This window comes from Lithobates pipiens, unplaced genomic scaffold, assembly GCF_037356315.1.
Source record: "Lithobates pipiens isolate NorthernLeopardFrog02 unplaced genomic scaffold, aLitPip1_a1.2 Scaffold_10, whole genome shotgun sequence".
In the NCBI taxonomy this organism is placed as follows: domain Eukaryota; kingdom Metazoa; phylum Chordata; class Amphibia; order Anura; family Ranidae; genus Lithobates; species Lithobates pipiens.
This window is the reverse complement of record NW_027507686.1, coordinates 215,039,144-215,111,232: the sequence shown is the minus strand read 5'-3', so window position 1 is coordinate 215,111,232 and position 72,089 is coordinate 215,039,144. Positions and strand designations below refer to the sequence as shown.

The 72,089-nt window shown below is 45.7% G+C and overlaps 2 protein-coding genes across 2 annotated transcripts; one reads left to right on the top strand and one right to left on the bottom strand.

The window, feature by feature from the left end:
- Positions 1-14,211: 14,211 nt before the first annotated feature.
- On the top strand, positions 14,212-31,093 carry LOC143939096 (5-hydroxyisourate hydrolase-like). The gene is made up of 4 exons (XM_077460941.1): positions 14,212-14,367; positions 23,045-23,181; positions 23,969-24,104; positions 30,835-31,093. Exons 2-4 carry the CDS (start codon positions 23,048-23,050, stop codon positions 30,922-30,924), a joined length of 360 nt encoding a protein of 119 aa, XP_077317067.1. The 5' UTR covers positions 14,212-14,367; positions 23,045-23,047; the 3' UTR covers positions 30,925-31,093.
- Positions 31,094-35,204: 4,111 nt separating this feature from the next.
- On the bottom strand, positions 35,205-66,000 carry DRC4 (dynein regulatory complex subunit 4). The gene is made up of 11 exons (XM_077460940.1): positions 65,854-66,000; positions 63,585-63,686; positions 60,556-60,753; positions 53,350-53,556; positions 53,145-53,199; positions 51,686-51,891; positions 50,012-50,179; positions 47,207-47,293; positions 43,423-43,632; positions 40,398-40,463; positions 35,205-38,187 (listed from the first exon to the last, which is right to left on the bottom strand). The coding sequence occupies exons 1-11, from the start codon at positions 65,854-65,856 to the stop codon at positions 38,038-38,040; spliced, it is 1,452 nt and encodes a 483-aa protein (XP_077317066.1). The 5' UTR covers positions 65,857-66,000; the 3' UTR covers positions 35,205-38,037.
- Positions 66,001-72,089: the final 6,089 nt, after the last annotated feature.

Genomic DNA, 72,089 nt, shown 5'->3' with positions numbered 1-72,089 from the left:
GAGAACTGAGCCGTAACCAAGGAAGACCTAATATGATAGGAGATGAAGCCTTAGGTAAGACAAGGAAGGATATCCACTCCTGGTTGAGTTTCCCTACTGACATCTTAACAGGAAGAGTCTGAAAGCGGATAGGGCCGCCTGGGAGAACCGTGCCGTCAATCGCCAAGACCACCAATGGTGTTGTAAGGGGCAAAAGGGTAAGTCTCATGGAGGATGCAGTTTCCCAATCCATGAAATTGGCAGCCGCTCCGGAATCCAGATGTGCTGAGACCGAACGAGAGGAAGCACCGACATCAAGCAACACAGAAAGGAGAAGACGAATAGGTGAAGGTGGTATTTAAGGGTCTAAGACTCCACCTTCCAGATGTATTAGCCATGAGCGTTTTTCCGGACGAAGAGAACAAGTGTCACGGAAATGACCTTTGGCCCCACAATAGAGACATAGGCCCAGAGTTCTGCGCCTAGCACGTTCTTCGGAAGATAACTTAATCCAGCCCAACTGCATAGGTTCCTCGGTAGGCAGGGGGTGCTCCTCGGATCGAAGAGAAGAGACTGGGGGCTCAGGCTGCCTAAAGAATTGGGAGCGCTGGCGTCTTTTTTCCAGAGCCCTCTCCTGAAAGCGAATATCGATCTGGTTACACAAGATGATTACACTGTCCAGATCAGCAGGAAGGGATCTTCCTGCTAATTCATCCTTCACTTTATCAGAGAGGCCATGTAAAAAGGTTGCAACTAGGGCCTCGTTATTCCAGCTCAATTCAGTTGTGAGGATACAGAACTGAAGAGCATACTGTTCCACGCGGACTCTTGACGGAGACGTAAAAGAGCGCTAGCCGCTGAGGAGACACGACCCGGTTCCTCGAAGATATTCCGAAAAAGTTTCAAGAAATCAGACAGGCTAGAAACCACTGGATCATTCAGTTCCCACAGAGGGGCAGCCCAAGCTAGCGCCTCGCCGGACAGGAGGGATATAATATATGCTACTTTTGCCCGATCGGACAAGAAGTTTTGGGGCTGAAGTTCAAAATGAATTGTGCACTGGCTAAGGAACCCCCTGCAAGCTTTGTAGTCCCCAGAGAAACGGGCTGGAGCTGGTAGTTGTAATGAATGTGTGGCTGCGACTGATGCGATAGGTGCAGCGGCAGATAGCGGTTGAGGTTGTTGAACCGGGGGTCCTAATGAGGTCTGAACCTGTTCAACATGGGATGCCAAATCCTGAAGGAATCGCATAACCTGGGTCTGATCTTGGGTCTCAAGTCTGCGAACTAAGCTCTGCAATGGATCATCCGCAGGAAGCGGCACGTCAGCCGGGTCCATGGCTGATCAAACTGTCGGGTCACCTTGAGGCGAGGTGACAGATGCACACCGTAGGGATCAGGAGTGCACTGCAAGGTTGTGAAACCTATTGCTGACTGCTGCGGACGGGAGACAGGTCCCACCGGGGTTAGAGCGTAAGATTCCCTGGGGCGCGGAGTCTAAGAGCCAGCAGGTGTTCACCAGAGCCTCGAGTGGTGAGGATGGACTTGGCTGCAACTGGCTCCAGGTCGCGACCCCAAGGGTTCCCCAAGCTCACACCCACAGTAGGCAACTGGAGGATAGGGATGGTGAGGGACAAAGCCAAGGTCGGAACCACAAGCAGACAGAAATAGTCAGGGACATGTCAAAAGGTCAGGATCACAGGCAAACAGGGATAGTCAAAGACACGCCAAAGTCGGTAACGGAACAACAGAAGAGCACACGGCAGGTAACAGGAAGCTAAACACACAAAGGAATACACAATGGTTGATCAGCACTTTTGGCTTGCAGTGCACAGGTTAATATAAGGTTCCCTGATAGGGCCTGGGGTGGAGCCATGCTTAGAGGAGAGGTTATAAAAACCACCAGGTGGAAGTGGCTGGCCTCTTAGCCTCAACACATGAGGGGAGGTAAGCAAACAGGAAGATCACTGCATAACCATGACACCTGGCTTCCAAGCCCAAGACTGCGGCCTGCAAGCAGTGTGGTTTAGAGTGATTGACCAAAGTCATTGACCATCATGGGGATATTCCACCCATCTGGGAACGGTATCATCACATTCCCCCAGTATTGTCAAGGACTTGCTTTACAACTTCATCTTCGTTGCAATCCGGGAAAGTCGTAGTCCATGGGCCGCCCATTTTTGTCCACCCTCAACCTGGCTAGTGGCTCCTGGCAAGACACCATCCAAGATCAGGACCGGGAGCAGACTACCTTTATTATGTCCTTGGAACTGTTGGAGTTTAATCGGATGCCTTTTGGCCTCAGCAATGCCCCCAGCATTCCAATGGGAGAAGTCTTGCATGGGAGGGTTTTGCACAGAGCGGCCCCAAACCTCCTTTTCTGGGGTTTCCCTGGCAGTGCTCCTGGCCGATCCTCTTCATCAAGTGCCCCCACAGAGAGCCACTTTCGATGGGGGCACTTGCGCGGGTGCTCTCCCAAGTCCTGCTTACAGGGAATTACTTCATCCCCAGGATCCATAATTGTCTGGCATGGTAAGAGTTTGTTTTAACTAAACTGACCCAAGTATTTAAAATGACAGGAAACCTGGAGTTCTTTAATTTTAAAATGATATTATGCAATTTTATTTGTTTGGGTTTAATACACGTTATGTAGACAGACATATGCTGGCAGAGGTAAGGATACAGATGCTGAAGAAGATAAGTGATGATATCGCTGTGGCCAATTTAGAGAAGTGTGTGTCTGCACGGCGCTGGAATGAGCAAAAATCTGGGACATCCTAGAAAAACAACTCCACGCTCGTCTGAGGCCCAGAAACGACACACAATAAAGACAAATTATTGAGCCCGCTCAACACAAAAAGATTTATAAGGAGTTGGGGCATTACCAAAACATGGTGATTATTTTTCACCTGCAGTGCCTCCTGCTGGTGACATAACAGAATGCGATCATTTGGAATGATAATAATCAAAAGAGTTGCATGTTATTTACACAGCACGGCAGCGTAGGGGTGCACTGAATTGAAACCGAAAATGCAGAATGGGCGGCACAGTGGTGTAGTGGTTAGCACTATCGCCTAGCAGTAAGAAGGGTCACTGATTCGAATCCCAACCGCGACACTAAATGCCTGGAGTTTGCATGTTCTCCCTGTGCCTGTGTGCGGGTACTCCGGTTTCCTCCCACAATCCAAAGACATGCAGGTAGGTTAATTGGCTTATGTCAAAAATTGGCCCTAGTATATGAATGGGGACCTTGGATTGTGGGCTCCCTGAGGGTAGGGAGCAACGTACAGGGATAGGACCAAATGTAGACACTCACTCAGGATGGACTGGTGTCTTTATTCAACCTTACTGACTATGAGACTTTGCCGAAAATTACAGTTTTTAAAAAATATTTATATTTTTATAAATAATTGTATTATATTCAACTTTTTAATTAATGTAACAACCCCCCCGAGTAAGAAAGGGGTTAAAGCCATTTAGGACATTCCATTTCTGAACACAAAGACAGCTACCGAACACTCCAATCAGCCGAACAAGAAACCCATGCGAATACAGTGGTGTGAAAAAGTGTTTGCCCCCGTCCTCATTTCCTGTTCCTTTGCATGTTTGTCACACTTAAGTGTTTCGGAACATCAAACCAATTTAAACAATAGTCAAGGACAACACAAGTAAACACAAAATGCAATTTGTAAATGAAGGTGTTTATTATTAAAGGTGAAAAAAAATCCAAACCATCATGGCCCTGTGTGAAAAAGTGATTGCCCCCTAAACCTAATAACTGGTTGGGCCACCCTTAGCAGCAACAACTGCAACCAAGCGTTTGCGATAACGTGCAATGAGGCTTTTACAGCGTCCTGGAGGAATTTTGGCCCACTCATCTTTGCAGAATTGTCCTAATTCAGTTACATTAGAGGGTTTTCGAGCATGAACGGCCTTTTTAAGGTCATACCACAACATCTCAATAGGATTCAGGTCAGGACTTTGGCTAGGCCACTCCAAAGTCTTCATTTTGTTTTTCTTCAGCCATTCGGTGGTGGACTTGCTGGTGCGTTTAGGATCATTGTCCTGCTGCAGAACCCAAGTTCGTTTCAGCTTGAGTACACGAACAGATGGTCGGACATTCTCCTTCAGGATCTCTTGGTAGACAGCAGAATTCATAGTTCCTTTTATCACGGCAAATCTTCCAGGTCCTGAAGCAGCAAAACAGCCCCAGACCATCACACTACCACCACCATATTTTACTGTTGGTATAATGTTCTTTTTCTGAAATGCAGTGTTCCTTCTACGCCAGATATACTTGGACACACACCTTCCAAAGAGTTCCACTTTTGTCTCATCGGTCCACAGAATGTTGTCCCACAAGTCTTGGGGATCATCAAGATGTGTTGTGGAGAAATTGAGACGAGCTTTGATGTTCTTTTTGCTCAGCAGTGGTTTTCTCCTTGGAACTCTGCCATGCAGGCCATTTTTGCCCAGTCTTTTCCTGATGGTGGAGGCATGAACGCTGACCTTAACTGAGGCAAGTGAGGCCTGCAGTTCCTTGTTGTGGGGTCTTTTGTGACCTCTTGGATGAGTCGTCGCTGCGCTCTTGGGGTAATTTTGGGCGGCCGGCCACTCCTGGGAAGGTTCACCACTGTTCCATGTCTTCGCCATTTGTGGATAATGGCTCTCACTGTGGTTCGCTGGATTGCCAAAGCTTTGGAAATGGCTTTATAACCCTTTCCAGACTGATAGATCTCAATTACTTTCTTTCTCAATTGTTCCTGAATTTCTTTGGGTCTCGGCATGATGTGTAGCTTTTAAGGATCTTCTGGTGGACCTTACTGTGTCAAGCAGCTCCTATTTAAGTGATGCCTTGATTGTGAACAGGTGTGGCAATAATCAGGCCTGGGTGTGGCTAGAGAAATTGAACTCAGGTGTGGACAACCACAGTTATAGTATGTTTTAACAAGGGGGGCAATCACTTTTTCACACAGGGCCATGATGGTTTGGATTTTTTTTCACCTTTAATAATAAACACCTTCATTTACAAATTGCATTTTGTGTTTACTTGTGTTGTCCTTGACTATTGTTTAAATTGGTTTGATGTTCCGAAACACTTAAGTGTGACAAACATGCAAAGGAACAGGAAATGAGGAAGGGGGCAAACACTTTTTCACACCACTGTAATTCTTCCCCCAAGTACAGAGCTTCGTCTTGTACTTGGGGGGAAGAATTATTCGCATGGGTTTCTTGTTCGGCTGATTGGAGTGTTCGGTAGCTGTCTTTGTGTTCAGAAATGGCTTTAACCCCTTTCTTACTTGGGGTGTCGTTACAATTGATATCATTATTTTAAATTAATGTGAATTTATTGTTTGGCATTATTGCCACCTTTAGTCCAAGAAAGGTCAAGAAAAATTCAGTCTGTAGTCTCTAACCATCTCTTGTATCATGTCCTCAGTCTCTAACCATCTTTTGTATCATGTCCTCAGTCACTAACCATCTTTTGTATCATGTCCTCAGTCTCTAACCATCTCTTGTATCATGTCCTCAGTCTCAAACCATCTTTTGTATCATGTCCTCAGTCTCTAACCATCTCTTGTATCATGTCCTCAGCCTCTAACCATCTTTTGTATCATGTCCTCAGTCTCTAACCATCTCTTGTATCATGTCCTCAGTCTCTAACCATCTTTTGTATCATGTCCTCAGTCTCTAACCATCTCTTGTATCATGTCCTCAGTCTCTAACCATCTTTTGTATCATGTCCTCAGTCTCTAACCATCTCTTGTATCATGTCCTCAGTCTCTGACCATCTTTTGTGTCATGTCCTCAGTCTCTGACCATCTTTTGTGTCATGTCCTCAGTCTCTGACCATCTCTTGTACCCAGTGGCGGTGCGTTCATTAGGGGCACCTGGTCGCCGCCCCCTCTGTCACACCACCCCTTATATGTAGAATGGGTAGATTCATGCATTGCATGAATGGCCACTGTAGTCAAGCAACTGAATTACAGTGGTGGTGGTATTTTTTTTTTAAACACCTGATTAGAGCTGTAGGCTCTAATTAACTTAAACAAAGGTGGACTCTGAGCGCAGAGCATTGCACTCAGAGTCCACTCAAGTGTGTTAGAAAAGCAAATATTCATTATCTTTTCTAACACTGAGCCGCCTCTCAGCCAATCAGGAAGAGCGGGTCTACTACCTGTCACCTGATTGACTGAAGGCACAGGCGTTCCGATTGGATGCCTAGCAAGGAAGAAGAGGCAAATAGAGGACACAGGAACTGCCTCCTGACCCGCTGCTCATCCCACCATCCCACAGCTCGAGCCTGACCTGCTGCTCATCCCACAGCACGCCGCCTGACCCATTGCTCATCCCACAGCACGCCGCCATCACCCAATACCTGGCCCCCCACCAAGATGGGGCAAGTGCCAGTCAGTCAGCAAATGGGTGAAGGGGGGGGGTCACAGTGGCTTCATTTGATGGACACAGTGGCTCCAATTGATAGGCACAGTGGCTGCATTTGATGGGCCACAGTAGCTGTGTTTGATGGGGGACAGTGACTGCATTTGATGGCACAGTGGCTACATTTGATGGCACAGTGGCTGCATTTGATGGGCACAGTGAGGCTGCAATTGATGTTTTTTTTCCCAGTATTTTTCAGTTTGTTTGCTCCCCCTAAAAATTTTGAGCACCAGCCGCCACTGCTTGTACCATGTCCTCAGTTTCTGACCATCTCTTGTATCATGTCTGCAATTACACTGCTAATAGTAAAATTTCCATTTGGTGCACCTCTAGCAGACATGATACAGGAGATGGTCAGAGACTGCAGACATGATACAAGAAATCAATGCAGCCTCACCAGTGCCCATCAAATGCAGCCTCACCAGTGCCTGTCAGATGCAGCCTACCAGTCAGATGCAGCTTCGCCAGTGCCCCCCAGATGCAGCCTCAACTGTGCCAGTCAGGTGCAACATCACCTGTGCCAGTCAGATGCAGCCTCGCCTGTGCCCATCAGATGCAGCCTCGTCTGTGCCCGTCAGATGCAACCTTACCTGTTCCAGTCAGATCCAGCTTCCCAGTGCCTATTAGATGCAGCCTGCCTGTGCCCAGATCAGAGCAGCGATCTCCGTGTGTCACGGAGCTGGATTTGAATTTCCCGGCTGCAGTAACAATGTCCCTCCTCCTGTGATCAGGTCACACTGATTCAATGTCCCGCCATCGCATCAGTGTGCCATCTATCACAGGAGGCGGGACATTGTTACTGCTACCGTCTGGACAATTTAGCTCCGAGACACATGGGGACCGCTTCCCTCCAATCAGCTTTCAAAGCTCTCCTCGCTGAGCTCTGCAGAGTGTAACTTAAGCTCTCTGCCCTGTTTTTCTCTTACAGCTCAGACAAGCTGTATCAATTTTGAATGGTGGTAGAGAAGAGAAATAAACACGTGGATCTAAATTTGAATAGCAAAGCAGGAAGGCTAACCCGAGTAGATAATGAGTAAGGCCAGGTCAGCTGGAACCAGCCGAGATTAGAACCATTAATGAGCAGGCTGAAGGTACCAAGTTGATTGATCAAAGTTGATTGGGTACAACCAGCCATCCAGATTATCTTCCGATTATCCTTAGCGGCTGCTATAGCCATTATGGATAATCACTGTCTTCTGCGAGAAGCAGACAATTGCTTGGCAGGAGGGTTCCCCTGTCAGCACTGTCTGTGTTGATGGGGGAATCGTGCGGATTTCACCACAGGTTACAGGAAAGAAATTTGCACCATGTATGGCCTGCCTTAGTATGACTGTCTCTCTGAGTACATAAGCATGTGTCGCAATTGGAAACTATCATTGACTCCACCTTACGAGTAAAATCACCCCTGTATACTGTACATACCACTTATTACACTATATATATGGCTGCCTAACGCCATTCTCTGTTTACGCTTTGCAGATACTGATCCCCAATCCCAATTCAGATTAGGCAGCCTTGTTCTAGCCACTTTAGTGGATTTTTCTGTCTAGTGTCCAGCTAAAGTTCCCGGAATAGTTCTCATGCTTGCTACTGTTGCACAACACTCATCTGTCATATCCCCGTGTCTCATTGCATAGAGCCATTTCCTTCTCCCCTGGATTGTTTCTCCTCCTTTTTTTTCCTTGTATGCCCCTCTATATTACAATGCATGGGGCCATTTTTGAAAAACACAGTGTAATGTGCCGGGTACACCTGTAGGCCTCTGCTGGCACCCTGAAATCTGCCCAATATACACCATTTGGTTAAACTTTGCTTGGCCCAAAGAATTTCCAGGACACAGCAGAGTTTGGACATTCGCTCTCATCATTACGGGAGGTGCTTCTCTTTTTCAGAAGCGCAGCGCTCCCTTTCTCAGATGCATGCACAGCACGCTCTCCCAAAAAGGCTGAGTGTCACTGGGTAAGGGCACTAGAGCAATTATTGCGTTCCAGATGCTTTTATAAAATGGGAATTGCACTCCTGTGATGCTGAGAATGAACGTCTGTCTGCTGTGCCCATAAGCTATTACAAGCATTGCTAAATCATATGGGAGTACATAGGGTAAGCTGCATATGGGAATACATAGGCAGTCTCCATATGGGAGTACATAGGGCAGGCTTCATATGGGGGTACATAGGGCAGGCTCCATATGGGAGTACATAGGGCAGGCTCCATATGGGGTACATAGGGCAGGCTGCATATGGGGGTACATAGGGCAGGCTGCATATGGTGGTACATAGGGCAGGCTCCATATGGGGGTTCATAAGGCAGGCTACATATGGGGGTTCATAAGGCAGGCTACATATGGGAGTACATAGGGCAGGCTCCATATGGGGGTACATAGGGCAGGCTCCATACGCGATACATAGGGCAGGCTCCATATGGGGAGACATAAGGCAGGCTCCATATGGGAGTACATAAGGCAGGCTCTATATGGGAGTACATGGAGCAGCCTGCATATGGGGGTACATAGGGCAGGCTACATATAGGGGTACAGAGGGCAGGCTTCATATGGGGGTACAGAAGGCAGGCTCCATATGGGAGTACAGAGGGCAGGCTCCATATGGTAGTACACAGGGCAGCCTCCATATGGGGGTACATAGAGCAGACTCTATATGGGAGTACAGAAGGCAGGCATCATATGGGGGTACAGAGGGCAGGCTCAATATGGGGGTTCATAGGGCAGCCTCCATATGGGAGTACATAGGGCAGACTCCATATGGGAGTACAGAAGGCAGGCTTCATATGGGAGTACATAGGGCAGGTTGCATATGATAGAGCATTCTCTATGTGGAGGTACATAGGACAGGCTGTATATGTCGGTACATATGGCAGGCTTCATATGGGGGTACATAGGACAGGCTCCATATGGGGGCACATAGGGCAGGCTCCATAAGGGAGTACATAGGACAGGCTGCATATGGGGGTACATAGGGCAGCTTGTTTATGGGGGTACATAGGACAGGATCCATGTGGGGGTACATAGGGCAGGCTGCATATGGGGGTACATATGGCAGGCTCCATATGGGGGTACATAGGGCATGCTCCATGTGGGGGACACATAGGGCAGGTTCCATATGGGAGTACAGAGGGCAGGCTCCATATGGGAGTACACAGGGCAGCCTCCATATGAGGGTACATAGGGCAGACTCCATATGGGAGTACATAGGGCAGGCTCCATATGGGGGTACATAGGGCAGGCTCCATGTTGAGGTACATAGGACAGGCTCCATATGGGGGTTCATAGGGCAGGTTCCATATGGGTGTACACAAGGCAGGCTCCATAGGGGAGCACTTAGGGCAGGCTCCATAAGGGAGTACATAGGGCAGGCTGAATAAGGGGGTACAAAGGGCAGCGTGCATATGGGGTACATAGGGCAGGCTCCATATGGGGTACATAGGGCAGGTTCCATATGGGGGTACACAGGGAAGGTTCCATATGGGGGTACATATGGCAAACTCCATATGGGAGTACATAGGGCAGGCTGCATATGAGGGTACATAGGGCAGCCTGCATATGGGAGTACATAGGGCAGGCTCCATATGGGGGTATATAGGGCAGGCTGCATATAGGGGTACATAGGGCAGGTTGTATATAGGGGTACATAGGGCAGGTTGCATATGGGGTACATATGGGAGTACATAGGGTAGCCTGCATATGGGAGTACATAGAGCAGGCTTTATATGGGGGTACATAGGGTAGGTACCATATGGGAGTACATAGGGCAGGCTTCATATGGGGGTACATAGGGCAGGCTCCATATGGGGCAACAGCAAAGGCCTACAAGTGTGCCAGTTATGTTATACTGTATTTTGCAAAAAGGGGCAATTCAATTTAGCCTATGGGGGCCCCTTGCCTGCATGGTCGCTTTACTCATAGGGTGGACTATGCTGTGCCCATAATGAAAAGTCCCTCCCATGCCTGCTGGATGTTTTATTAACCAGGAATTATGGTGGGGAGATCCCAGACAGATGAGAAGCCAGTGGCTCACTCATTCCACCAGGATCCACGTATTACTAAAATGTAATTTTGGGTTCAATGGTCTTTTCAGATACCACGATGTTCTAATTGATGGTAGCTGTGAGATTCTATAAGGTTTTGATAAGGATCACTAAATCTAAGCAATGTGCAACAAATAATGATAAAAATAAACAATGTAACAGGCTTTCCAAACTTGTATCACTATATTTTTTCTGCCATGAAAGAACTTGTTTCTATAGATGTATTCATTCTCCATGTTCATTTGTAATTATTATGTTGCTGATATCTCTTTTTTGAAAATGCTCACTGCCTGGCTGACATGCTGTTCCAATCGTGAAGTTTAAAATGTATTAATACTGGCCACAAGGTGGCAGCATTCATCAGCAGCTGAGATGGTAGTCTGTGAGTATCAATTGGATACTGATTCGTTTTAAACGTGGTGATTGGATAATGATTATTTCTGAGGGTGTTGATTGGATAATGATTCGTTCTGAGTGTGATGATTGGATAAGGATTAGCTCTGAGGGTGATGATTGGATAATGATTAGTTCTGGTGATCTAAGGTGATAATGCTGATATTAGAAATAACATTTGGATTGATGCTTCCAGGGACATCTGTGATGACGATCTCAGCGAGTGATTTGGATAACACCAAAGAAAGTAATAATGGGATAATTCGAGAGAGCCCGCCAATGCGTTTGCCATTGCCGCTGATACCGGGGTCATCACTGTTAATGTGGAGGGATTGGCCCACCAGGTTTGTTACTTTTCATAGTTGGAATAAAGCTGTGATGTATAAACATTGCTAAATATGAAGAATTAAATCTGAACTCCAGGCAGTACACAAGACAGCTCTGTTAATACATCACTGAATGTATTTTTTTTTTAAATGCGAGCCGTGCACGTTCCCAAATTTGGCAACAGTTTCTTGCAGTCCTAGCATAGCACAGGTCAGACTAGGAGAGGGAGAAACAGCACAAGGAGCCGTGCTGCTGTACTCCGTGCATGCTGATATGAATCTAAGAACTGACACTACCTGTAAAGAAACTATATATCCCACAATCCCCGGGTCTTATAATCTAGTGCTGGTGCAGGTAAGAGCTACATAGTAATTAGATCTGACACAGACACAGACAGGCAATTAAAGTGAAGTTACACCCATTTAAAAGTCAGCAGCTACAAAACGTGTAGCTGTTGACTTTTAATTAACAGATACTCACCTTTCCCACGGTCCAGCGATGCGGCCGCCCCAAGCCCTGCTCCTCTCTCCCTCCTCTCCACGGCGCCGGCATTGCAAATGTGGGCACACGGCTGTGACAGCTTGCAGCTTCACAGCCGGGCGAGCACTGCGCAAGTTTCGCCATGTTGTCTTGAATGGCTGCACAATCTTCTGGGACCTGTGACGTGTCCCAGAAGATTGCATGGAGGGAGGGGGGAGAGGTGAACTTTTGCTTGGCACTGCAGCACCAGGAGAGGAAGTGGAAGCTGGGAAACCAGGTACCCCCCCCCCCCCCCCAAAAAAAATGACATGGCAACTGTGGCATTTCAGGGGTTCACGACTACTTAAAGCGGAAGTTCCATTTTTGGGTGGAACTCTGCTTTAAGAGAGATCTCGCCAGGCTGGGAGAGATGTGTTTTCATAAATTTAGCACTCCCACATTTGTGTTGCACCACAGAGGAGATGGCAAGGTATAGATTGGATGCTGTGTGACCAAGAGGAAGTTGTCTGTCCTTTTAGTGAATAAGACAAAGCTAGGTGAATGAATACATGGACATAGGGGAATAGGGACAAGCTAAGTGAATGAATACCATGGACATAGGGGAATAGGGACAAGCTAAGTGAATGAATACATGGCCATAGGGGAATAGGGACAAGCTAGGTGAATGAATACATGGACATAGGGGAATAGGCACAAGCTAGGTGAATGAACACATGAACATAGGGGAATCAAGGACAAGCTAGGTGAATGAATACATGGACATAGGGGAATGGGGACAAGCTAGGTAAATGAATACATGGACATAGGGGAATAGGGGCAAGCTAGGTGAATGAATACATGGCCATAGGGAAATAGGAACAAGCTAGGTGAATGAATACATGGCCATAGGGAAATAGGAACAAACTAAATGAATGAATACATGGACATAGGGAAATAGGAACAGGCTAGGTGAATGAATTAATGGACATAGGGGAATAGGGACAAGCTGGGTAAATGAATACATGGATATAGGTGAATAGGGACAAGCTAGGTGAATGAATACATGGACACAGGGGAATAAGGACAATCTAGGTAAATGAATACATTGACATAGGGGAATAGGGACAAGCTAGGTGAATGGTTACATGGACATAGGGAAAAGCTAGGTGAATGAATACATGGACATAGGGGAATAGGCACAAGCTAGGTGAATGAACATAGGGGAATAAGGACAAGCTAGGTGAATGAATACATGGACATAGGGGAATAGGGACAAGTTAGGTAAATGAATACATGGACACGGGAATAGGGACAAGCTAGGTAAATGGTTACATGGACATAGGGGCATAGGGACAAGCTAGGTGAATGAATACATGGACATAAGGGAATAGGCACAAGCTAGGTGAATGAACACATGGACATAGGGAAATAAGGGCAAGCTAGGTGAATAAATACATGGAAATAGGGGAATAGGGACAACCTAGGTAAATGAATACATGGACATAGGAGAATAGGGACAAGCTAGGTGAATGAATACTTGGACATAGGGAAACCAGTCAGCCATGACGCCACAAACCGCAGACACAACATGTGAGTAGAGTTGCCACCTCATCCCTTTAGGCTGGGTTCACACCGCTGCGGCAGCGAGAACCGGATGTGATTCGCACCGCACTGCAGTGCAAATCACATCCGATCTCTGTGCGACGCGAGATCAGCCATACAGATAGTATGGCTGAATTCGCATCGCACCCGCCGCAAACTCGCACGGGACACTTTTTTTGGTCCGCAGCAGAATCGGATCGCATGGGTGTTCACACCATGCGATCCGATTCCTGTCCGAGTTTGCAGATCGCACTGCGATATGCGAACTGATCTGGGGGTGTCATTAACATTTCACTGACACTCCCAGCAGTCCATAGGGCAGTGTGAACTGCCGGCGGGAGGCATGCGATGCGGGAAAACGCAGCGGATTCGCGGCATTCCCGCATTGCTCCAGTGTGAACCCAGCCTTAAACCTGAACACCTTTGAATTGCACGGGTTCTGATGCTAATTAAATACAGGTAAGGCACCAAGTGAGTTTAATTACCACCTTAATCAGCCACAGAACCTGTGTAATATGTGTTCATTTAAAGGGATGAGGTGGCAACCATACATGTGAGCCATCATTACCAGGTAAGACAAACAATCAGCACAGTGAATGGAACTAATACAAAGATAAAACAACGATCTGGAGGGCAGTTGGCGATACTGCAAACCACTGTCGTAGTCCACACTACAAAATGTTGCAACATCTTTGTTAGCATTCTGCAATGTAAAATATGTAAAAAGTAAAAAAAAAAAATGCTTTCCTCTTTCTTCCCTTGGATCACTGGTTGGTCAAGCATGGTGGGGGTCACTGTGTTCAGAGACTGGTAAAAGTTAACCAGGATCCCTCTGTCACGTGACCCATAGAGTACTGAAGTCCAAATTCTGTCCCAAACAGCTCTTACTATGAGCAGATCCCGGCTGCAGCATATTGAGTAGCACCTGCAGGGTACACAGGTAATTGTGATTGCAGTTTATAACTAGAAGCTTGTTGTGTGTTATCCCTCCGGAAATGGCTGTGTGTTGTATACCCCTCCCACCCAGCATGGGAGTATTCCAGCAACGCATTGTCATCTACAATCAGGAAATGTCTCCTTTGCACTGAGATCTGGATGGACGCTCTGCTGCTGGGAGCTCAGCGAGGTAATCCTGATTACTGATCTAAAGAAGGAGTATTGAAGGCTTAGGAAACCAATATATGTAGAACAACTCTGTATGGGGATGCATAGGACCGCTCGGTATGGGGACGTACATAACAGCTCGGTATTGGGACGTATAGGACAGCTCGGTATGGGGATGTACAGAACAGCTCGGTACAGGAACATACAGGACAGCTCAGTACAGGGATGCATAGGACAGCTCAGTATGGGGAGCTACAAGACAGCTCAGTATGGGGACATATAGGACAGCTCAGTATGGGGACATATAGGACAGCTCAGTGTGGGGATGTATAGGACAGCTTGGTACAGGGACCTATAGGACAGCTCAGTACGGGGACGCGTAAGACAGCTCAGTACGGGGACGCATAGGACAGCTCAGTACGGGGACGCATAGGACAGCTCAGTACGGGGACGCATAGGACAGCTCAGTACGGGGACGCGTAGGACAGCTCAGTACGGGGACGCGTAGGACAGCTCAGTACGGGGACGCGTAGGACAGCTCGGTACGGGGATGTATAGGACAGCTCGGTATGGGGACGTATAGGACAGCTCAGTATGGGAAAGTATAGCACAGCTCAGTATGGGGACATACAGGACAGCTTGATAAAGGGACATACAGGACAGCTTGGTGCAGGGAAGTATAGGACATCTCAGTACAGGGACGTACAGGACAGCTCGGTATGAGGACATACAGGACAGCTCGGTACGGTAACGTATAGGACAGCTCTCAGGATCAGGGCCCTCTGATTCATCCTGTATTGAACTGTTTGGTAACTGTACCCTCTTTATATTGTAAAGCGCTGCGCAAACTGTTTGCGCCATATAAATCCTGTATAATAATAATAACTTCTTGTTCTGTCGGACATTAATCAAAGAGACAGTTAGTATGAAGAAATTTCCCAAATGGAGATCTATACATCGATATAAAAGGACATACAGGACATCTCAGTATGGGGCGTATAGGACAGCTTGGTACAGGTACATATAGCACAGCTCAGTACGGGGACGTATAGCACAGCTCAGTACGGGGACGTATAGCACAGCTCAGTACGGGGACGTATAGCACAGCTCAGTACGGGGACGTATAGCACAGCTCAGTACGGGGACGTATAGCACAGCTCAGTATGGGGACATACGGAAAACAGCTCGGTATGGAGATATATAGAACAGCTCAGTATGGGGACATACAGGTCAGCTCAGTACGGGGATGCATAGGACAGCTCAGTATGAGGATGCATAGGACAGCTCAGTGCGGGGACATACAGGACAGCTTAGTGCGGGGACATACAGGACAGCTCAGTGCGGGGACATACAGGACAGCTCAGTGCGGGGACATACAGGACAGCTCAGTGCGGGGACATACAGGACAGCTCAGTGCGGGGACATACAGGACAGCTCAGTGCGAGGACATACAGGACAGCTCAGTGTGGGGACATACAGGACAGCAAAGTGCGGGGACATACAGGACAGCTCAGTACAGGCAGGGCCGTCTTTAATATTAATGGTACCCTGGGCAAAAACTTTCTTGGGGACCCCCCATGCCGTTTCGCTCTCCACCTGCTCTGAGACATACAATCAACAGCAGCTAGACTCAAAATCCATTTACTGAATCGGATCAAGCAGCGATTGCAATTGGTTGCCAGAGATTACAGTGTAACATTAACGTTCACTGACTGGTTTCTAGAGATTACAGCAAACATTATGGCTCAGTGATAAGTTGCTAGAGGTTACAGCACATGATTTCTGCTTGTTGATTGGTTGCTAGAGAGTACTGTACATCAATGCTGCTCACTGATTGGTTACTGCACATCATTCCTGCTTACTGATTGGTTGCTAGAGGTTAAAGCACATCATATCCTCACCGCCTGTACACCATGGACTGGGGAGGTGAAAGGACCCATTAATAGACAGAAAATTCCTAGGGATCCTACGACTCAGTGACAGTGCTGGGGGGAGGGGAGGGTGTGATCAATGGCAATGCTGTTTTTTTTTACCGACTACCAATATAAAGAGGTGTTTCAACACTGGCCATCAATGTAATATGGGTTTGCACTGACCACTAATGTAATAGGGGTTTACACTGACCACTAATGTAATAGAAGCATTCACAGTAACCACCAATGTAAGGAGGGATTTACTCTGACCACCAATGTGAGGGGGACATTCACACTGGCCACTTGTGTAAATGAAAGGATTCTACACCAAGCACCAATGTAATGAGAAGATTTACACTGACCACCAAGACATTAAGGCTGCATTCCCCTTTGTGTGTTGGGAACGCACGCAAAATCACTTTCCTGACACCACAGAAATGTGCTGCCCTTTAGCAGATACACAGCAGTGCCATTAATTGTTAAGGACACCCCCAAATATCTGCTGTCATGTGTCTTGGCACCGTGTGATTTTGAAAAAGGGTTTGGGACTTTCTTCCGCATTTGTAGCGCATAGAGCAGCCCATTGAAATTAATGGGCTGCCCTACACGTGACCTACATCTTTATCCACCGTCGGTATCCTAAAACCCATGCTAATCTCTGCACCCCAAACCTCCCCTATACTCTCCACTCCAATCCCCCTCCCCTTTAACTCTTTCTGTCTCCTCTGCTCATCTTTGCACCCACCTTCCTTACCTCCATACATCCCCTCCTTGCTCACCTCTGCACCCCAAAATATAATTCCTTCTCTGCCTACCTCTGCACATCCCACACTACCCCCCCCCCCCCCCCCCCACCACACACACTAATTTGGTTACCATTGCAGAACAGGCTGATGTTAGGCTTCATGACCATAGTTGTAGATATTACTTTTAAGCATGCCCCTTTATATCTCCAGTGGGCAGCATTCAGTATAGGTGATGGTGGATATGACCTCAGGGGGACATGACATACATATGAATACCACCTCTATTTACATATGAATGCTGCCACCCTGCCACCATTTACATATGAATGGCTGTTATTTTCATATGAGTGACGGTTATTTATATGTAAACACAGGGTCTGCAGATGAGTCATCTGTACACAACAATAGGGCAGAGCTGGGCAGCATTAGTAACAGAACTTCACACTGAGATATCAGGACACAGCACTGGACTAAACTCTGAAGAGACCATGGAATTTAAACTGGGATAGTTGGCAAGTATGAGACAGCTGCTTTGGGCCCTACAACAATGACAGGGCCCAGGGCCCCTTTTCCCTGCCTTAAAGACAGCCCTGAGTACAGGGATGTGTAGAACAGCTCAGTATGGGGACGTACAGAACAGCTCAGTATGGGGACGTACAGAACAGCTCAGTATGGGGACGTACAGAACAGCTCAGTATGGGGACGTACAGAACAGCTCAGTATGGGGACGTACAGAACAGCTCAGTATGGGGACTAGGGATGAGCTTCGTGTTCGAGTCGAACGTACGTTCGACTCGAACATTGGCTGTTCGTGCGTTCGGCGAATTCCGAACGTTTTGGCCGTTCGCGTCAAAATTCGAGTGACGCGCGCGCGGACCACAATGCACTGCGTTGGCGCAGTGCATTGCTGCCCGATGATTGGCCAAGCATGCGCTGTGACCCCGCATGCTTGGCCAATCGCAGCGCCGGCAGCGAGGAGAGCCATGATTGGCCACAGGCATCCTGCCTGTGGCCAATCATAGCTCAGGCTGTGTAGTGCACGCCCCACACTATATAAGGCCGCCTTTAAGGCAGCCTCCTGTAGTGTATTACTTTGCATCTGAAGCAGTGGGTGTTCTGTGTACCTTCAACACAGTACACACCAATCGTTTTTGGCTGATTTCCTATCTTGCTGCTGTGTAGTGGTTGTTGTCTGTGCCCTGACTGCAGTATACACCACTATATTCACCTCACCTATATAGCTAGTGATCTAGCTTTAACCACTTAACAACTGCCCATTGCCGATTAACGGCTTCAGGGCGGTTGTTTAACTCAGAGAGGCCGTTAATTAACGGCCTCCCAGAATTCTGCTCTCGCGTGCCCCGAGGTGTGCGCACTCGAGAGCATCCGTGACCCCCGGGTCCATAGGACCCGGCGCATCACGGTAAACGGCCGCTCATAGCGGCCGTTTACCACGTGATTGCTCCGTCAAATGACGGAGTGATCACTTGGAAACAAACCGGCGTCATGTTATGACGCCTGTTCCTCCCTCCCCTTTCTGTACCGATCGGTACAGCGGAGGGGAAAGAGATCGGTGTCAGCAGCGATGTGGGCTGCATCTGCAGTGCCCACATCGCTGCTCACCGAATTTAACCCCTCAATTCCCTGCCAATACTCTGCAATACCAGTGCATACTCTGCAGTACCCCGCCATTACTCTGCAGTACCCCGCCATTACTCTGCAGTACCCCGCCATTACTCTGCAGTACCCCGCCATTACTCTGCAGTGCAGTACCCTGCCATTACTCTGCAGTGCAGTACCCTGCCATTACTCTGCAGTGCAGTACCCTGCCATTACTCTGCAGTGCAGTACCCTGCCATTACTCTGCAGTGCAGTACCCTGCCATTACTCTGCAGTGCAGTACCCTGCCATTACTCTGCAGTGCAGTACCCTGCCATTACTCTGCAGTGCAGTACCCTGCCATTACTCTGCAGTACCCCGCCATTACTCTGCAGTACCCTGCCATTACTCTGCAGTGCAGTACCCTGCCATTACTCTGCAGTGCAGTACCCTGCCATTACTCTGCAGTGCAGTACCCTGCCATTACTCTGCAGTACCCCGCCATTACTCTGCAGTGCAGTACCCCGCCATTACTCTGCAGTGCAGTACCCCGCCATTACTCTGCAGTGCAGTACCCCGCCATTACTCTGCAGTGCAGTACCCCGCCATTACTCTGCAGTGCAGGACCCCGCCATTACTCTGCAGTGCAGGACCCCGCCATTACTCTGCAGTGCAGTACCCCGCCATTACTCTGCAGTGCAGTACCCTGCCATTACTCTGCAGTGCAGTACCCTGCCATTACTCTGCAGTGCAGTACCCTGCCATTACTCTGCAGTACCCTGCCATTACTCTGCAGTACCCTGCCATTACTCTGCAGTACCCCGCCATTACTCTGCAGTACCCCGCCATTACTCTGCAGTACCCTGCCATTACTCTGCAGTGCAGTACCCTGCCATTACTCTGCAGTGCAGTACCCTGCCATTACTCTGCAGTGCAGTACCCTGCCATTACTCTGCAGTGCAGTACCCCGCCATTACTCTGCAGTACCCCGCCATTACTCTGCAGTGCAGTACCCCGCCATTACTCTGCAGTGCAGTACCCCGCCATTACTCTGCAGTGCAGTACCCCGCCATTACTCTGCAGTGCAGTACCCCGCCATTACTCTGCAGTGCAGTACCCCGCCATTACTCTGCAGTGCAGTACCCCGCCATTACTCTGCAGTGCAGTACCCCGCCATTACTCTGCAGTGCAGTACCCCGCCATTACTCTGCAGTACCCCGCCATTACTCTGCAGTACCCCGCCATTACTCTGCAGTACCCTGCCATTACTCTGCAGTACCCTGCCATTACTCTGCAGTACCCTGCCATTACTCTGCAGTACCCCGCCATTACTCTGCAGTGCAGTACCCTGCCATTACTCTGCAGTACCCCGCCATTACTCTGCAGTACCCCGCCATTACTCTGCAGTGCAGTACCCTGCCATTACTCTGCAGTACCCCCCATTACTCTGCAGTACCCCCCATTACTCTGCAGTACCCTGCTATTACTCTGTAGTACCCCGCCAATACTCTGTAATACCTTGCCATAAATTGCCATACCCAGCCATACTCAGAGATACCCTGAAATACCCAGCCATAGACGCCCCCCACCCCTCACCGCCCTCCGGTGCTTCTACCAACTCGCAAGTACGATCAAAGCCAGAATCTTTTTTTTATTTTTTATTTCAGGCTTCCCAACCTAGAGGTGAGATGTGGGGTCATATTGACCCCCCAGATTTCACTGTAAAGAGGACCTGTCACCCCATATTCCTATTACAAGGGATGTTTACATTTCTTGTAATAGGAATAAAAGTGATCAAAAATATATTTTTGGGAAAAAAAATGTCAAACTAAAATAAATAAAGTAAAATGAACAATAAAAAAATAAAATAAAAATTAAAGCGCCCATGTCCCCATGTGCTCGCATGTGCCACACATGTGAGGTATCGCCGAGAATGTTAGAGCGAGAGCAATAATTCTAGTCCTAGATCTCCTCTGCAACTCAAAACATGTAACCAGTAAAAAAATATTTAAAGCGTCGCCTATGGGGATTTTTTAAGTAGCGACGTTTGGCGCCATTCCACGGGCATGTGCAATTTTGAAGAGTGACATGTTTGATATCTATTTACTCAGCATAACTTCATCTTTCACTTTATGCAAACATTGGGCTAACAAGTGGTTAATAATAGAGCTTGCAGTCAGTAGTGTTAGGAGATAGTGCGTGCTGTCTGCGTGCTCTGTACCCAGTACATACCGCTATAATATAGGGCAGGCCCCTACTTTCAAACATCCAACTTACAAACATCTCCTACTTGCAAACGCAAGGAGACAGCAGCAAGTGAGATGAAAAAAGATGGACGACAAAACAAATTATACAGGGGTGATAACCCTTCCCTATGTTTTCCAAAAAGCTTAAAGATAGTTTTTTTGACTGGAGCTACACTTTAAAAATGTACCGGTTGAAAATGACAAACAGATTCAACTTAACACAACAAACCTACACAGTCCCTGTCTTGTTTGCACCGCCTGTATACTGCTGTATACTGCTGTTCTGAGTATATAGGGCCTGGGGGCCACACGCATTTCCTTTTTTTAATATGGGTACGGGGTTCCCCTTAATATGCGTACAAGACCCAAATAGGCTGGTAATGGGCAGGGAGGGCTACCCATGCCATGTTTCTCAATGATTTTCAACCATATTGCAGGAACCAGATATAACATTAAAACCGCAAGCAGTTTTAAATGATGTCATTTCCGTTTAATGTCATTTTGTGTAGGGACTGTTCTAAACACGGGAAACACGTGGCACTTCACAGGCATACTACAGACACCCCGCAGGCACCATATTTAAAGGAATATTTCACTTTTTTTTTTCACTTTAATCGTCATTAAAATCAGTGCTCCCGCCAAAACTGTAGTTTTTAAAACTTTTTTTTGCAGTGACCCATGTCCCCTGAGGCAGGAGGCAGGTCGCCAAACCCTTTTTAGGACACTATCTTGCATATTAGCCGTTAAAATTAGCACTTTCCAATTCGAACGTTCGAGTCCCATAGACTTCAATGGGGTTCTAACGTTCGTACCGAACGCGGGGGTCGTTCGCAAGTTCTGGTGCGAACCGAACCGGGGGGTGTTCGGCTCATCCCTAATGGGGACGTACAGAACAGCTCAGTATGGGGACGTATAGAACAGCTCAGTATGGGGACGTACAGAACAGCTCAGTATGGGGACGTACAGAACAGCTCAGTATGGGGACGTACAGAACAGCTCAGTATGGGGACGTACAGGACAGCTCAGTATGGGGACGTACAGGACAGCTCAGTATGGGGACGTACAGAACAGCTCAGTATGGGGACGTACAGGACAGCTCAGTATGGGGACGTACAGGACAGCTCAGTATGGGGACGTACAGGACAGCTCAGTATGGGGACATATAAGACAGCTCAGTATGGGGACATATAAGACAGCTCAGTATGGGGACATATAAGACAGCTCAGTATGGGGACATATAAGACAGCTCAGTATGGGGACATATAAGACAGCTCAGTATGGGGACATATAAGACAGCTCAGTATGGGGACATATAAGACAGCTCAGTATGGGGACATATAAGACAGCTCAGTATGGGGACATATAAGACAGCTCAGTATGGGGACATATAAGACAGCTCAGTATGGGGACATATAAGACAGCTCAGTATGGGGACATATAAGACAGCTCAGTACGGGGACATATAAGACAGCTCAGTACGGGGACATATAAGACAGCTCAGTACGGGGACATATAAGACAGCTCAGTAGGGGGACATATAAGACAGCTCAGTAGGGGGACATATAAGACAGCTCAGTAGGGGGACATATAAGACAGCTCAGTACGGGGACATATAAGACAGCTCAGTACGTGGACATATAAGACAGCTCAGTACGGGGACATATAAGACAGCTCAGTACGGGGACATATAAGACAGCTCAGTAGGGGGACATACAGGACAGCTTGGTACGGGGACATACAGGACAGCTCAGTATGGATTCTAATGGGGATGGCAGTTGATAAAGCATGAGAGCACTTTGGGGGTCAATATGCTGGTTGCCTATTAAAAAGTTCTAATTCTGGACACTGAGAAACTCTACGAGTTATAGAAGTTGGGAACCTCATTAGATTTACATTTTGACTCTATGCCTAGTACACACAGGCCAAATAGCAAAGTTAGATGAACAAATTGATGACCTCTTAGGTGCAGAGTCACAGAAGGCTTTGGAACAATGGCGGTCAACTTTCTTGATATATATATATATATATATATATATATAGTAATTATTAGCAGGGGGTTTTGTGAGCCCAGAAAGTTCTTTTAAGGGTTCCTTCAAGTTAAAAGGGTGGAGAAAGGCTGGTTTAGACTTTTAGAAAGACTACTGAATCTAATCGATATACTCCTTTAACAAATCATGTGGTCTTCTCACCTACAGGAAATGTCGGGGGGCGCTCCGAGTCTGCTGACCACACATGTCCTGAACATCGCACAAGGGACCCCAGCTAAAGGCCTGACAATAACCTTGTCCAAGTTCAATGCCAGAGAAGCAAAATGGGAACAAGTCAGCAGGAGGTGAGCGTGCTGGACAGAGGGTGAGCGTGCTGGGCAGAGGGTGAGCGTGCTGGGCAGAACATGAGCAGGCTGGTCATAAGGTGAGCGTGCTGGGCAGAGGGTGAGCGTGCCTGCCGGGCAGAGGGTGAGCGTGCCTGCCGGGCAGAGGGTGAGCGTGCCTGCCGGGCAGAGGGTGAGCGTGCCTGCCGGGCAGAAGGTGAGCGTGCTTGCCGGGCAGAAGGTGAGTGTACTGGATAGAACATAAGTGCACTGAACAGAGGGTGAGCGTGCTGGGCAGAGGGTGAGCGTGCTGGGCAGAACATGAGCAGGCTGGTGATAAGTTGAGCGTGCTGGGCAGAGGGTGAGTGTGCCGGGCAGAAGGTGAGTGTGCTTGCTGGGCAGAAGGTAAGGGTGCGGAGCAGAAGGTGAGCATGCCGGGCAGAAGGTGAGCGTGCCGGGCAGAAGGTGAGCGTGCCGGGCAGAAGGTGAGCGTGCCGGGCAGAAGGGGAGCGTGCCGGGCAGAAGGGGAGCGTGCCGGGCAGAAGGGGAGCGTGCCGGGCAGAAGGGGAGCGTGCCGGGCAGAAGGTGAGTGTACTGGGCAGAACATAAGTTCACTGAGGAGAGGGTGGGCGTGCTGAGGAGAGGGTGAGCATGCTCAGGAGAGGGTGAGCTTACTGAGCAAAAGGTAAATGCACCAAGCAGAGGGTGAGTGTACTGAGCAGAAGTTGAGTGTGCTGGACCCAGGTATATTCAGTACAATGAATCAGAATTCAGCTTTCACTGATTTGATTTTAAACGTGTTGCCTAGTGTCACTGACCAGGACGGCCGATGTCCAGGACTTCTACGTGGAGAACCTCTTACAGCCGGGACCTTCCAGCTGCGCTTCGATACGGGAGAATACTGGAAGCAGCTAAAACTAGATGCCTTCCACCCCTATGCAGAGGTAACTGATGTTACTTAGAAAAGGATCTTCATTGTGAACTGTCTTTGTTGTCAAGAGCAGCCAACCAGATTCAGACTTTCACAGACTTTTGAAGAAGGCAGGCTCTGATTGGATGCTTCTATGGATGGTAATGTTATACATCGATCAGCCAGAACTTTATGACCACCCACCTAATATTGAGTAGCTCCCATTTTTGTCCGCATGATAACCCTAACCAGTCTAGACATGGACTCCACTAGACCTTTGAAGGTACACTGTGATATCTGGCATCAAGCCGTCAGTAGCAGATCCTGTTATTCCTGTAAGTTGTTAGGGGAGCCTCCATGTATCGGACTTGTTTTTCCTGCACATTCCACAAATGCTCGATTGGATTGAGATCCGGAGAATCTTGAGGCCAAATCAATACCTCAAACTCGTTACGTTCCTCAAATCATTCTTGACCCATTTTTTCAGTGTGGCAGGGTGCATTATCCTGCTGCAAGAGGCCACTGCCATCAGGGAAAACCATTTCCTTGATGGGGTGCACTTGATCACCAACAATGTTTAGGTAGGTGGTACGTGCCAAGTAACATCCACATGAATGGCAGGAGCCAAGACTTCCCAGCAGAACATTGCCCAAAGAATTACACTTCCTCCGCCGGATTGTCTTCTTCTCCCATACTGCATCCTGGTGCCATCTCTTCCTGGGCCATCCACATGATTCATCAGACCAGGCTACCTTCTTCTATTGCTCTGTGCTCCAGTTCTGATGCTCACGTGCCCATTGTAGCAATTTAAGCTCCAGTAGCTCTTCTATTGGATTAGACTACACAGGCCATCCTCCCCCTCCCCCCACCTCCATCACTGAGCCTTCCCTCCCCCCCACCTCCATCAATGAGCCTTCCCTCCCCCCCACCTCCATCAATGAGCCTTCCCTCCCTCCCACCTCCATCAATGAGCCTTCGCCCCCCCACCTCCATCAATGAGCCTTCCCTCGCCCCCACCTCCATCAATGAGCCTTCCCTCGCCCCCACCTCCATCAATGAGCCTTCCCTCGCCCCCACCTCCATCAATGAGCCTTCCCTCGCCCCCACCTCCATCAATGAGCCTTCCCTCGCCCCCACCTCCATCAATGAGCCTTCCCTCGCCCCCACCTCCATCAATGAGCTTTCCCTCGCCCCCACCTCCATCAATGAGCCTTCCCTCGCCCCCACCTCCATCAATGAGCCTTCCCTCGCCCCCACCTCCATCAATGAGTCTTTCCTCCCCCCCCACCTACATCAATGAGCCTTTCCTCCCCCCCCCACCTCCATCAATGAGCCTTTCCTCCCCCCCCCCCACCTCCATCAATGAGCCTTTCCTCCCCCCCCCCCACCTCCATCAATGAGCCTTTCCTCCCCCCCCCCCCCACCTCCATCAATGAGCCTTTCCTCCCCCCCACCTCCATCAATGAGCCTTTCCTCCCCCCACCTCCATCAATGAGCCTTTCCTCCCCCCCACCTCCATCAATGAGCCTTCCCCCCCCCCACACCTCCATCAATGAGCCTTTCCTCCCCCCCCACCTCCATCAATGAGCCTTCCCTCCCCACCTCCATCAATGAGCCTTCCCTCCCCACCTCCATCAATGAGCCTTCCCTCCCCACCTCCATCAATGAGCCTTCCCTCTCCACCACCAGTGAACCTCCCCCACCTTCATCAATAAGTCTTCCCTTCCTACCTCCATCAAGGAGCCTTTCCTCCCCACCTCCATCAATGAGCCTTCCCTCCCAACAGCCATCGATGAGCCATTGATAATCAATGTTATTCACTTCACCTGTCAGTGGTCAGAATCTTATGGCTGATCGGTGTGTAGGTTTCCTCCTAGACCTTCCTCCTGGCCAGCCAGCCAACGAACATATTTAGTGACTATTAAGGTGGTGTGGGATTGGGTGAGCCAGAGTGAGATCATTTAAGTTCTGGTCAAAATTTGCATAACAAGACACCTTGAGTTTTGAGGTGAGAGTTAAATTGTTGACGGATGCTTTAATATAGTCTAGGGCCAGCTCACAGCCTAAAAACACCACAGGTACTTTTTTACATCAGACGTCTTACCTATTTGTGTAATCTGAGGGGCTACATTCCCCTATTTGATAAGATTTGCTTTTAAGGAACACTATCACAACAACCTTGTATCGTGATAACCCATGGCAAGGCTCGAGTTTGTCCCAACACCTTCCACTTTTGCTGAACAGTTTGCAGGTAAATGTTAAGAAAAATATAGATAAAAGGTACAGGAAATGGGGGGGGGGGGGGGGGCAGTGATTTATACTATTTTTACATGAATAAAACCCCAACAACCATCAGAATACATTTTTTTTTTTTTTTTATATTGGTTCTTTAAAGTGGAACTTTATCCATAAAAACTTGTTAATTAATAATGTCCTTTAGCAGCCTTAACTCCCGCATTAGATTCTTCAAACGGTATCTCCTCTTTGAAATACAGCGCGCTGAGGGCTATAAAATCCCAACTGACCGTACTGACATTACATGACACATGGCGAACGTTATATCCGACCACCAGAGACTTCACCTACTATTCACCCCCTCATAACAAATACTCGAGGATCGACTACTTCTTTCTCTCTCAGGCGGACTTGGACTGTTTACTTGTAGCCTCCATCGAACCTATGGTGATCTCTGACCATAATCCAGTCTCGATCACCCTGTCCTTCCCGATCGGAACAGTTAAACCCTATATTTGGCGGTTGGACGGTTCTTTACTCAGCGATTCGGAAGTAGTGCGTTCTATCTCTAATAGTCTAACGAACTACTTTACGGATAATGCTTCCACAGAAATCCATCCCATAACAAGATGGGCAGCTCATAAATGCGTGATTCGGGGGGAGCTGATCTCCCTTGCAGCTAAGAGACGGAAGGATAGGGAGGCCAGACTTGATAAACTGTCAAAGACCATCCACTCGTTAGAATTGACACACAAAAGAACGCTAGCAGAAAACACACTTCAAGCATTACAACAGGCCAGACTAGATCTCCTGGAGGAACTTAACATTCCAATTAGGAAGAAGTATACCCTTATGCACCGCAATTTTTACGAATTTGGCAACAAATCAGGGAAGTTTCTAGCAAGGGCAATCCAAATGCGAAAAGCAATGTCCACGATTCATCATATACTAGATCCGCAAGGTCTAAAGATTTCCTCACCATCTGGCATAGTGGAACAATTTAAAAAATTTTACTCGAATCTTTACAATCTCCCTAGACATTCTTCGACTACCACACAACACGACAGAACGTAACAGATAACAGACTTTCTTGCCGAGAACTGCCCCGGGACTATATCCGACGATCTTGCCACAGACTTGGAGAAACCAATTTCGACCGAAGAAATACTGACAGCCCTTAAACAGCTTAAACCGGGTAAATGCCCCGGCCCCGACGGCTTCCCCACTGTATATTATAAAACCTTTTCTGACTTGCTTATACCGCACGTTACTGAACTATTTAATAATCTTCCTGACGCACCAGCACTTCACGCAGATCTCCATGAGGCACACATTACTATGATCCCGAAACCAGGGAAAGACGAAGCCTTGGTCCCTAATTATAGACCGATTTCGTTGATAAATGTAGACATGAAGCTGTACGCGAAAGTCATTGCGAACCGTATTCTCCCCTTTCTGCCTTCCCTGATTTCCCTGGACCAAGTAGGCTTCGTTCCGGGTCGTGAAGCGCGCGATAACACGCTGAAAGCAATTAATGTCCACAAATGGCTTTCGACCTCTCACAGTCCGGGCTTCTTTTTATCGTTGGACGCGGAGAAGGCGTTCGACCGAGTGGCTTGGGATTACATGCTGGCTACCCTGAGGAAAATGGGTTTTAAAGAACGTACCTTACAATATATCACGGCACTGTACTCTTCACCCACAGCCAGAATTAAAGTTAATGGACATTTGTCGGACGCCTTCTCCCTGTCCAACGGTACGAGACAGGGTTGCCCACTATCCCCGATTTTGTTCATTTTAACGATTGAACCCTTCCTCCACAAACTCCGAACGAACATCAATGTCAAGGGAATACGAATACGGGGCGAGACTTTTAAAATAGCTGCATACGCGGACGATATCCTTTTATTTCTTACTGACCCACTTGTTACTTTACCCAATTTACTCAAGGACTTTGCTCAATTTAGGACATTAGCAAACCTGCAAATTAACTTCCACAAATCGAAGGCCCTTAACATCACTTTACCCGACGACGTTTTGACACACTGCCAGACGAACTTCCCCTTTGGTTGGGAAAAGCACGCTATCACTTATTTGGGGATTCAATTACCGACTAAACTAAAAGACCTATATCCTCGCAACTATTTACCACTACTTAATTCTGTCCGTTCTGATTTGTTGAAATGGAAAATACCCACTATTTCGTGGTTTGGGAGAGCAGCGATTCTTAAAATGAACGTCCTCCCACGGTTCTTATATCTTCTACAAACGATCCCAATCACACTTCCCCCCACCTTTTTTGCAACGTTTCAAACTCTATGCTCCCAATTCGTATGGGCGAACAAAAAAGCTCGCATCAAATGGGAGACCCTGACTCTCCCCAAATTGCGGGGGGGTCTGGGTATCCCGGACTTACGCAAATATCAATGGGCTTGTCACTTGACCAGAATCGTGGACTGGCACCTACATAGACAACACAAAGCTTGGGTGGCGATCGAAGAGGCGTTCGTACAAACACCGATACATTTGCTTCCTTGGATAGGCACAGCCCCAATTCTTCCGAATATCTCAGATCACCCTCTGATTAACACCACGCTTACTATATGGAAAACAGTCTGCCGGAACACTAAAATATCCTCCACGCATGGCCCGCTCACCTCCTTAGAACACAATCCGGACTTCGCCCCTGGTTTTCAAGCTCCACTCCCCACTGATGATATACACAAAGACTACGTTCGTGCAAGATCCTTCTTTGACAAAGGTAGAATGATTACATTTCAAACTCTACTGGCTAGATTCCCGGACAGAAAGATACCTTTCTTTAATTTCTTACAAATCCGACACTTTTTACTACAGGAATCTCCAGCCACTACGTGGTGCAGAGATCTGACCCCGTTTGAACAACTTTGCACTGAAACGACTCCACAAAGACATCTGGTTTCAGAACTCTACTCTGCCTTCTTTCCTACTACGAACGATTCAGTGACATCATTGCGCTCTAAATGGGTGAGAGACACGGGTATAGACCTAACACCAGACGATTGGGAACGGATACTAATAAATGTTCACAAAGGTTCTAGGAATGTATCAGTGCAGGAAAATGGTTTTAAGCTCTATTCCCGATGGTATAGAACCCCTGATATTCTGCATTCCTTCTACCCTTCGGTTTCTCCAGCTTGCTGGAGATGTGGCGAGACTCCGGGAACCCTCCTACATATCTGGTGGGAATGCCCAGCACTTCGTTTGTATTGGCAGACGATCCACCAAGCTATTTCTAATATAACGACTTTCACACTAGATTTCACACCGTCCCAATACTTACTTCATCATACGTCCTTATCTCAGCGCCATTACAGGAAGTCAGTTGTAATACACTTAGTTAATGCAGCCAGGATGTGCATCCCAGTTCATTGGAAGTCAACTACGACCCCCTGTGTCAAGGATTGGTTACGTAGAGTAAACAGAATAATGGACATGGAAGAACTCACGCATCGAATCCTTGACACATCTCCTAAGTTCACTAACACCTGGGCATGTTGGAAACACTTCCAAACAACCGATGATTACAAACGGTATATGGTAGATTAACGAAATACTCAGCAAGTCGTTGCTACTTGATGCCTCTATGGTCTTTATAGGATGTGATCGGATTAGGCATTATTCCTTACACACTAAAGTACACCTGTCCTCCCCTTTCCTTTTCGACCCCCCCCCCCCCCCCCCCCTCCCTCCTTCCCCTTATGTTATGATGCTGGTCATCATATATTAGATGTAACATTTCAGACACTTACGATAGAGCAATTCAGGGGTACGGCAACCAATTATTAAACAGTTCGGTTATTCTTCCAATGTTTTCATTTAACTTTATCTGACACATTCCGGTTATCACCTTTCCAGACCTGGTTCTGGATCACACGGATCGTGATGTGGAAGCCTTCGTATCCCCAATGAGAAGAACTATGTTAGATTTTCTTAACAATTATTACTGATGGTTTATTAGACATTGTACTGCACTTGTAATGGCTTGTTTGTAACACGTTATATGTACCCGCTGTTTCTGATGTATGTCATGACTTCTTCAATAAAAAGATTTATCAAAAAAAAAAAAAAAAAAAAAAATAATGTCCTTTAGTAAGGAACATACAGTCCACATTAACAATTATGCTACCAAGATTAGTATGTGCTCTAAATTGTCTGCAACATTGTTCCTGTTTCTTTCTGTTGGTGGTGGCCATTTTGCTGAAGCCCAGAGCCCCATGAGCAGCAGTAAATCTTTAGGGGTTCAGTAGATCAGCACAGAAACCTAAAAATAGAAAGCAGCTAGGCATTTGCAGAGCAGCTGAGACTGTGTTACTGGATTTTAATCAGTACAGACACTTATTTTTAATGTTCTACATAGCTATGCCTGCAAAAGGGGACAGTCTAAAGTCATGTAGCAGGACCTAATTTTCTAACTAAATTTCCACTTTAAGTACCTATTAAATGATAATGGAAATTCTGACCAGTTATTTTATTTTGTCCTCCTCCAGGTTGTTTTCATCATTAATGACCCAAAAGAGAAATATCACGTGCCTCTCTTGATTACTCCACATGCCTATTCCACCTACAGAGGGAGTTAGAGAATGGAAGGTCTTGGGGCGCACTGCCACATATTTTCTTCATCATCCAGTCATTTGACTGAGAACACTACAAAATTGCAGAGCTTTCTGATTTTTTTTTTTTAAATAAATGTATATTAAAATAAATGCTTTTTATTTACTTGTCAATTTGAAGACAAATCAGAAACAAGCTTGGTTCTTATTTTTTTTTTAAGTAACCTTTTCACGGGTAAAAGAACAAAACAAAACTGCTGCCCATTATATAGCTATTATATATTCTATTATATAAGAATGAACAGGGAATTATATACTGTAGATGTATTGCAACTTCAGCAGGAAAGATTGTCCTCCAGTAACCGATCAGCAGGATAGGCTGTCCTCCGGTAACTGACCGGCATGAAAGATTTCCTCTGATAACGGATGAGCAGAAAAGACTGTCCTCTGGCCACTGGTCAGAGGGAAAGACTGTCCTCTGGTAGGAGAGACTGTCCTCTGGCAACTGATCAGCAAGAGAGACTGTCCTCCTGCAGCTGATCAGTAGTAGAGACTGTCCTCCGGCAAACGATCAGCAGGAGAGACTATACTCCTGCAACTGATCAGCAAGAGAGACTGTCCTCCGGCAAACGATCAGCAGGAGAGACTATCCTCCGGCAAACGATCAGCAGGAGACTATCCTCCGGCAAACGATCAGCAGGAGAGACTATCCTCTGGCAAATTATCAGCAGGAGAGACTATCCTCCATTAACCGATCAGCAGGAGAGACTGTCCACTGGCAATTGATCAGCAGGAAAGAATGTCCTCAGGTAACCAATCAGCAGGAAAGAATGTGCTCCAGTAAGTAGCTTGTCCTCCATTAACTGATCAGCAGGATAGCCTGTCCTCCCATAACCGATCAGCAGGAGAGACTGTCCTCCAGTAACCGATCAGCAGGAGAGACTGTCCTCCAGCAACCGATCAGCAGGAGAGACTGTCCTCCCCTAACCGATCAGCAGGAGAGACTGTCCTCCAGCAGCCGATCAGCAGTAGAATCTGTCCTCTGGTAACCGATCAGGAAAGACTGTCCTCTGGCAATTGATCAGCAGGAGAGTCTGTCCTCCGGTAACCGATCAGAAGGAGAGACTGTCCACTGGCAATTGATCAGCAGGAAAGACTGTCCTCAGGTAACCAATCAGGAAAGAATGTGCTCCAGTAACTCATCAGCAGAAAGACAGTCCTCTGGGAAACCGATTAGCAGGCTCCACAAGCCAGGAATGAAGATTTGAAACGGATGCAATCAGTATCTTGGATCTTTCACAGCATCAAATCCATTTACTTATTATAGGCAGAGGTAAAAAATCCAGAAGACAAGCAGCTTATGCGTTTTGGCCATCAAGAGGCATTAATAAGGCCCTGCTTGTCTTCCAGATTTTTTACCTCTGCCTATACTAACTAAATGGATTTGATGCTGTGAAGGATCCGTGTTACCGTTTCTAATGGATGTACTTCAGCTGGTCATGAATCAGGTAAACTATTCTGTGTGTAGTATTGTAATACTTTATTATACTGAACTGTCACCCCCTGCACACCAGCTGAAATTTTAAATCAGAACCGTGGCAGACCTGCTGTTAAAATAACAGAGGAGGCAGAGAGCAGGGGTGACAAATTGTTGTCTGGAATCGTTGTTTTATGCTGGAGGTCAGGAGGATTCGGGTTTGGGCAGCCTCACAATTCATGCAAATTTCAGGAGGTGGGGTTGGGGAATGCATCCTCAGATAAAAAAAGTCTCGTAATTCAGGTAAATCAGCTGGAGTACAGATTGGAAGTTTTATAGACTGCCAGCCTAGAATACAGAAAGATTTGATGTCAGTGATATCCCAGCACTGGAAAACTGGTTCTACCTTTGGACTGAAATCACCTTGAACTGTACTGCCAGGAGTCAGCGTCTCCCTGCAGCAGGTATGACCAGGTGTGCACAGCCTTGGCCAGCAGTTGCTACAAATCAATGACAGGCGTGGTGGCTGTTCTAATGTGACCACAAATTATTACTATTATTACACAGAATTTATATAGCACCAACAGTATACACATAACTCTACACTGTAAAGAGGGACAGTACAATTACAATATAGTGCAATATAGAAGAAATAGGAGGGCCCTTCTTATAATAGAAGCTGACCGGACATACCAGGGTAGGGAGTTCCAGAGGATGGGATAGGTTCTGGAGGCGTGGGAGGAGGTAACAAGGAAGCTAGAGAGCAGGAGGTCCTGGGAGGAGCAGAGAGGATGATTTAGGCGGCGATATCTGCAGATGGGGTTGGTGATGTAACTGGGGTCGATGTTTGGATGGCCTTGTATGTTCAGGTTTGTATGTTGAATTTTATACGGTGGGGTAGGGGAAGCCATTGAAGAGATTGGCAGAGAGGAGCAAAGGACACTGAGTCGAGGGATTGGCAGAGAGGGGATGGAGGGCACTGAGTCGAGGGATTGGCAGAGAGTGGTGGAGGCCACTGAATTAATGAATGGAGGTCAGTATTGGCAGAGAGGGGTGGAGGGATTGGCAGGGAGGTGTGGAGGAGAGGACACTGAATGGAGGTCAGTGGGAGGGATTGGCAGAAAGGGGTGGAGGACACTAAATGGATCTCAGTGGAAGGATTGGCAGATAGGGGTGGAGGACACTGAATGGAGGTCAGTATAAGGATTGCCAGCGAGGGATGGAGGACACTGAATGGAGGTCGGCGGAGGTATTGCAGAGAGGGGTGGAGGACACTGAATGGAGGCCAGTGAAGAGATTGGCAAAGGGGGATGGAGGGCACTGAGTGGAGGGATTGGCAGAGACTGGTGGAGGACACTGAATGGATGAATGGAGGTCAGTGGAGGGATTGGCAGAGAGGGATGGAGGACACTGAATGGGGGCCAGTGAAGAGATTGGCAAAAAGGGATGAAAGATACTAAGTGGAGGGATTGGGAGAGAAGGGCAGGAGACACTGAGTGGAGGCCAATGGAGGGATTGCAAGATAAGGGTAGAGGCCATTGAAGAGATTGGGAGAGAGGAGCAGCAGTCAGAGATTGGTTAGTAAGGTGTATTAGTCTAGCAGCAGCATTTATATTAGACTTAAAGTGGAAGTAAACCCATCCATAAAAGTTTCATTTTCGGCACCTGCTGAAAATGTAACACTCCCATTGGTTGTGCTCTCAACCAAACTGTCAAACCATCCAATGGCTGGTGTCATAAATGATCACATGTGCAGCATCATGGTAGTTGTAGATTAAACAGAGGCAAAGATGGCAGCTTCCTTGGCTGAAAACGATGGGGTTACTTACACTTGAAGGGGGATAGCCTGTGGAAGGGTAGGCCAGTGAGGACGGAGTTGCAGTAGTCAAGGCAGGAAATAACCAACGAGTAAATAAGTTGTTCTGTGGTGTTGTTAGAAAGGGGCGGATTCTTGAAATGTTGCGGAGTTTAAGGCGGCAGGATTTAGCCAGTGATTGGATGTGGGGGCTGAAGAAGAGGTCAGTCTAGGATTACACCCAGCATCCTGGCATGTGTGGAGGGACATCATGTATGCCCAGCAGCTTTACCAGTGCCCATCATGTGCAGCCTGCCTGTGCCCACATCAGCGGCAATCTCCGTGTTTCACGAAACTGGATTTGAATTGCCCGGGCCGCAGTAACAATGTCCCGCCTCCTGTAATCATGTCACTCTGATTCAGTGTCCCACCACTGGATCAGTGTGCCGTCTATCACAGGAGGCGGGACATTGTTACTGCGGCCAGGCAATTCAGCTCTGTGAAACATGGAGATCACGGCGAGTGGAGCAGGAGGAGGGAGTGGAGCAATAGGTGGCACCGGAGCAGACCACGCCCCCTTTTCGGTATCGGCTGTTTTTTTTAATTCGGCCGAATGAAAAAACACTGTTTTCAGACGATAATTTTCAGCGGCCGAAATATCGGTGCACCACTAGTTAAGAGAAATAAAACATTTTTTGTATCCATGAAGTGTCTGGTGCCCAATAACTTTATCCATCTTGCACCCACTATGTCTCACAACCTATCACATACAGAAGGATGTCAGCTATCTCTGGCCCTGGAGGTTCTCATCAGACTGAAGGAGGCTGGAGACCTTACTACAGAATAATGACACCCAATGCTGAAGAAGTGTATGTTGTAATATTGTGTAATATTGTGTGTGGCTCTTTAGGCTTTGGTTGTTAATGTTTCTTGTAAATTGTTACTGCAAAGCTTGATAAATAAAACGTAAAAAAAAAAAAAAAAAAAAAAAGACGGAATAATGACACAAACATATTGAGAACATTTTAAAAATAGTTAATGGAATGCTGAGTTTTTATTGATAAATAATGAGGTTTCCTTTGAAAAATAAAAATCTTTATTACCTTGCCGTTAGAAGGGCCCTGTGGAAATAGGGCTGTGTTTTGTGCCTGGCTGGCCACCAATCAGAGTCTTCCTTATGTTTTATAATATCTGTAGCTATAAGGAAGGGAAGAAACGGATTGGCTGCTGGATAAAAATACAGAAAGTTTTCAATTCCGACACAAAATTACACAGCGATTTCTGTTTACAAAATGCTATTGAAAAAAGGCAGACCGACAATCCAAAGGACCACTCATCAGATGATAACATGACATCAATACATATCCATGTTAGGCCTCATGCACATGAAACGTTTTTACAGTGACCGTTTTAAGCGTTTCAGTGTTTTTTGGCAGGGGCGTTTTCTGGTTGGAAAAAAAAAAACAGAACTAGGAGGGTTTTCAGAGGAGTTTTTCAGCTGTAAAATCTCTCAACTGCAGCATACACACGACCGGACTTTTTTTGACGGACTAGGTCGGACGGTCTTCCCGACGGACTTTCGGCGGACTTTCGGCGGAGGTCCCATGGACTTTCTGAACAAAACGGACTTGGCCACACATGACCAGACTAAGTCCGTTCGTTTTGAACGTGATGACGTAAACGGGACTAAACAAGGAAGTTCAATAGCCAGTAGCCAATAGCTGCCCTTGCGTTGTATTTGGTCCGTCGGACCAGCACACAGACGAATGGTTTTCCCGATTTTTAGTCTGTCGGACTTGTTTCCGTCACATAGATTTGAAACATGTTTTATTTCTAGGTCCGTTGGACTTTTGGGGAAAAAGAGGCCGCTGGAGCCCACACACGATCAAATTGTGCGACGGATTCCGTTCTGCCGGAAAGTCCGATCGTGTGTACACGGCATAACTCTGATAAAAGCTGAAAAACGCAAAAAAAAAAAAGAAACGCTGACAAATGCAGCTATTTAGCATTTATCAGCGTGTTTTGAGCCATAAGATTTTATGGGAGTATAGTTTTGCTAAAAACAAAAACAAAAAAAAAAAAAAAAACTAAAAAGCGCTACAGCTAAAACAACGCTACTGCAAAAATGCTGAAAAACTCATTCTACTTTTACAGCTTTCTACAGTGAAAGCTACTGCCATTTTTATAACGTCCTGAGTGCATGAAGCCTAATATACAACTACTTATCCAAAATGTACTGAAAAAAAAAAAAAGCAGAAAGACTGATAATGTTAAATGTTCATATGGAGCAGTGGTGTTCTCAACTCCTGTCCTCAGGACCCACTAACAGGCACGTTTTCAATTGATAGCTGGCATGGCGCCAATGAATATTGGCTTTTATTTGTTTCCCTCCCTATACAGATCAATAGGAATGCAAAATCATCTTGAAGCGGGTTAATACAGCTTAGTACAGGGGTTCTCAACTCCTGTCCTCAGGACTCATTAACAGGCCAGGTTTGAGAGAGAGAGAGAGAGAGAGAGAGAGAGAGATATCATTTTGCCCCTGTTCAAATCATTAGTAAGACCTCATCTGGAATATGCAGTTCAGTTTTGGGCACCAGTTCTCAAAAAGGATATCGGGGAACTGGAGAAAGTGCAGAGAAGGGCAACCAAACTGATAAGAGGCATGGAGGAACTCAGCTATGAGAAGAGATTAGAGGAACTGAATTTATTCACCCTTGATAAGAGGAGATTAAGGGGGGATAAGGGGGGATATGGTCAACATGTACAAATATATAAGGGGTCCATTTAGTGAACTTGGACGATCCATTCAGGTCCACCTGTCAGTTTTTTAGGCGGACCTGAATGGACACTTTATAGAGGTGTATGGAGGGACGGATGTCAGCGATGACATGTCTGCTGACATCCGACCCGCTCCGATCCAAAAAAGTGTGACAGAGGAAAAACCTATTTTTCTATCCGTCATCGGATCGGGTGACGACAGACTCTACAGTCCTTTCTCATCTGATCCCCCACAGTGTGCAGAGATGGACCTGTCATCTTCTTGCTCAGCGGGGATCGACGGAGCGATCCCCCACTAAGCAGAGCGGACTCCGTACATGGACACGTCCGTGTGAAGGAGCCCTTAATGGGTCCTAAAGACAGGAGTTGATAACCACTGATATAGAGGTATACTTTGAGGAAAGGATGATCGATCCGATATCATCAAATAAAAAAGCATAAAAGAAAAAACACATAATAAAACTAAGTGCACAGTAAAAAGAAAGGAGATACCAAATACAGGATAACATCTATCTATAGTATCTTGTCTGGTTTCCAGATTGTGATTGTTCGATAAGAGCAGATAAACTCTGAATGTGATTGGAAGGGGTAAAAACTACCCTGGAGGCCATATCACTCTGGGTGGTGATAAAGGAAACACGGATCCCACTTAGCACCAAAAAACAACTTATTTTAAGAACAAATAGGTAAAGGCACTCTAACGCCAGCAATTCTGATTATTTATTTGAAAATACAGGCTCTCCTCGTTTAATGACCAGGTTCCGTTCCAGCGACCAGGTCATTAAACAAATTGGTCGTTAAACAAAGAGCTACAAGTAATCAATACAATGATATACAGTACCCAAAAAGTAAAAGTAAGAGCTGGTTGTAAGTCCAAGTGGTCGTTAAATAGGTTAATTGTTAAACAAGGAGAGTCTGTAACTGAAGGTGGAAGGCTGCACTGATCGGCTCGGTCATTTGCGCTGGAAAATGCTGGTGAATTGTTGTTAAAACTGCCAGAAAACTGCCATGTGAATGATCAGATTTAATATGAAAGGTCCTGTGTCAGCTGCCTGGATGCTCTTTCCATCCTCCAGGGGAAGGAGCTTTAGGTGCTGGCGGCTACCAGTCCGGCCGGGCCTTGGCCAATGGCCTGCCCAGGAACCAGGCATTCCATAGGTTTAAATCCCAGCTCATCCACAGGAATGCCAAATGCCCGCATCTTGGCCTCATATGTCCGGAGCAGATCGTTGTGTGCCTGGGAAAGACCAACAGACAGTGATTAGGTACACACAGTGGAACCAGAAACATTCTCTCTCATGTGGCAGCCCTTGTTGTCCCTCTGAAAAGCAATCTGTGGTGGAGATAGACAGCTGGCTCGGCTTTGATATGTCGCCTGTTTTAACTTCGACATGGTCGAACTAGGGCACTGCAAACACATGCACTGTACTCAGTTGTGGCACAGCCTCATAAAGTGGTTCTAAAGCATTAAAGTTTTGATCTAAATGCATTCTCTGTATTAAGGTAAAAAACCTATTGTGTCCAAATTTCCCTTATACTTACAGTACCTCAGCCCTTTTTCCGTCCAGTGCTGTACATGAGAGCAGCAGCTTTCTCTGCTCTCTCCCTCCTCACAGGGAGGATTGATCGTAGTGGGAACCACTGGCTCCTGCTGCTGTCAAAGCCCAGTGTGGGGGAGGGGCAAAGCCCCATTGTCTGTGTCAATGGATGCAGGCAGCGGGGTTCGAGAGCAATCGGCTTGCTGGGGAGGGACTAGGAGCACTGACGGGGGGCCCCAGAGGAGGAGGATCAGGGGTGATCTGTGCAAAACTATTACAGAACAGGCGAACATAACATGTTTATTTTATTTTTTTTAAACAAAGATTTAATATCTCTTTAACTTTAATGAAATAGGGGGTGTACCTGAAGAAGTAGGTAGATCTGGAGTTGTGACTGTGTATATGTTTATTCCCAAGATGGTAACTCAGAAAATACTGAAGCCATACTCAAGTGACTTAGCTGGAAGAGCTGCTTTAAAACTTTTTTTCAGAACAGGTTCTCATTTATGGGGATCTGTCTCTACTAAACTAATAGCAGAAGTACACTGCTTTGTGTGTGTCATCATCTGGTAAAGTTGTGCATTTCCTACCCATTTACCTAAGAGGGGAATGTAAACACCCACATCTTGCGAGAGTGGCCAGCTTCAGCCTCTTGCTGGTTGTCTAGCAGTGAAGCTGCATGTCTCGATTGTTACTAAAGGTAGCACCATGGTGGACAGCCATTTACCACATTTGAACACTCTTCCTGGGAATAAGAAATCTGCCAGTACACCGCATATTAGGACCACCTGCTGTTGGTTTGATTGGAATAAGCAAAGTAAAGTAGAAGAGTCCCCTAAGTTGCTGCTCCCCTTTCTTTGCTCATGCACCCTTCTAATGGTCACTCTGTGCAAGCTCCAAACAGACTTACATATGGCTATGGACGCCTCCCCCGCCTCCATGTGACAGTTCTGAGCCAATCAAGAGGCACCAGCCCTGTCACATGGGAGAGGGGGAGTGAGTGCTATGCCCAGATGTACCTGGAGGGAATGAGAATTTCACTCTGCTCCTGGTGGCTGTGAAGGGAAAGGTGTGGAGGGGTAGTGAAGGGACCCTCTTACTTTGTACAGTGCATCCAGGAAGTAATCACAGCACTGCCAGAGTGACCACCAGGTTCTTGGTCACCTCCCTAAGGTCCTTCTCCCCCCAATCGCTCAGTTCGGCCAGGTGGCCCGCTCTAGGAAGTGTCCAGGTGGTTCCAAACTTCTACCATTTACAGATGATGGAGACCACTGTGCTCACTGGGACCTTCAATGCTGCAGAAATTTTTCTGTACCCTTCCCCAGAACTGTGCCTTCATACAATCCTGTCTCGGAGATCTACAGACAATTCCTTGGACTTCATGGCTTTGTTTGTGTTCTGACATGCACTGTTAACTGTGGGACCTTATATAGACAGGTGGGTGCCTTTCCAAATCATGTCCAATCAACTGAATTTACCACAGGTGGACTCCAATCAAGTTGTAGAAACAGCTTAAGGATTATCAGTGGAAACAGGAAGCACATGAGCTTAATTTTCAGTGCCATGGCAAAGGCTTTGATACTTATGTACATGGGATTTTTTCCTTTTTAATCTTGAATACATTTTCAAAGATTTCAAACAAACTTTTTTCAAATTGTTATTATGGGGATTATGCGGTTTGTAGAATGTTGAGGAAAATAATGAATAGAATCCATTTTGGAATAAGGCTGTAACATAACAAAATGTGGAAAAAGCGAAGCGCTGTGAATACTTTCCAGATGCACTGTAGGAACAATAGGGTCATTCTCCGCCTTCCAGTGCTACAGAGCCCAGTATGAGCACACAATGAGGACAGGTCCTGAGATAAATGCAGCAGAGTAGTGGATGTCTCCTCCATAGTCCCTCTTACCTTGGACACTCTGGCCAGTTCATACTGCAAGTCCTTTATGGCGTTGTTCTTGGTGTCTAATACATCCTGTGTAAGGAATAAAGGAGGACATGCTGATTCATATCGGGAAAGTGATATATGATACAACACTGGCATGCTCACAAAATTCCTTCTGTACATTCATCATAAAACAATGGGAGTTCCCAAGCCTTCCAACCCAAAGGAAAGTTATCTGGGGACAAGGGAAGGGAAGAGGTGGCACATCTCCAACTTCTCACCTGCTCCTAATCCTTCCCCACTTCTGCCACTGCAGTCTCTGCATTTAAAATCGGATCCTCTTTTTAAATGGTAAAGTGGGGAAAGAGAAGACCCTCTGTCAGGTTTTATTAATGCTTTGTCCCCATTGGCATGTTTTTCCTTAGTTTTCTGCTCTTATAACACTGGGACTGGGACTTAGGTCAAAGTTTACCAGGGCAGGAAGGCAAAAAAATAAAAAAATCACATACAGTCTACCCTTTCCCATGCTAAGGCCTCATTCATACGGGTGATCAGCTTCTCTGCCATACACACGTTGTATGCAAACAGCCACGGCCATATTTGTACTGTGTACAAGTCAATGCCCAGGGCCGCTGTGGTTCAAGCGGTTACATGCAATTAGTGCCCCTGACTGGCCCTTAACACAGACAGTTTGTGTCCAAGGCTGATGGTTCTGACCGCATAGAAACCGGACGCAGCTTTCTAGTGTGTATATGGTGATAAAATAGGGTATGGCTACTTCCAGCTGTGGCTTTTCACCACATCTGCATGTGACGGCCATATGATTGAGGCTAAATAAGAAAGAGTGCTTTGTGGCTGTCTATAGCCCTATTGAAAAAGACTTCCTATCATTTCCTGATCCTCTGCTTGTTAACAGAACAGGAAGTGAAAGGAAATCTCTGTAGTGTGGACACGTGCAGAATAATCCTGACTGAAGAAAATTAGTATGCTATTGCACTAATTAGAGCCCAACTGTCATTTAACGGGGCAGATAAGGGGGCCAGGAGAGTGGCAGGGAACACCAGGTGAAGTGGATGCAGGTCCCCTCAGTTTAGGTCTTGAGATCCTAATGCACATATGAAAAGCAAATACAAGAGGGCGCCTCCATCTAGGTGTAGCAAAAGTAGCAAATTTGATAAAGAGGTGGTCCTGTCTGCTCGGAAACATGCAGCCACACCCCCTCCACTTCCTGTCACCATCACCCAGCTGAGAGAGGTGCTGTTTGGAGTCGCAGCCAACTTGCTACTTGCTTATTTTCCAGCCAGAAAAGATTCAACTAGCCACATGCCTGATGAGCTTTGCAGCCTCACGGTGTTCCTTTTGAAGGTCTATATGGATTTATGATATACCTTGAGACACTTTTAACTAGTATGTGCATTTCTATTGTCCTTTATTCTTTTTAATAAATCACTAGATCTAGATTGAGGTGCACCCTTGTGTTTGTTTTGCATAATCCTGATGGAGACTGTGATCCTTCCCCCCCTCTATGCAACCCCCCCACCAAAAAAAAAAAAGGAAAAAAGGATTTGATTGAGCATTACCAGCATACTAGGCTGGCAATATGACCTAAATCAAAATTATGATCTAATGGGCTTCCCATTATAATGTCACTGGTATTTTGAATAGAATGGTTCAAAATGTAATGTCATAGTTAACCTGCAGCGTAGTGACATACATGTGTAAGCCTGCAATCTCCTGCCAATCTGCAGCGTAGTGACATACATGTGTAAGCCTGCAATCACCTGCCAATCTGCAGCGAAGTGACATATGTGTAAGCCTGCAATCACCTGCCAATCTGCAGCAAAGTGACATACATGTGTAAGCCTGCAATCACCTGCCAATCTGCAGCGAAGTGACATACATGTGTTAGCCTGCAATCACCTGCCAATCTGCAGCAAAGTGACATACATGTGTAAGCCTGCAATCACCTGCCAATCTGCAGCGAAGTGACATACATGTGTAAGCCTGCAATCACCTGCCAATCTGCAGCGAAGTGACATACATGTGTTAGCCTGCAATCACCTGCCAATCTGCAGCGTAGTGACATACATGTGTTAGCCTGCAATCACCTGCCAATCTGCAGCGAAGTGACATACATGTGTTAGCCTGCAATCACCTGCCAATCTGCAGCGTAGTGACATACATGTGTTAGCCTGCAATCACCTGCCAATCTGCAGCGTAGTGACATACATGTGTTAGCCTGCAATCACCTGCCAATCTGCAGCGTAGTGACATACATGTGTTAGCCTGCAATCACCTGCCAATCTGCAGCGAAGTGACATACATGTGTTAGCCTGCAATCACCTGCCAATCTGCAGCGTAGTGACATACATGTGTTAGCCTGCAATCACCTGCCAATCTGCAGCGAAGTGACATACATGTGTTAGCCTACAATCGCCTGCCAATCTGCAGTGCAGTGACATACATGGAGATTTCCTAAGAATGGAGCACATAGAATCTGGTGCAGCTGTGCATAGAAACCAATCAGCTTCCAGGTTTTATTGTCAAAGCGTAATTGAACAAGCTGAAGTTAGAAGCTGATTGGTTACCAGGCAGAGCTGCACCAGATTCTGAGTGCTCCAGTTTTAGTAAATCTCCCCCTATGTCTACCTCTACTCTAGCAGGTTCCTTTTAGTTCAGCTTTTTCAACTGCCAGGATGCTCCGTCATACTGCTGACCTATACTGGTCAAATATATGACAGCTAGCGTCTATTGGTATTTGACCTCCTACTAAGCTAGTGGTTCACAACTCCTGTCCCCACTAACAGGCCAGATTTTAAGTATTACCTTGAGGAAAATCAGACTAGAATACTGCAATCACTGAGCAGCAAATGATATCACCTGTGATGCATTTCAGTTATCTTGGCCTGGCCTGTTAGTGAGTCCTGAGGACAGGAGTTGAGAACCCCTGTACTAAGCTCTATTGATCTGTATAGGGAGGGAAACAGCGCCGACACAAACAAAAGCCAATATTCATTGGCCCCATGTCAGTTATCAATAGAAAACTTGCCTCTAGTTTGCGGGTGACAACGCTGAGGGCGGTGGGGTCCAGGTTGGAAGCTGCGAGCACTTCGTTGAGCTGTGCCTCTTGTTTCTCTAGGGTGTCGCCGAGCGCCTGTAACTTCCGCTCCAGCAGCAAATTCTTGAAGCCGCTCTTTTGCTGAACCTCCTGAATGGCGGCTGTGAACTTCCTGTAGAGGTCATCTCGTTCCACTTGTATCTGTAGTAGGGGGACAACAAGAATGTCTTATACACAGACAACAATAGTTAAAGGGCCAGTTCAACTGGGGCTGAAATTCCAGGCTTTGGTAAATGTTGGGGAGTGACTATTGGATAGCTAAGTATTCCGGTGGTAAAATCTGTGCATTAACTAAAACTGGAGAGTGCAGCTGTGCATGGTAGCCAATCAGCTTCCGGGTTTTATTGCCAAAGCTTAACTGAAGAAGCCGATTGGCTACCAGGCACAGCTGCACCAGATTTTGCACGCTCCCATTTTAGTAAATCAACCCCTGTGTGTTTGTATTTCCAGGTCTGCATGTCTGCTGAGAGATGAGGAAAGCCCGATCCCCAATAAGGTTAAAGAAGAACTGCAATCTGCTCACATAATTTGTGATAAAAACATCTTTGCCATTCTGAAGCTTCCCTCCAACCACTTTGCGTATTATTTTATATATACTGTGATTCTGTACTTGCCAAATATACTGCATAAATCTCCTTCCACTAAATCTGGCTGCATCTATTTTAACTGCGGGCAGCTGAAGCTGCTGCCTGTTCATTTCCTGGAATTACACAGACACTCCTCCAGCTCTGCAGCTTTCATTGGCCCTCTTATGGCTCACCCCCCCCCCCCCCTCCTCTTCCTGGAAAATTCTCATCTGAGAGGGAGAGAGAGAGCTGTGCATGATGTCACAAAACCAGACAAGAAACAGGAAGTGGGTTGTATAACCGCTTGCCGACCGCCTCACGCTGATATACGTCGGCAGAAGGGCTCGTACAGGCAGAATCATGTACCTGTACGTTGCCCTTTAAGAGGCGGTCAGCGGGCGCCAAGCTCTGTGAGTCAAGTCGCGGGTCTCGCGGATTCGATCGCTGCAGGGATGCCCGCAATCGCCTCACGGGGAGGAACGGGGAGATGCTAATGTAAACAAGAATCTCCCCGTTCTGTCTAGTGACAGTGTTACTGATCTCTGCTCCGTGTGATCGGAGCAGAGATCAGTGACTTGTCATACACAGCCATGCCCCCCCCACAGTTAGAAACACGTCCCTAGGACACGCTTAACCCCTACACTGCCACCTAGTGGTTAACCCCTTCACTAGTAGTGTCATTTACACAGGAATCAGTGCATTTGTATAGCACTGATTGCTGTATTAATGACAATGGTCCCAAAAATGTGTCAAAAATGTCCGATGTGTCCGCCATAATGTTGCAGTCACGATAAAAAATCGCTGATCGCTTCCATTTAAGAAAAAATAAATTATTAATAAAAATGCCATAAAACGATCCCCTATTTTGTAAACGCTATAACTTTTGCGCAAACCAATCAATAATCGCTTATTGTGATTTTTCTTTTACCAAAAATATGTAGAAGAATACGTATTGGCCTAAACTGAGGAAAACATTTTTCTTATTTATATATTTTTGGGGGATATTTATTATAGCAAAAAGTAAAAAATAATGCGTTTTTTCAAAATTGTTGCCTTTTTTCGTTTATAGCGCAAAAAATAAAAACTGCAGGGGTGATCAAATACCACCAAAAGAAATCTCTATTTGTGGGAAAAAAAGGACGTCAATTTTGTTTGAGAGCCACGTCGCAGGACTGCGCAACTGTCAGTTACAGTGACGCAGTGCCAAATCGCAAAATGTGCTCTGGTCAGGAAGGGGGTAAATTCTTCCGTGGCTGAAGTGGATAAGGTATTTACTGGCAGAAAAAAAATGTTTTACTATCCAAAACTAAAACAACAAGGGCAGATTTAATAAGTAGAAAGATGAACAAATGACCGAAGGTCCGCTTTAAGAAATAAAACAGGAGGAGGAGTGAGACTCCAAAGAGCTGGCAACTATAATGTGGAGGCCTCACCCCTGGAGGTCCCAAGACATATTAGAAATTAAGGATGAGCTGTGGCGTGTTCGCACGCTCCATGTGCAGAGCCCGCCAGGAAGTCAGCACTGCGCTGCACTAATCACAGGCAGTGAGACATTGTCCCGATGTGCGACTGCAGAGATCAGGAAATGTCTCACTGCCTGTGATTAGCACAGTGCAGTGCCGACTTCCTGTCGGGCTCTGCACATGGGGTGTGCGAACAAGCTGGAGTTCATCCTTATTAGAAATTGAAGAGCCTTTCCCTCCCCAGAATCCACTTTTAAACTGAAACATCAATAAATCTGACCACACACACTGCAATCTAAATTGTAAAATCTCTCTACATTCTCCTTCAAATGTAAAAAAACAAGCATGCAGCGTGGAGACCTAACTCCACCTACATCCAATCAGGAAGGCTTAGCATTACATAGTTTGTTATTGGAATGAAGGTTGTATGTTCTGATTGTAGCGTGTGTAGCCAGCTTTCATTAAATCTGCACAGTCTCAAATTTTCCTAATACTATTTTTTAGATTAGATAAAACAAGATTATTAATTAAAGCGTATGTCTGGGCAAATAGAAAAACATATTCAGTACATCACTGCAATACATGCGCATTTCCCATGTTTTATATCTTTAACCCCTTCAATACCGGACTCTTCCACCCTTCCTGCCCAGACCAATTTTCAGCTTTCAGCGCTGTCACACTTTGAATGTCATGCAACACTGTACCCATATGACATTTTTATCATTATTTTTTTACACAAATAGAGCTTTCTTTCAGTGTTTTTAATCACCACTGGGGTTTTTATTTTTTGGGGAAATAAATGAAAAAAGACAGAAATATATATATATATATATATATATTACTTTGTTTGTTATCAAATTTTGCAAACAAATAATCTTTCTTCATAAATTTACGCCAAACTGTATTCTGCTCCATTTCTTTGGTATAAATACCCCAAATCAGTGTATATCATTTAGTCTGTAGGAAAGTTATAAAGTCCACAATCTATGGAATATACACTTTATTAACATTAACTTTTTAATGGCATCCCAGTCTTAGTCTGTAGGGTTCAATATTGGCCCACCCTTTGCAGCTATAACAGCTTCAACTCTTCTGGGAAGGCTGTCCACAAGGTTTAGGAGTGTGTCTATGGGAATGTTGAAAAAAATCCTGAAAAAATAACCCCACACCATAATCCACCAAATGATTTGGACCAGTGCACAAAGCAAAGTCCATAAAGACATGGCTGAGCAAGTTTGGGGTGGAGGAACTTGAGTTGACTGCACAGAGTCCTAACCTGAACCCAATAGAACACCTTTAGGATGAATCAGAGTGGAGACTGCAAGCCAGGCCTTCTTGCCCAACATCAGTGCCTGACCTAACAAATGCGCTTCTGGAAGAATGGTCAAACATTCCCATAGACACACTCCTAAACCTTGTGGACATCCTTCCCAGAATAGTTGAAGCTGTTATAGCTGCAAAGGGTGGACCAACTCAATATTGAACCTTACGGAATAAGACGGGGATGCCATTAAACTTTATGTGCGTACAAAGGCAGGCATCTCAATACTTTTGGCAATATAGTGTATATGTGAAAATTGACCAATCCTGATGTACTGTGGAGCTACACTTAGTATGGCCACCTAGTGCCCAAACTCTAAAATACATTATCCTGAACCACAGATCTGCACTTCATTCAATCATCACCTTCTGGGATCTTTGTTCTAACACCTCGTGTTCCCATTTCAGATCATTGAGCTCCTTCTCTGTGCATTTCAGACGTGCTTTTGTACTCTGCAGGGATAAAAGAAACAATTTTTATCATCATTTATTTAGAAGCTGTCGTCTTCGCGGTGCTGAACTTTGTGACATGATGAGCAGCGACAGGAAGGTGTAAGGGAGTGAGAGGAATTGGATGTCTCAGTCTGATGGCCGTCAGGCAGATTCGTGAGAGTATGTACCGTATTTCCAGTATAAATAATGGCACGACACAGCAACTGGCCTAAGCAGTGATAAATGGGGGAATGAAGTCCTTTACAGAAGGTGTGGGGTTTAATTCTGTACACTCACAATGTGATATTATTTCCTTGTATACATACAGATACAAGATCATTTTGTCATGTTTTTGAAACAGTAACCCCTTCATAGCTAGAGATTGGAAAGAACCATGGATGCCTGGATGTTCAATCAAATTTAGCGGCATGTAGTATACTGTATATCAGATTATTCAACTATAGCTATTGTCCAATTATCTAACAAACAGCGAGAAGGTTTTTGTTTTTTAAAATGATTGTAGTTAATTTACTAATATCAATGTTTCTTCTATAAATTCCTGTTTTTGCACAATGACAGCTGCAGTCTTCTGGGTTCTGGGTCTTTTCTGTGTGGGGTTCAAGGACAGATGAAGCTAGCAGGTTTGTTTGTAAGCAAGCATCATGTGATCAACATAATAGGATGTAATAGTGATCATACGATTACATTATATGAAGTTGTAGGAGTTCTATGCATTAAGATAAAAAAAGTCTTCTGTTTGCAGCAGCCCCCTTCAGCCCCCCTAATACTTACCTGAGCCCATCTAGATCCAGCACTGTTGCAGGTGTGTCTCAGCTGCCTGGGACACCCCTCCTCATTGGCTGAGACAGCAGCCCAGTGCCATTGGCTCCCATTGCTGTCAATCAAATTCAGTCAGACAATCAGGAGAGAAATGGGGCGGAGCTGGGCAATAGCTCTGTGTCTGAACAGACAGAGGGAGCAGTAGCTTGGCTCAGGTGCCCCCCACAGAAAGCAGCACTCAACAGGAAGGAAGAGCCAGGAGCACCGAAGAGGGACCCGATAAGAGGAGGATCTGGGCTGCTCTGTGCAAATCCTCCGCAACAGAGCAGGTAAGTAAGTATAACATGTTTGTTATTTTTAACTAAAAAAAACACGAGACTTTACAATCACTTTAATCTAAACCAACAGATGTTAGTAACAGCGCAGTCTGAAAACTAGAAGCGTTTACAGGGGAGCCCCCCTACTTCTAAACTTTTCTATAAATATGAGTGACCCTGATGCCACCCCTCTTACTACCCCATCTAACACTACCTATGCACATGAGACTTTTGTAAGCGCTTTTTTGCTTCCCCTGTCCTATCCCAGCTCTCTAGCAATTCATAAGTAGTAGCTTGCCCACTCTGTCTTAGCCCTATACATTCCTACTGAGCCCTCATTATGGCTGTTTGCATCATTGGCCATCAGGAATGTTTGGGAGGAGGTAGAGATGGGCAGGTTTTAGCACCACCTGGAAATGCCTAAGGTTGGCCATTATTTGCCATTGTGACAGAAGGCAGACACTGATAGCCACTGCATGAAAGTACAGGAACTTCTAGATGCATGCTCTCCATATCTCTCTGAAGCTCGTTTCTGGTTGGTAGGCTGACAGAATGACTTCAACCCCTAGTGTTAGAATTACAAGGATTATTCAATTTTTTTTTTTTTGCAGAAACCCTAGGGAATAAAATTAGGGGCCTTCCAATTTTATATGCCACACGGTATTTGCACAGGAGTTTTTCAAACGTGATTTTCTTGAATTAAAAAAAATACTAAACTAAGCCCAATTTTTTGTATAATATGAAAGATGATGTTATGCCAAGTAAATAGATACCGAACATGTCACACTTTAAAATTGCGCACACTCGTGGAATATCACCAAACTTCGGTAATTAAAACTCTCCATAGGCTACACTTTAAAGCAGAGTTCCATCTGTTTTATAGTTTATTAAAAGTCAGCAGCTACAAAAAGTGTAGCTGCTGACTTTTAATAAACAGACACTTACCTGTCCCACGGTCCAGTGATTTGGCCACCTGGAGCCTCGCTCTTCTCCCCCTCCTCTCCGCGGTACCATCATAGCAACTGTGGGCACCCGGCTGTGACAGCTTGCGGCTTCACGGTTGGGCCCGCACTGTGCAAGCCGCGCCGCGCTATTGGCCAGGCAATCTTCTGGAACCTGTGACATGTCTCAGAAGATTGCAGGGAGGGAGGGGCCACCTAGGGGGAAACGAGGAGTCACCTAGGCAGCCGAGAAACGGAAGCAGGAAGTCCCTCTCAAAAGAAGGTACCCACTTCCCCCCCCCCCCCCCCCCCGCCCAAAAAAAATTACATTCCAAATGTGTCAGCTCTAAGGTAAACGGCCTTCTAGCAGACTCCATAAGACTAATATAAATGTATTTTTCACCAGTGGTGGCCTGTCCATTATGGGCACATGGGCGCCACCCCTTCTAGCTATGCGTCCAGCCCTCTAATCTACATGCAGGGCGCCAGACACATGGATACCAATGGGGTTTTTCTTTTTTTTTTTGAAGCACGTGATTAGAGCCAGAGGCTCTAATAGGCTTCAAAACAGGGTGGGCTCGGTTGTGGGACAATAGCGAATGAATATTCGATGGTGATGATTGACCTATGGCATGAAGGGGGGCGCCGTCCAGGGGGAGCCGTCACTGCTTTTCACCATGAAATGTGAAGCTTGTACTTACAGCCAGGGATGTCTTGTCTTTCTGATAGTTGGCCAGGTGTCTCTGGAGTTCCGCCACCTCCTCTCGGGCCTTCTGTAGTGGTTCAGCCAGTCTGCGATTCTGTAACTGGAGGTCAGCCGCTTCCTTCTCCAGGCGGTCCTCCTTCTTTCGCATGTCCTCCATCTGTTCCTGTGAGTGGGAAGACAATAGGCTTTATCTGATGGAGTACAGATTAAGACAAAATACCTCCAACCAATAGACTATTGCCCTCTCTGTCAATATGGGTAATTCTAATTTCTCTTTTAACCTGACAGCTAAATAAAACTAAAACCAGGGACAATTTTTTTTATAAATATTAGCCTACCAGTCCTTAAAATGTGGTGGCTGCAATAGTTTTCTTTTTTTTAGGCTTTTTCTTTCTATTTTTTACCTGGTGATTCTGCTAGTAACACACTTTTCCAGTCTTCATTGGAAATATTTAAGCTAGTTACCCATCAAACTCTTACTGCTCCTTCTACTTATAGTAGCTTTGTACTAGAAAAAACAACATGGTAGCTGCTATTGCTGACATGAAAATACAGGAAGCTGAGACCTCTTACAATGATGTATTATTTCTGGTCAGCCTGTAGCTCTATATAAACTGTCACTTTTTATGCTGTCACAAGAAATGTAAACATCCCTTGTGGCAACAATAAAGCATGGCAGGTCCTCTTTATGGAGAGATGTGGGGTCAATAAGACCCACATCTCTCCTCTACAATGGAAAACATTAGATTAAAAAAAAATGCTTTATGCTTTAGAAAAAAAAAAATAGAAAAGTTGTTTACATTGGGCAGGAACACGAAGTGACACCATGACATCGCTCTGGTCCTCCTAGGTCATAGAGACGAGCGGAGGCCATCTTTCCTTTGTGGCCAGCCAGTGCTGGACCAGTTTTTGGGCTTCATGATCAGCCAGATAAGCCTGGGAACTAGCAGAAAGTGGCCACTCAGATCACTTTTAGTAAAAAGACTGCTGCCTGAGGAAAAATGTAATACCGGGATTATGGCATTTAGCTGCAGCCATAACTGTGGTATTAAATATCAAAATCATGACGGATTTTCCCAGTTAGGCATTCAGCAAGTGGATATGCTACCTTAATTTTCAATAATTAAAGTGGAGCTCCACCCAAGCTCTGCTTGTTTGCTTCCTCCCCCCCTCCTCTGCCACATTTGCCACCTTTCGGGGGGGGGGGGGGGGAGCGGATACCTGTCAAAACCCAGTACCCGTTCCCATTTCTGGGTAAGATCGCCTCAATCGTGCGGTGATCTACGACATTTCCGGCCTCTCCTCCTTCCCCCCGCTGCCTCCTGGGAGAGACACAGGTCCCAGAAGACAGCAGGACCATTCAGAAAGCGCAGTGTGACTCCCACATGCACGGTGGGAAACAGGCTGTGAAGCTGCAAGGCCGTTTCATGCACCCGGAGCCGATAGACGGATTGGCTAGGGGTGCCGACATTGCGGTTCCCTGGACAGGTAAGTGTCCTTATAATAAATTCAGCGGATACAGTATTTGTAGCAGCTGACTTTTCATTTTTTATTTACAGGCTGGAACTCCTCTTTAATTATTAACACCCATTTATTCTATGTTTATTTTACATGTAGTGGGCTGCTTTGATATATATTGTAATCCATACTTATTGTTCATTCCTTGTACCTTAAGTGAGTTGATCAGAGCCAAATTATTCAGTGTGATGTCATTATAATAATTTTTGATGTCACTGAAGGCCTTTTCATGGTTTTTCATCAGTGTGTTAATCTGTCCGTTTTTTCTCTCCTCCACTTCATGAATCTCAGTCTTTCTGCGCAGATCCAGCTCATCTCGCAGAACGCGCATCTTTTTCTCATATTTGTTTTCAATTTCTGTAAATGGAGTTTCAGAGATCGTGGCATTAACTTTTTCGCTGGCCAGAGCCACTTTTGCACACGTTTAAAAAATCACTTTAGCTCTAAAAATTATGTAAAAACCCCAAACATATATTTTCTGAAAACCGACAATAGTGGTAGTTCCAATTTTTGATGTCACACGCTATTACCGCAAAGGTCTAGGAAACGCAAAATGTCACTAGAAAAAAAAACACTGTGAATTTTAGGGCAAACAAAATGCAATTAATTACCCAAATTCTTGGTAAAATATAAAAGATGAAGTTGCACCGAGTAAATAGATACCCAATATGCCAAGCCTTAAAATTGTGTGTGCTTGTGAAATGGCGATAAACTTCAGTACCCTATATTTTCTATAGGCGACACTTCAAAAGCCCTCTATAGGTATCAGTTTAGTGTTATGGAGGAGGTCTTGTGTTAGAATTATTGCTTTCATCCAGCGTGCATGGTAATATGTAACGTGTATTGCAATCAATGTTTTCACGCGTAGGCGCCCCCCCCCCCGACACATGCGTTTACATCTGTACGCGAGTATATGTGGAGGTGGGGGGCCCTATAAAAATTTGGGGGGGATTTATTGTGCTTGGGTGTAACTTAATTTTTTTGCAAAAAAATAAATAAATAATTTTTACTTTAGCTTTTTTTTTTTCTTATCACATAGGGGACAAAATGTGTCCCCTATGTGATGATTTTTAGGTGACAGGTTCTCTGTAATGAGATTTGCAGGGTCTAAAAGACCCCCAATGTCTCCTTTGGACTCCACTTAATGTTTTGCAATGCAGATCGCATTGCAAAACATTACTTCCTGGCTAAACTAGCCGGGGTCACCTAGATGCTTACCCAAAAGGTTACAGCAAGAAAGGGAGGAGAGCGGACGTGTGTCCACTCTTCTCCTTCCCCCGCAGCCGCCATGTCACTCCCGGACCCGCAGATGGGAAATCGGAGCCCAGTAAGCAAGGCGGGGGCGCATGTGAGGGGAGGAGCCAGTATTGGGGGTGTGTGGAGGCAATCAAGCGGCTGCACAGCCACCCGAATGCTCTTACCTTACAGGCAGGAGTCTGCCTATCAGTTTCACATACAATCCTGATGTTTGCAGCAACTCGACTGTGTGCCATTCCCCCGCTGTCAGGTCCATACCACATATGCACCTGGCAGCGAAAGGGTTAGCCAAGTACATGAACCCCAGCCTGCCTTATCCTGTATGAGCCTCCTGCAGCCATCAAAATACTGACCTTTTACTTGTCTCTCGAAGTCACTCCTTTGCTGTGTTCTTTCTTCATCTTGTTTCTGTCAAATACAATGAGACGCCATTAGAAATGTGAAAACAAAAACTCAGGAAAACTTTAGGAGTCTGTGAAGGGGGATTATCTGCGGGGATAAAGGTGAACAAATATTTGCAGCTGAAAATTTAGTTTAGCTCCACCCCTTTTCTCTTACCATTTTGAGATTCTTCAACACCATCTCATTGGCCAGCTCCTGCTCTTTGATCTCCACCCGCAGACCACGCATATCTTTGTGCAGCAGGCTCTCCTGAGTGTGGTGATCCTGGTGTGCCAGCTTCATAGCAACGCTGCCGTCTGCTTTCAGCTCTGAGAGGTTGCTCTGATGCTCATACAGGAGATGCTTCACTTTCTGTTTATATACCTGAAGAGGACAAGCAAAAATAACAGTCTGATGTCTACTTAAAGTGGTAGTAAACCGCTGAAAAAAAAACCTGCAAGACAATAGCATTATTGTGCTAGTATGCATACTAGCACATTATGAAATACTTACCTTAGAACGAAGCTTCCGCAGTGTTCTTGGTCACCGCTGAGAGGGCTGACATGTTGCCTCTGCGTTTCTTCCGGGTTTGCAGGTTCTGGCGCTGTGAGTGGCCGGAACCATGATGACGTCACTCCTGCGCATGCACACGGGATTCCTCCGTTCCAGCATGATCCGCCGAACCTTCAGAGCGCATGCGCCACTGCCATCAGAGGCTGCATGGGATGAATATCTCCTGAACCGTGCACAGTTTAGGAGATATTCATTTTAACTACAGGCAAGCCTTATCTGACTTGTATCTGATTGCAAACTTCTGGGAAAATCAGTGAAAATCACACTAGCAGAAAATTACATTTCTTGGGGGTGCTCTGTATACCATCTGTGTACAGAGCGCCTCCAGCTGGCCATCTTGAAAAGTAAAGGTAATTTTTACTAACATTCAACTACAATATGACTTGTGTAGCAATTGTTGTATAGGATAGATATATATGTGTGTGTGTGTGTAGATGGATAGATATTATATATATATACTGTATATATATACACACACACACACACATACATATATACACATATTATATATATATATATATATATATATATATATAATATACATATATATAATATCTCTATATCTATCTATCTACACACACACAGTCTATACACACACTCACACATATGTATAGATGGATAGATTTTTTATTTTATTTGCTAAGTTAGCATTGGTTTTATTTTTATGTAATTTCCAGGTATGCTCCAAAATGTTTAAGTGTAACCCTTCCAAGTATTTATTACCCCTCACAGATATCACTGTTCCCCCCTGACAATGCCTCCATCTACTTTTCTGTTCAGTAGGACAGAGCCATCTACATTTAGGCATCATCCAAGGTCATGATCTACTGAAGAATCCGGCTCAGAGATCACTCAGTTATGTAAACCCCAGACCCTGTGCTACACTGGCACTGTACCACAATTGCAGGCTGAGCCTTTGGCTCACGGTTGCGGTGTGACCCGTTTGAACTCATTGAGCGAGTTTAAGTGGTTGTGCCACCTATTAAAGTCTGCAGTCGAAGTAAAAAATGCTGCAGCATGTGTACAGCCCTGTCTGGTCCGGCCAGAGGGGGGGGGGGCAGCAATATTGTGGCTCGGTTGTCTGTTTTTACTGCCCTTTGGACCTAGTGTAGGAACTCTAAAGCCAGCTATAGATAGTTAGAATCTCGGCCAGTTCCGCAGGAACCAGCCAAGATTCGAACCATGTATGGGCAGGCTGATTGATTGATCAACTTGGGTACAACTAGCCTGCCAGATTCTACATGCAATTACTGCCAGTGGCTGTTATAGCCGCGAGCAATAATCACTGTGTTCTCCTAAATTACTCACTGTCTGTGTTGGTAGAGGAATCAGGCAATTTTCTTTCCTGCAACCATGGCTCTGTCTATGGCCATTCTTAGTCCCCAAAAAACAAGGCAAGCTCTCCCAAAATAGATATCTGAGCTTTAAGGGCCAACTTTAATCACCGCCTGCTACTTGCACCTCCTAGGGACTACGTTGTCAAAATATAAAAAGTACCAGATCTGCTGACCAACTGCAGCCATTACTGAACCAAATGAAGGTGCTGATAGACGCTATATTATCATTATTGTTATTTTTATTATTTTACACGTTTTATATAGCGCCAACAGTTTCCACGGCACTTTACAACATGAGGGCAGACAGTACAGTTACAACACAATTCAATACAGGAGGAATCAGAAGGCCCTGCTCGTTAGAGTTTACAATATAGAAGGCAGGGTGAAGTGAAACAAAAAAACAAAAACAGTAATAACTGTGGGGAATGAACTGATGGAGAAAATTAAAATGCAGTTGTTAGGTTTGGGTAGGATAGGCTTCTCTGAAGAGGGGGGTTTTCAGGGATCATCAAAAAATGAATAGAGTAGGAGACAATCGGACAGATTGGGGTAAGGAGTTCCATAGGATTGGAGAGGCTCTGGAAAAGTCCTGGAGGCGAGCATGGGAGGAGATGACGAGGGAGCTATAGAGCAGGAGGAACGAAGAAAATGCTTAGGATGGTATTTTGAGACTAAGCTAGGCTATAATCCACATTATAGCCTGGGCCTACACAGTTTATACAGATTAACAAAAAATAAATAAACTGGGGAATTTAGAAGTGAGGCACTAACACCACAGTGTTGGTTTTGGTTGGTGTTGCCCTTTAAGAATTTTGTGCAGCTCTATGTTTTGTTTCCAATGCCTAGTGGCAGAATGCGATTATAATAAATGATATGCTGGCTCCATATGGCCGGCTCTGGATTTTACTCCAGGGAAGTGGTTCTGTTTGAGTTCCTTCTGTTTGCAGGAAATTGCTGACTTAAAGGAGAAGGAAATGTGTCTTGTCTGCGTCTCTGAATCTGGATCAGCAAAGTAAGCAGAGGAAAATATGGGTAGAAAACTTTCTTTGCTGCAGGCAGAGGCTTCTGGGGTGTCAAAGGATGCGGCAAGGAGCAATACTGAACACACACTGTATGATATTCCCTTCCTGCCCAGTCCAATTTTCAGCTTTCAGCGCTGTCACATTTTGAATGACAAATGCAACACTGTACCCAAACTAAATTTTTATCATTTTTTTCACACAAATAGTTTTCTTTTGGTGGTATTTGATCACCACTGGGGTTTTTATTTTTTTTGCGCTACAAATAAAAAAAGACCAAAAATAAAAAAATATAAAAAGTTTTTCTTTTTTTTCTGTTACAAAACGTTGTAAATAAGTAAATTTTCTCCTTCACTGATGAGCACTGATGAGGCAGTACTGATTGGCACTGATGGGCACTAATAAAGCATGTGCGGCACTGAGGAGCGCTCATAGGTGGCACTGGTGGGCACTCATAAGCGCTAATAATCAGGAGGCACTGACAGGCATCACTGATGGTCACAGAGTGCCATCCTAATGGGCACTGATTGGCATCCCTGGTGGGCTCACCCGGGGGCCTTCACCTGGTGGTTTCCAGTGGGTATCCTCAATGGGTCTGCACTGATAATCAATGCGCTAATAATAATATCAGCGCAGACCCCCCTGACAGGAGAGCAGCCGATCGGCTCTCTTCTACTCGCGCCTTGTCAGTGCGAGTAGCAGAAAAGCTGATAAACAGATCTTCCTGGTTACCATGTGATCAGCTCTGGGCACAAGCTAGTGGGCCTGCGCTAGCGGCTTATCCTGCTGGCCATCATTCTGTCTCCGTGCATTATTCTTCAGAGAAATCACTTTGAAAAACACCCCCTAGCATTTTTAGCCACTGCCATCTTGAGTAAGGGCAGATGTTTCTTGTAGCATTTACTTCCTGGAATCCATCTACCCTTAGCTCAGGCATGTAGGCAGTAGGGTGTGCTTAGCTGAAAAAATCCCTCCTCCTTTCCTCCCCTCCTGAAGACTCCTGGAATGTATGACATCATTTGCCTAGGCATGGAAACCAGGCAGTAACTAAACAAATGTAAAAAAAAAAAAACAACAACAATTTAAAACAAGTAAATCTGATATACTTTACTAATGGTAGCAGCATGAGGATTAAAAATAGTCAATGTTGATTGAAAGAGCGAAGTTCCACTTTAAGGAATACAATAGTCTGCATATATCATTTCCTCTGTGAAAGTAAAGCTCTTCTTTTGTTTCTTCCATTTTACTAACATTGTAATTATAGAGCTGCATGAATGTTTTCACATATTTTTGAATCACTGTTTTGGATACATAGAAGTGCCTACCAATTGTATGTGAAAAATGTGCAATAAGACTCTATTGAGTTATACGCAGCTGAAGAAGTCCTCCAAATCCACCATCACCGTCCAATCCTGACAAAACTTACAACATTTCCTAACAGTGCCAAATGACAATCTTCAGTCTCGTGGCACATTCAGTGATCACCACCACTAGATGAAAATGCTGCTCACCTCAAATTCAGACCTCACAACGGAGTCTAACAAGCACTCTCTTATCATCCTCTCTGTGCCTGGAACAGCAAGCCTTCTCCTCTGTATCCTCCCGCGATCAGGGACTTCGAGGTTAGCATATCCTTATGATGGTAAACATAAGAAAGAGACCCATAGTGCTCTCTATTTTCACATTTAGACCCCTTTCACACTGGATCGTTTTGCAGGTGCTATAGCGTTAAAAATAGCGCCTGAAAAATGCCCTAAAACAGCTGCTCCATTCGCTCCAGTGTGAAAGCCCGAGGGCTTTCACACTGGAGTGGTGCGCTGACAGGGCATCAGAAAAAGTCCCGCCAGCAGCTTTTTTGGAGCGGTGAACTCACCGCTCCTCCATCGCTGCTCCCCATTAAAATCAATGGGGCAGCGCTGCACTGATACCGCCGGCAAAACGCCGATACAGCGGCATTTTGCAGGCGGATTTAACCCCTTTTCGGCCACTAGCAGGGGGCTAAAGCTGCCCCACTAGTGGCCGAATAGCATCACTAAAATAGCGCTAAAAATATGCGAAAGGGGTCTTATTAATAAAAGGGGTATCAAATCTTACAAACGTCAAACATGCAATGGTACACTATTTCCTATTTTCTGGATGATGACATCACAGGCTTGACTCCTCCCAACTTTACGTGTTGCGCCCTGTGTTTATCATGAGAGAATATGGAGGAGGAGGCAGAGGATGAGAACTGTGGGTGCTTGTTAGACTCTGTTGTGGGCTCTGAATTTGAGGTGAGCAGGTTTTTCATCTAGTTGTGGTCACTGAATGTGTCATGAGCCCTGAAGATATATAATTGGAACTTTTGAATTGCACATGGACTTTATACTTTATGAATAACATGGCAATGTATACGTTATAGATATTTGATGATTATGAGTTGCACTGCACTTAATTTTTTGGTATGTTTAATTTGCATTTGGGTGTTGTGAAATCACCTATACAGTGACAAAGCTGCAACTGGAGGATTACACAGAGGACATTGTGTCAAAATTGGAGTGCTGATACAGGTCCCCTTATACTAGGTCAGTGATGGAGAACCTTGGCACTCCAGCTCATGCACTCTGCAGTGTAGTGGAGCATCATGGGAAATGTAGTTTCAAAACATCTGGGGTGCCAAGGTTCGCCATCACTGTACTAGGTGGTCACATACTTGTTTATTGTTTAGTAATATGGGTGGCACGGATTATTATTATTAAAGCGTTTGTTACCCTAAAAAATTTAAATAATAATTACGTTCCTTTAAAGCATGTTATATAGCACAGTGCTTGTGCTGTGCCTTTTGGCTCTTTCTGTCACCTGAAATACCTGGCTGATCCTGCCTGGTTTTGTCTTCCCCTCTGTAAACTGACCACAGTTTATCATGGCTGCTGAGCCCTGACACCGTGGTCAGTTTACGTGCCTCCATCATCCACACTCTCTTCTGTCCTCCTCTCCCCCTCCCCTCCCTGCCTGTCAGCTTGTGGCAGTGCCCATCCCTCTCCTCCTGCTGCTAAATATATGACTGAATTTCCATACAATCCTCTCTGTTTTATAATGATAGATGTTCCAGTGTATGTGCTTTATAAAAAAATGCTGGTGTACCTTATTTCAGAGCGCCGCTTCCTGACTGATGTTAGCCGTGGATTCTCGGCTCCTCCCACTGTAGCTGTCATATCGAGAGGGGGAGAGACGGCAGGTCACATGAGCGCCGAGTGGCGCTCTGAAAAAGGGTACACAGCGGCATTTGTTTCTATAAAGCACATACACTGGGGCACCTATCATAAAACAGAGAGGATTGTATGAAGTTATCACAATGGTTTAACAACCACTTTAGGATTGTTTTGCATTGCTGTCACTGCCCACCGTCTTTTAAAGTGGAACTTTAGTCAGAAAATTAAGTCCTGCTAGATGACTGCAGGCCGGCCCCTTTTGCAGGGATAGATATGTAAAACATTAAAAATTAGTAACATGAATCAAAAAGCAAGAGAGGGAGTTTAGGGATTTTAACGGTGCAAATGACAATTAGATAATAAACATTATTAAATAGGATAACGAATTTATAATACAAATATTTATTAAATTCAAAGTTAAAATCATTAACAGATTATGCTTGAGAGATAAAAACACGGGACAATACAGTGCAATGGTTGTTCTCATTAAACACACATAATCCCGACATGTTTCGCAATAGATTGCTTCTTCAGGGGATGTGTGAATATTTCAACGAAATCTTAAACCACTACGTAGATGATAAAGTAGGGAATTTGTCCACCTCAGGAGTTAACCACAACCATGCTGGATCGCAGGGGGCTAAAAAAACAGCCCAAAATAGATCAATTAAATAATTGTGAAAATATGGGCGAGCGTTGAAAATTTTGCACTCAAGAAGACAGACTTCCGAAAGAGTACCAATGGAGGGTACAAGGTCTTGAGAGTAAAGCGTCACCTTTGGCTGCAGCTAGCAATTAGTGTCTGTACTGTTTAAAATCCAGTAATACATCGTCTCACCCTGGTCTGCACATGCTCAGTTACTCTCTATTTTTCAAAATTGGGACAAAAATGTAGAGGCTGATTTACTGCTACTGAGGGGCTCTGGGCTTTAACCAAACGGCTGCCTCTGGCAAGAAGAAACAGGAGCAATGTTGGAGGCAATTTAGAGCCACACACTAATTTTGGTAGCAGAATTATTAATGTGGAATGTATGCTCCTTGCTAAAGAACATTATTTTTTATCAAGTTGTTATGGGTAACGCACTTTAAGGTGACAGACTGAGTGAGAGGCATGAAGGATCTGTGCCTAACCTCCCCCCTACCACCACCACCATTGTATCATCATGACTGATATATGAAGGACAGGAATGACAATGTTATGTCTGGTAGCTCTGAGGAAGATGTCGGTGTGGTAAAGTGACACAGAAGAAGTGATGTCCTTACCTTGATCTCCACTTGATGCCTCTCCTCCGCCTCCTCCATCTCGCGGTCCTTGTTCCGCAGTTCTGATTTCTTGTCTTCTAGCTGGCGGCGGGTGATCTCCCAAAAGGTGTGTATTTTGTCTCTCTCTAGCTGGAAGTAGTTCCTCTCCTCACGTTCTCTGTCCAGTTCCTCCCGCAGGCGCACTATGTGCTCCTCCAGCTATAGAGAAATCACAAAATGTTATGTCTATAAAGTGGCTTCCCTCAACCTTCTTCCCCAGAAGAACCCTGAAACTGTTCTCAGACCTCAGTGAAGCTTTACTAAAAATGACGACATCTACAGCGGACAGTACAATCACGTGAGCAGGAAGGTTCACACTATTGTGTGTGGTTGTGGGAACCGCTGGGATATCGCATTGTGAAAAAGTACCATGCGATTTCCCTGCTGCTGCTGCTGCGTTTTAAAAATCATGGAGGAACCTTTTCCTGCACAGCAGCCCATTCAAATGAGAGGGATGCCAAACTCGTGCAAACACGGTCTACTGAGCTGCAATAGTGTAACCCTAAAAATATAATAATGACAGAAAACAGAATATGGTGTACCTAGATAGAGAGAGGAAGGTATGGAGAAAAAAAATTGGGGGGGGGGGGAACAGGCTTTTTTCAAAGCTGTTACTTTACAGAAAGTCACCAGCAGTTACCAGGTCTCTGCTCAGGGAGACCCTTAGAACCGAGTGAACGGTGGTGTTTGATCGCGCAGTTCTTAGCCCTTGTACACACAGTTGGACATTCCGACCACAAAATCCGACGGATTTTGTCCGAAACTGGTGTTGCATACACACGGTCGGACAAAGTTGGCGGAAAATCCAATCGTTCGGAAAATGTGATGACGTTCGTTCGTTACGACGGGACTACGTTCAGGCTAGTAGCCAATAGCTTTGGTCTCGTAATTTGATCTGAGCATGCGTGGCACTTTGCCCGATCGGAATTCTCTACAAATGATCGGACAAAGTCCGATCGGATCATGTTGTCAGAAAATTTTATATCCAGCTCTCAAACTTTGTTGTTCGGACATTCCGACGGAAAAAGTCTGATGGAGTCCACACTTGGTCGGATTATCCGACAACACGGTCCGATCGGACATTTATTTATTTTTATTTTTTATTTTTATTTTTTTTGGTTTTCAAAAAGCTTTATTGAAAATAAGAAATGGAGTACAAAGTAGGGCATGAGAAAAAAAGAATAGAAGGAAACATATAAAAGGGATTACAGACATATCCCAGGTAAGCTACAATGTCAATAAGCCACAGTGACAGGGAGCATAATATTCAGATAAGTGCTTATAGTTAAAGGTACATTCCAGTTCCCCATTCCAGTTCCCTATGTAGAAAGGGAACTGCAGGGGGGGAGGGAGGGGGAGGAGAAAGCGAGAAGAGGTAGAAGGAAGTAAGAAAGGTGGATCGCAGTAGAGGAGCAGAGTTAGTACATAGTTAGTAAACATTGTTGTCTGTCATCGTGTCAATCACATCACAGTGGGTTTAGGTTATTCTAGAAGAGTGTAATTCAGTAAGGGTACTTCAGCATGGGGTTATCACCAGGGGGGAAGATTACAATTCAATCAGGTGCAGGGTTTAGCTCTAGGGTCAGAGAGCCAGGGCTTCCAGTAGGTATGGAATTTACCCAGGGACATTTGCGATTTTGCAAAAAGGTGTTCCATCAGCAGGTGTTCCTTTTAAAATAACAATGACATTGCCGATATCGGGAACAACGGGTTGCTTCCATTGGCGGGTTATAGCAAGGCGAGCTGCTATGAGAATTTGTGTAACAATAGGGCGGAAGGGTGGAGGCCAGGTCAAGATGTCAAGGCCAAATAAGGCCATCTGCGGGGTGATGACACGAGACAAACTAGTTAATCCATTGATGAAATTGGTGATGTCCGTCCAAAAAAGTTTTATGAAGGGACATCCCCACCAAATATGAAGTAAATGTCCGTCTGCATTGCAATTTCTCCAACATTTGCTGGAGTGAGTAGGGAAAATGCGGGCGAGTTTTACAGGCGTATGATAGCAATTGCACAGAATTTTAAGGACAGTCTCCCGGTGGGATATATTTCTTGAGTATCTGGTTGTGAAGTGGATTGCTCGATACCAATCTGTTGATGGAAGATGAAAGTTCAATTTGGCCTCCCAGTGGGTAATAGCCGGAGGGTTCCGATCGGACATTTTTCGGCAGAATTTCCGACCGTGTGTACAAGGGCTTAGTCTTAGACCCAGCAGGGGAAAGAAGCAGCATCCACCTAGGCAAGTATGATTCCAAAAAAAAAAAAATATATAAAAATCCCAAACTTCTCTTTTAATGAAAGATTTCGGACAATTTAAAGTCTTAAATTCTTGCAAGTTCTCTTAGCTGAAGACAAGCAAATCCTGGAATACAATTCAAGTAACACTGTAATTCTTAATGCAGTTTTCAAACAAGAGAAATGTATTTCTTCCACTAGGGGGGACTGCAGCGGAAAGAATCCAGTTGTGTTTTCTTGTGGGCTCCATCTTGTATCTCCTACAGTTGGGTGAAAATTCATTTTTTTTTCCAGTAAAAAAAAAAAAAAAAAGGTAACATTTTTTTTCCCCCATGGCTTCAAAATTGATGGAAATTTTACATCTCTATACCTAGAGCTGTGCTTGTCAACTTATGAGCCATGGAGAGGACTATCAGAGACTGCAAACCTCATAGAGGAATTTAGAGTCAGAGAGTGTGGACATGATGGGGGGGGGGATTAGCTGTGGACAGAATAAATGGTTGGCTGAAGATATGCTGCAGTAGTATATGCAGGTAGAGATCAATGTCATTACCCTAATCATTGTTCCCACTACAGACTGCTGAGGGCATCATATACCAAAGGGCCACAGGTTGGGCACCAGGGACCCAGAGCATTTGTCACCCCCTGCCCTACGTGGATGAATGATGGTTGCTGTTACTAGAAGACTTTCCCACTGGAGGAAAATACCATATTGTTGTACTTAGCTGACCTCATTCATAGTAAGGAGTACCTACCTGATCTTTGCTCATGTCCTCAGTGGACAGTCCATCCACCAATCCGGGGCTCTTCTTCCCCTTCGCTGAGGCCTTTTTCTTCCCTCCCTTCTTCTTTGGAGGCTGGAGAGTCAACACAGGACAGGTCAGAATACAACATAAGACATTTACTTCACACTGGTAGGCGGAGCTGTCCTGTGTTTTTAATGAACTTTAAAGCAAAGTTCCACTCAAAAGTGGAACTTCCGCTTATCCGTCTCCCCCCCCCCCCCTTTAATGCCACATTTTTACAGGTACCGTTCCCTTCTTTACAAGGACGGGGGTCACGGCCCCATCTCTCAGAAGTTCGGCTCCCTCCTCTTTCCTCTGCCGCCAAACCAATTAGAAAGTGCAGCGCATGCACAGAAGGGAACCGGCTGTGAAGCCGAAAAGCTTCACTGTTGGGTTTCCTTACCAGGAATGATGGCGGCTGCACGCGAAGTGGAGGTCACATGTTCCCTGGGTAAGGATGAGCTCAGGCGTGTTCGGATGCCCCATGTGCAGAGCCCGCCAGGAAGTCGGCACAGCGCTGCGAGGCAGGCAGTGAGACATTGCCTCGATGTGCTCACTGCCTGTGATTACGCAGCGCTGCGTCGACTTCCTGGCGGGCTCTGCCCGTGGAGCATGCGAACACGCTTGAGCCCATCCCTATTCCTGGGTATCAGAAACGGTTACTGTAATCACAAAACATGATATATTTTCTGAAAGCAGACACCCTAGAAAATAAAATAGTGGTAGTTCCCATTTTTTATGTCACATGATATTACCGCAAATGTCTACGAAATGCTAAATTTCTGTAAAAAATACACTAAAGTGAATTTAAAGGGAAACAAATGCAATAAACTACCCCCCATTTTAGGTAAAATATGAAAGATAAGGTTGCACCGAGTAAATAGATACCAAGCATGTCAAATCCTAAATTTGCGTGCGCCTGTGAAATGACAAACGACACCGTATATTTTCTACAGGCAACGCTTCAAAAGCCCCCTCATCAGTTTAGTGTTATGGAGGAGGCCTGGCGCTAGAATTATTGCTCTCACTCCGGCGTGTGTGGCAATATGTAACGTGTATCACAATCAACGTTTTCAAGTGTAGGCGCCCCTGACGTGTGTTTGCGTTTCTACATGCGTATATGTTTGGGTAGGGAGGGCTCTAAAAAAAAATTGGGGGGGGGGGATTTTTTGTGCTTGGGTGTAACTGTATTTTTTTTTGCAAAAAAAATCTTGTTGTTTAAAGCAGAGCTTCACCCAAGAGGGGAAGATCCGCTTGTCTGCCACCTCCCCCGTAAGAATGAGCTCCGGCGTGTTCGCATGCTCCACGTGTAGAGCCCGACAGGAAGTCAGCGCAGCGCTGCGCTAATCCCAGGCAGTGAGACATTTCCCGTTGGGCGGCTGCAGAGATCTGCCTGTGGTTAGCACAGCGCTGCACCGACTACCTGGCGGGCTCGGCACGTGGAGGATGTAAACACGCCACCGGAGCTCACCCCTACTCCCCCGCCACATTTGGCACCTTTTGGGGGGGAGGGGGAGTGGGTTACCTGGTTTTGACAGGTACCCACTCCTAGTTCTGGCTGAGGTTCGGCCCCCTCCTGCTACCGGTTGCTATGGATATCGGTGGTATAACTATGGCGGAATTACACAATGAGAGAAGACGAGTGACGGTGATATTTATTGGGGGAACAAAAAGTACAATTGTTTTACCGCTCAGCAGAGTCATCCTGTACAGGGGCCACACTGATCATCTCTGTGTCCTCATCATGTGGCCCCAGCATGACTTCCCCTCATGTCCCGGTATCTGGTTGTGTTCCCCCCTGATATTATAGCCCCATGTCAGGATTTGGGGGGCTCAGCGGCTGCATAGACAGACATTCGTCCTGATTGCACATCCCCCCCCCCAGTGGCCCGATTACTGAATACAGACCCAACACCTGTGTGCATGACACCCTACAGATCATCACTATACATTCTGCTGTATGCTGGAGGTCAGTATAAATTCCCCCATGACATTGGAGGTCCTATTCATTGGTGTCACCAGTAAATGGACCCCATTCATTGGTGTCACTACACATTAGGGACCCCCAGTCACTACACATTATGGACCCCCCCCCCCATCACTACACATTAGGGACCCCCCCATTACTACATATTAGGGACCCCCCATTACTACACATTAGGGACCCCCCAGTCACTACACATTAGGGACCCCCCAGTCACTACACATTAGGGACCCCCAGTCACATTCATTCACTCACCATGTTGGCTGTTTATCTCTCCCTGATACAAGCAACACTCGTCTCCTAGCAACCGGGAGCGAGTCTCGTGAGACTAAACTACGGGACTTTCAGGGAGGCGGGGAGAGGAGATAGCGTGTTCTTGGCTCCCATAACAACCAGCCAGTGGGGCGGGGTCCGGTAAAAGGAGGGGCCAGAGGGAGAGCAGTCTAGCTGCAGACTGGAGCTCCACGTTTCACAGGAAACATGTGGCCTCCACTCCACTTTTTTTTTTCAATTAACTTTAATGTCACATGCATTCAATAGACACAACTGGTGGGAATGGAGGACACATCTGGTATCTGATTGCACACTGGAGCTCCGCCCCCTCAGGAATCATATGACCTTCAAAGCTTTTTATTTTTTTTAACCACTTCAGTGGAGATGGCGGAAAGGTGTGTGACATCACAGGAGGAAAACAATGAAATCACAGGAGAAGAAAATCATAATAAAAGCTTACAGTTGGTTAAGGTACAAGAGAGGGATAAAGAATTTTACGATGGAGGATACAGAAGAGCCTCCCTTATATCACAATAGATTGTAAGTTCTTCTGTAGCCTCCATTGTAAACAGAGGAGCTTACAATCTATTGTGGTATAAGAGAGAATACAGAGGGAAGAGGAGCTTACAATATACAGAGGGAAGAAGAGCTTACAATCTATTGTGGTATAAGGGAGGATACAGAGGGGAGAAGAGCTTACAATCTATTGCGGTATAAGGGAGGATACAGAGGGGAGAAGAGCTTACAATCTGTTGTGGTATAAGGGAGGATACAGAGGGAAGAAGAGCTTACAATCTATTGAGATGTAAGGGAGGATACAGAGGGAAGAAGAGCTTACAATCTATTGAGATGTAAGCGACAAGCAAAATGCAAGAGAGATGAAATAATTTACAATCTATCAGATGATACAGAATAAAATTGAGGAGAAGCTCTTGAGATGAAGAAATCAATCTGTTATTGTCTTGATACAAATGGAATAGATGAAAAGGAGGCTACATGTTCACAGTGACGGGGGGGGGGGGGCCCAAATCCATTAACCTGTATCGGTCCTTGTTTGGTTTTATTCCAACTCTACCCACACCAATCAGACAGCTGGGATTTTTGCTGTGCTCACCGCACATGTCTCTTATTTTATATGACAAAGCAAGCTTGTATCAGTTTTTAGTATTCTTTATAAAGGTTTTATGAAGGTGTCACGCAATGCTTGTGCGTTTTTCTCTTTCTTTCTTTCTGATATGGGCAGGCATCATATCATATTACCCGAGAGCAGAAAGATCAATGGACTACAGGAGCGCTCATCGGCACCCTCGCAGCTGTTTGGGAACTACAATCCATCAGCTGCAATGGCTGACAGTACTTGTAGTCTATTTATTCACAGAAAACTGTGAATGAAAGGCCACTCTGTTTTCATATTGTGACAGTGAGTATGGGGAAAATAGTCAGCTGTCACAGAGCGGGAAGCGTTGGCAGGTGATGGGTACATATGCTCAATATGCTCCTAAAGGTGACCTTATTCTTTAATATATAGAAAACCACTATACTGTATGTTTAAGTTTTGCACTATGAAATGTGTATGAAAAAGGACCACACCAGACCTCCAAGGTCAAGATCTCTTATTGTGGGGAGGTCATTGTAATTGGCCTATACAACAGGCCCCCACGTGTCATTTTGTTGGATATCTTATTTACAATGCGCATAGAAGTGGTTTACCAGGGTTATGGCTGAAGCCATCAGCTATAACCCTGGTATTATTATTTTTTTCAGTCTGAGATTTTTTCTCATAGAAGTGATCCAAGCTGATCAGCTGATTAGCTGCTGGGTCGCTTTTAGATGCAGCTGTTGTTTCTCAGGCTTACCACTCTTACTGACAAGCCCAGAAAACAATCTGACAGTTTGCACGGCTGGCCATAGAGGTGAACCAAATTCCAGATCATCTCTGATCATCTCTATGATATAATATTCGCTATTGTCTTCCTGCTTCTCCTCCTGGCCAATCAGGAAGCGGGTTCTGAGACCCGATTGGCCGAGGGGAGAAGCGACCGTATTGGCCGGGCAAGGGGGAGGATGTACGGGGAGATCCAGGAGATGACCGCCCTCATTGGAGCGATCTCTCGGCCCCGACACAGCCCGACCCCATGAGTATCACCTGCCCCCAGCTAGAGCACAGCCCACCATTGGTATAGACCCCAGATCTCTCCATAAAGAGGACCTGTCATCCCTTTTTTCTATTACAAGGGATGTTTACATTCCTTCTAATAGGAATAAAAGTGATCCAAAAAAATGTAAGGGACGGTGTAAAAAAAATAAATGCGTTTACATACAGAATACAGTTTCAGGTAGCACTCCGTATCGAGTGCAGAGTTCCGGGGGGTGCGCTACATACAAAGTGCAAAGTTCAGGGATGTGTTGTGTACAGAGTGCAGGGTTGAGGAGTGTGGTACATACACAGTGCAAAGTTCAGAGATGTGCTGTATACAGAGTGCAGAGTTCAGGGGTGTACTACATACACAGTGCAAAGTTCAGGGATGTGCTGTGTACAGAATGCAGGGTTGAGGAGTGCGCTACATACACAGTGCAAAGTTCTGGGATGTGCTGTATACAGAGTTTAGGGGTGCGCTACATACAAAGTGCAAAGTTCTGGGATGTGCTTTGTACAGAGTGCAGAGTTCAGGGGTGCACTACATACACAGTGCAAAGTTCAGGGATGTGCTGTGTACAGAATGCAGGGTTGAGGAGTGCGCTACATACACAGTGCAAAGTTCAGGGATGTGCTGTATTCAGAGTTTAGGGGTGCGCTACATACAAAGTGCAAAGTTCTGAGATGTGCCGCTCTGTACAGAGTGCAGAGCTCAGGGGTGCACTACATGCAAAGTTCAGGGATGTGCTGTTTACAGAGTGTAGAGTTCAGGGGTGTGCTACATACAAAGTGCACGGTATACAGGGTTCAGCTTCCTTTCAAAGGCTGTCCACATCTAACTTCCACTCTTCCTTGGCTCTGATTTGCACCACTCACTGCCATCCCCCAACCCTGCACGCATCTCTCTCCACAGCATTCACCCCCCTCAAAATGTCCCCATATCTCACAGTAAAAAGGGTTGCTGGTTCGAATCCCAATCACGACACTACCTGCCTGGATTTTGGATGTTCTCCCTGTGGGTTTCCTCCAGGTACGCTGGTTTCCTCCCACACTCCAAAGACATGCTGGTAGGTTAATTGGCTTCTGTCTAAATTGGCCCTGGTATATGAATGTGAGTTAGGGACCTTAGATTGTAAGCTCCTTGAGGTTAGGGACCGATGTGAATGTACAATGTATATGTAAAGTGCTGCATACATTGACGGCACTATATAAGTACCTTAAATAATAATGGGTGAGCACCCTAGAACCGGAAGTGTGTTACTGGTAAGATCAGCATATTTGGGGGAGGGACTAATGCAGCCACCACCTTGAACCAGTAAGCAGCAATGTATTCCATTTTTGTTCCTGGGTAAGGATTGGCTCAGGCGTGTTCACAAACCGAAAAGTGCAGAGCCCGCTAGGAAGGCGGCACTGCGCTAATCACAGGCAGTCTCTGCAGCCGCAGATCAGGAAAATGTCTTACTGCCAGTGATTAGCGCATTGCCAACTTTCTGGCGGACTCTGCACATGTGGTTGCGAACACACCTGAGCCCATCCTTATTCATGACATGTGCAACAAAATCATGTAGCTCTTACTACCGCCTCTTCCCGCACAGGGTCTAGTGCCAGGCTCGACAAATCCCAGGCGCAACTAGAATTTGTCAACCCATTCACTGTTCCATGCCCGCTGTGCACTCCTCTCACTCCTGAAGTCCTGAGCTGCCAGCTCCACTACAGCTTCCTTTGTTTGGCTGGCAACAGTAGGTGGGCGGGTATTGGAGGTCACATGACTAGTGGTGGAGCGCGGTACAGTCAAACTGACTGAAGAGTTGCATCACGGAGTCAGGATCGGAGCTTAGTTGGTCAGTGGCGGTGAAGAGGAAGGGGGAGCTTTCGTGTATGGGCCTGCCCATTGAATGTGCAGGTGCAACATTGCTGCTGCACAATTCCACTGAGTTGATGTTTTTGGGATCTCTGCTGAATATATGGGGCTGTGAAATTGCTGTCGAATTCCTATTGCCCCAAGCCTCTGACATTCAGTTCCAGGCAGCTGGCTCCTAGATTCAAAGCAAATTTGTCAAGCTCTGCTCTAGTGACCAATCACTCATACCTGTCTCCATTCAGTTGCCAGCCAGGCGACTCCACAAAAGAATCAGGGATATTGGCTGATGTCATTCTGTGGCTGGGTGGAAGTTCTGAGCAGCACTGAGGACAGAGTAACTAATTTACTAAAACTGGAGAAGAGTGGCAGTGCATCCATTAAGGGCGCATGGGCGCCACCCCCTCACTCCATTCACCCCCCTCTATGAATGATGGATGGATTCAGTGGCTGAATTTGATGGGCACAGTCGCTGCATTTGATGGGCACAGTGGCAGCATTTGATTGGCACAATGGCTGCATTTGATGAGCACAATGGCAGCGTTTGAGGGGCACAGTGGCAACATTTGATGGGCACAGTGGCTGCATTTGATGGGCACAGTCTCTGCTTTTGATGGGCACAGTCGCTGCATTTGATGGGCACATTGGCAGCATTTGATGGGCACAGTAGCTGCATTTGATGGGCACAATGGCAGCGTTTGATAGTCACAGTGGCTGCATTTGATGGGCACAGTGGCTGTGTTTGATGGGCACAGTGGCTGTGTTTGATGGGCACGGTGGCTGCATTTGATGGGCACAGTGAGGCTGCAATTGATGTTTTTTTCTCCAGAATTTTTAAGTTTGTTTGCACACCCCCAAACATTTTGAGCACCAGCCTCCACTGCTTGAGGGTGCAAAACCTGGTGCAGCTCTGCTTAGAAAACAATCAGCTTCCAGGTTTTTTCATCAAAGCTTAAAGTGTTTGTAACCTTTATAAATCAATTCACTGTCAGCCCCTCTCCTTTATCAGGTGATAATGCACAGTGTAAGTGTTTATTGCAATAGATGCCTCTAAATAATCTACAGGCTGGCCACGTGACTCCCGGCCGCTCTGCTACTCCGATCCCCAGACTACAGCGGGAGGGGCCGAGCTCTCACTCTGACGTCAGCTAGGAGGTCACATGACCACCGTGCTGGCTTCCCTGCCCCTCCTGCCATAGAAAAAAACACAAAGATCACATCAGAAAGAGGATGTGATCCAGAGTGCCACTTAAATGAGCCGCAAGAATCAAGCAATGAAAGAAGTCCAACATCATGAATTGATAACAATGATAGCCAAATAATAATTAGGAATAATTTGTTGCTTTTTTCTGTTTAGATCTACATTGTTTTGTCATACAGCCAGGTTATAATTCTTGTACATATTTTTCAGAGAGCGGATTGCCAAGATCCAGATTCAAGATGATGGTCCCTGTCCTCCACCCCCTCGACCATTCTAGATCATGATAATAAATCATGAAGTGTATTCCTTGCCAAGTTAAATCATTACTCCATTTGTGTGAATGTAAAACAATGTTAAAAATGGCAAGAGATCATAATATTGCAGGTGATGTGCATTTGTGTTATTACCCTATATAGGGTTTCCTGTACCCGTCAACCATCAGGCTTACATCTATTATAATAAGCAAATATTTAAATAGGAAGCTATAAGTTTGGGGGCAATTTTATGATTTTTTTTACACTTTATGTTTTAAACTGTTGATTTTTTTTACTACATGTATACAATATTTGTTTTATACTTAAATATTTAATACAAGCCAAACAGCAATTTAACTTAGGTAAAGAGACAGCACAGCGAGCGACACCTCTCACTGAAAACTGAGAATGAATGTCCAATTAGTGATTGCTTTTTTGTGTGTAAATTTTAGCTTAATCTCTTGAGGTCTGTAAACAATGGGCACATTTCAGAAAAAGGGCTAAGGAAAGCCTTAAAGGCATGTAAAACCAGCGAAGAGCGCTCTCTACTGGGTAAGAATAAAAATACAATATATTAATATGCAATTCTTCACATTTAATTGTTATTTTTTTTTACATTTTTTTTTTTGTCCATAATAAGTAAAATAAAATACATACAAAACCGCTATATAATGTCTATGAAATAAATCTTAAACACAATGGTTACAAGCATAAAAAAACATAATCACATTGTAAGGTCGAAACCTGTACAAAAGATTGTGTAGCGAT

Coding starts and splice junctions, on each gene's coding strand:
- LOC143939096 (XM_077460941.1), top strand. CDS start 23,048: ATGTCGGGGGGCGCTCCGAGTCTGCTGACCACACATGTCCTGAACATC. Junction 23,182..23,968: donor TGGGAACAAGTCAGCAGGAG/GTGAGCGTGCTG, acceptor CGTGTTGCCTAG/TGTCACTGACCAGGACGGCC. Junction 24,105..30,834: donor CCTTCCACCCCTATGCAGAG/GTAACTGATGTT, acceptor GTCCTCCTCCAG/GTTGTTTTCATCATTAATGA.
- DRC4 (XM_077460940.1), bottom strand. Junction 60,754..63,584: donor AGGACATGAGCAAAGATCAG/GTAGGTACTCCT, acceptor ATTTCTCTATAG/CTGGAGGAGCACATAGTGCG. Junction 50,180..51,685: donor CTCTGATCAACTCACTTAAG/GTACAAGGAATG, acceptor TCCCACTCACAG/GAACAGATGGAGGACATGCG.